Source organism: Periplaneta americana, chromosome 16 (genome assembly GCF_040183065.1).
Source record: "Periplaneta americana isolate PAMFEO1 chromosome 16, P.americana_PAMFEO1_priV1, whole genome shotgun sequence".
In the NCBI taxonomy this organism is placed as follows: Eukaryota; Metazoa; Arthropoda; class Insecta; order Blattodea; family Blattidae; genus Periplaneta; species Periplaneta americana.
The window spans coordinates 168,131,228-168,203,316 of record NC_091132.1 but is presented as its reverse complement, the minus strand read 5'-3'; the positions used below and the strand labels follow the sequence as shown (position 1 = coordinate 168,203,316).

The window sequence follows — 72,089 nt, the reverse complement described above, 5'->3', positions numbered from 1 at the left end:
TTTTTTTTTTTTTTTTTTTTTTTACGGTTTCAGTATGTTTAGAGATGCTTCTTTCTGAATATGTTACTATTTTCATTCTAACTCTGTTATTTCGACTAGAAACAGTATGTATGTATTTATTCACACTGCAGTAGGTATATACCCGGTGGCAGTGGTAACTAATTACACTCAGTAATGACAATAATAAACTTATTAATTAAAAATACAATTAATAATAATACTAATAATTAATACTAACAATAATTAATAATAATAACAATAACAATAACAACAACAACAACAACAACAACAACAGGGAATATACTAAATTAAATGAAACGATCACTTAAAATAACATTTGAAATAAATGTAATTTGTATCTTAAAACTAAGATCGAACTAAAACCCACGAGTATGATATGTTCATATCTGCACAAGTACCTTTCAAATTACACTCATTTCGCTGTCAACTCACTCACTGCAATGGAACTACGACACATTTCACTGATTCTATCCTGATTTTAATAACACTTCAAAAACAGTTCACTGTTCAAATACTATGCACTGCCACTATAAACTATAAAGCTTCACTGACAGGAACACGTTTCACTTACACAGCACACTTCACTGACACGACATACTTCTTCACTGATACAACACACTTCACTGACACAACATAATTCTTCACTGATACAACACTTCAATAACAACATATCATTTACACCCTTTAAATACTGTGTATAATTACCGTCTATTAGTAAGGTCCTTAAGCCTATTTTTAAATAAATTTTTGGTTGTTGGTAAAGCCTTTAGTAAGTCTGCAGGTAAAGCATTCCAGTCCCTGATAGTACGATTGAGAAAAGAAAACTTTCCAGTGTCCGTCCTCTGTCTTCTTTCCCTCAGTTTATATGAGTGGTCGTTCCTTGAAGAGTAATTTGGCGGCTGCAACCTATTTTTTATTTCTCTCCAGGCAGGCTCACCTCTGTATGTTTTGAACAGTGCGCATAATCGAAATATGGTAAAAATTAGTATTATCAATAAAAACCGGATAATTCCATATTATATATTTGATATTTATTGATATTTATGTGCTGGACAACAGCCATTGGCCAATAAAAGTCCAGCACAGTGATACAATTAATACATTAAAATGAACAACTATGGTACAAATTAAATGATTGAGATAAAACAAAATGGAGAGCATGGATTACAATGATAATACATATCTAAACAAAAGGCATAAATTAATAGCAATTGATATAAAACTCAAAAAGTATATACTACACATTAAATGGATCCAAGTTCAATCCATGCAAATTGGCATATTTTATACATCTGCAGACCGGAGAGAGACATTTAGAATTTCTATTATAAAAAAGTTTATGAAATCTTAGACCCTTATTAGGAATACGAAGACTGATATTGCTTATGAATGGTACACAGTCAATATCACCCTTAATGACTTTACAAAAAAATAAATAATCAAGAACTTGACGTCTAGCAAATAAACTACAGCAGTTAAAATATTTACAGTTAATCTGATATTTATAATTATCAGAATTTGATAAAAATCTATAAGAACACAAGGAAATAAATTTTCTTTGAATATTCTCCAATTTAGCCGAGTCAGTGGAAGTGATGGAGTTCCATACAACAGATGCATATTCAAGCTCGGTTCTAACCAATGTATAGTATAAAATTAATAGACACATCAGAGTAGAAAAAGAATAAGTTATAGATCTAATTAGACCAAGCATTCTTAAGGAATGGGTATAAATATATTGCACATGATGATGGAAATACAATTTAGAATCAAGTAAGACACCAAGATCTCTACTACTATCTTTCTTAGTAATTATGACATTATTAAGAGAATAATTCAATTTTAGGGAAGTAGTTTTCCATGAGAAGGAAATGACAAAAGTTTCGGATAGATTAATTTTCATTCCATTTTCAACAGACCATCGTGAAATTGAATTAATGTCATTTTGTAGAATTTGACTGTCAGCCAAACTATTAATTTTACGAAAGATTTTGAGGTCATCCGCAAATAAAAGGCAGTTAGAACTTATTCTTTTACTTATATCATTTATAAATAGTAAAAATAAGAGAGGTCCCAATGTAGACCCTTGAGGAACTCCACATAAAATATTAAATGGAACTGAGAGAGAATTACCTAGTCGAACACAAGATTGTCTACCTGTTAAATAATTTTCAAACCAATTAACGTAGTCAGTGGAAAGACCAAAATTACATAATTTATTTAATAAAATTTTGTGAGGAACAACATCAAATGCTTTGCTAAAATCAAAATAAATTGAGTCAATTTGACCTTGAGTTTCAACTGCAGCATTATGAGATTCAGATAGGAAAGTAAATTATCATACTAATGCTAATATTTTCATTGTCTTTTTGTAAAATAAAAACTGACATTTTCTACATTCAGTATGTGTTGCAATTATAAATCTATTCAAAATCTGTCATCTCCACTTATATGTGCAAGGGTGAGAAAATCTTATTATTAATTGGAATTATTATAAAAGTGTTATAAATAGAGACGAGAATTTCACGCACTATAAAATCCCAAAATATGGATGCATTCATGCACTATCAAACTATGAGACATACACAATCAGGCAAAAAATACACTAAAATATGCACTTTCATTTTTGTTACAGATTTCTTATTTGACTTCACTTTGTATTTTGGACAGTTAACAAATAACAACATTTCTAAATTGGTTTCTGTGAGATTCCTGTGTTTGTCAGTCAATATGTTTTTGTAGGCAGAGAATGACCTCTCTGCATCGCAAGAAGTTATGAGTGCAAACTTGAAAGAATCTTCTTCTGTGGTTTAGTTTCTTCTTCGTCGTCTTCTTCTTCTTCAATTCTGCTTCCTGAAACTGAAATAAGGGATAAAAATCGAGAAACTCTGTCTGTTGAAAACCATTAAAATATGCATTTAAACAGAATATAATGTATATTATATACATGATTAAGCTAAAAATTCCTTTAACACATTCACTGCCGGGCATTTCAGGTATATGTACACCCACAAAACCCAAAAAATGATGAAAAATTAGAATTTTCAAAATATAACTAGAGAATTTTCTCCCCTTTAATTTGATATAATAATTTTCCATTTATGCCTTGTGGTTTTCCAGATAAGTCCCATTTTCCAAAATTCTGTGTCATCAGGCATGGTCACTTCTACGAAATCAGTCCAAAAGCAATGCACAACATTTTTTTAAATTTATTTTTTATTCTAAACCTTTACAATTTATGGAGGTCATATGAAAGGTGCGGGGATTATGTGGAAAAGCGACGTGTTGTTTCTGAAGGATGTACCTACATTCTATGAAAATAGGAAAGCTGTAGGATAAAAATGTAATTTTTAAATAAATATTGTGGATTACTTTTGGAGTGATCCTCGTAGCTGTCAATCCCCTCGTCCAGCATTACTTGTAAAATAAACTTCTTTCTAATCCCGAAATAGATGCACAGATATCAGGGCATGATCATTAGATTGAAAACAGGTTTTTACATAATGAAGTAATTTATAATCTTTTACTGTTAATCATAATATGTAAATTTATGTGTCAGTGATGTTGTACGTCATTTTAATAAGAGTCCAAAAGGAGAAATTTAAATTCTGAGGAGAATGGGCATAAGCCCTGGGACAACCACCATCACAGGATTAGTTGCATCAATGGAAAATAAGGACAAAAATGCCAAAAGAAAGAAACATTCAACACTTGAAGTTAAAACAAGGAGGAGGCATTTGAGAGGCAGAAAGAAGCTGAAACAGGACCGACATGAAGCTGTTTAAGGGGTGACATATGATGATGGAGTCTTCTAAGCTTTGAAAGTTTGTGGCTCATTTCCTGTAAATAGTAATTTTGGAATATTTAATTCTTTTAAACATGATATCTCAGCCAAATATGGTGATACCAAGAAGATATTGGTGTCATTTTGAAGGTTGAAATGTCCCCTGGTGCCTGACAATGAGTAAAATAACATTAATATAGGTAATAATTATCTATGGATTTTTTGCATGATTTATGCAACATAAAATATTAGTATAAGTTACATATATGGTAATATTTAATTAATGTAAATGAAAATAAATAATAGTTATATGTCAGGCACTAAAGAATAGTTTTAGCTATAAAACAGTGAAGAAACTATGGCTCTATCTTAAAAACTGCATGAGCTATCATGTTTCAAGTTGTATGTTACAATTATGAACAAAATCATTTTTATAAACAATTTATACATAATTTCAAGGGATTTGTTCACGTCATGCTCTTTCTGGTACCATTCTCAATTGTATAACAATTTTGCAGAGCAAAATTATGCAAAACAAAATTTTTTGTAGGTAAAGGGGTACATATACCTTTTAACTGAACCGAGGATTTTAAACTTGACGTACGTTTAGGAGTGGTGTTAAATCGACTATGGTCGACGCTGGCAATTTTACACGTTCAAACCAAAATTGACATAAGTCGACTTTGGCCATGAATGTGTTAATGTGGATTACGCATGTTTTTATCCTCAAAAAGGCCAAAACATGCAAATATGCACGGAAAAAGTACGCATATTTGGAACTGGAAAGTAATGAAATGGATAAGTACTAAGTTTGAGCTATGTCCTATGTTCCTATAAAAACATGCATTGCATGGAATTATCGTCTCCAGTTATAAAATCTCATTTTTCCATGATACAGTACAATGAAAATGAATGATTTATAGCTTTCTTTCGAACAAAAGGGAACATTTTCAAACAAAACCGGATTTGTCCAAAAGATTCTTGTCTGTAAAATGTACAGAAAATAATTAAAATCATTATTATTAACACCATTAGAACAACGGATGTAACGTGCACAACTCATATAATTATCATTCACTTTGGAATACAGTGAAGTTGCAGTACAGTTTTTTTGTACTTCCTGGAAAATATACTATTTTGGAAATGACCAGTTTGGTTTGCAACCTCCACAATTGCGGAGTATTGCTGGAGTGCTAACCTTATTGAGGGGAAGTGAGAGAACCCCAAGTTAAACCTATTGCGAACAATTTATACATCACATAGTCCATCATGACCAAGACAGGACCGATTACAGGTCGCCCCATTGAAACCACAGGGCCCTGGGCCTCTAAAATATGCGATTATCAGGCGATGAAATGTGGGTCCTTTGATACGAGTATTTCTATAGTCAATTGCATGCTTATACAGGGTGATTCACGAGGATTTACCGTCCCTTACGGAGCTCATTTCCAAAGACATTCTGAGGAAGAAATGTCATATAAACAATTGTCTTAATCTAATATTTTCAGAATTACGCTAATTTGAAGTTTTTTTTTTGTAAAATACCATTGTTCTTGAATTTTAAGGGTAAAAGAATATTACAGATAAAGAATGAACTATTCAGGAATATCATTTCTTTAGTTAGCTAGGATTCTGAAGCCAAAAATGTGTTGTGAATTCCATAGTTGCTTCATACAATTTTTTTTGTTAGATTTTTAACTACAAAATTACATTTTCTTACGCATTTATTACAACAATTGTTACAAATACAATATTAAAAAGAATTGTATTTCCTTAGATATTTAAATTATGAAGGAGTGTATTATAATGTTTTTACTCTAGTTTTTAAATAATTTTGCATCATTATATTGACATTTGGCACTATATTAACTGTAATATTATATTTTAGCATCTATTACCATTATGTATTTTCTTTCTTTCGTTTGTGTTGTTTGTTTTGTTGTTTTTTTATCTTATTATGTATTTTGTGTATATATCTATGTAAGCCACCTGTAATTGGAAGCCTGCTTCTGTTGGTGGTGGAATTAAAATAAAATTTAAAAAAATCACGTCACTCTCGTAAATTTTTGAAGACTGTACTTTAGGATGCTTAATTAAACTGTAAAGAATCAAGTTCCTAAAGTCGTACGATTTGTAACAATTTTTGTGATAAGTGTGTAAGAATGATGTCATTTTTAGTTAAAAATAGAAAAATAAAATCTGTACAAAGCAATTAAGAACACATTTTTAGCTTCAGAAAAGTAACCAATTAAAGAAATGACACTTCTGAATAGTTCATTCTCCATTTGTAATTGCCCTTAAAACTAACGAAAAACGTTATTTTACTAACAACTTCAAATTAATGTAACTTTGAAAATATTGAGACTATGACAAACATTTATGTGATATTTTTTCGTGAGGATGTCTTCGGAAATAAGCTCCGTAAGTGACTGTAAAGGTAAGCGTTCACTACATCGTATCGCACTCCTCGTACGCATCGCACGCAACGGATATTTTAGGTCCAGTGCATTCACTGTAACGGCTCATCGGATTCCCCTATCAGCTGTTTAAAACATGACGTTGTACGAAATTGACATTGCTGAAAACAGAGGAGTTGAGGTTAGGTCTATTAATTATGATTGTTAGCGAATAAAAATTTGTGATTGCTTCATGCGTCTTAATTGAAGAGGAAGAAACAAAAGAAATATTGGTTACATAATATATATGTAAGAAATGACTTGATTACTGTAATGGGAACGCCTCAAATTATATAATTCTTCGCAATTTTCTACAAGCGAAATAAGTTTTCCGTCTGCCATTTTGGCGCGACACTGAACATGACACAACACAATAGTAACAGTTGACCAATTGAAATTGATTTATTAAAGAAGGCCATGATCGCATGCATCGGAAAAGTTGCTGATCCGAGGAACGTGGACGGATTTGCCGAGAGGCGATGCGTGCGATACGATGTAGTGAACGCTTACCTTAAATCCTCGTGAATCAGCCTGTATATTGATCTCACCATTGAAGCTATCATGTAGACTGATAAATTTTTATTTCAGTATTGTGGAAAATGTTGAGAAGACTGTGTCGTCAGAACAGGATGAGATTATTCATGATGAACAAAATTTGACACGGAGTGACAACTACAGACTAGACAGGTCAATTAGTGGTAACATAAGCCATCATTCTGTGAAGTGTAAAATATGTAACTCGGGAGAAGTAACAGAACACTCCCACATACACAAAGGGAAGAACGCATACAAATGCAATGTTTGTGAAAAGTCTACCTCTCCTACTGAAGGTTTAACACAAAATGAAGACATAGACACAAGTGAAGGGTTATTCAAGTGTGACAAGTGTGGAAAAGTTTTCTCGGCATTGCTAAATTTAAGAAAACATTTTCGCTTACACACAAGCAAGAAAAAATTTCAATGCGATGTATGTGGAAAGTGTTTTAGGGACGCTGGACATCTCAGAAGGCATACACGCGTACACACAGGCGAAAGGCCATTCAAATGCGATGTCTGCGGGAAGCGTTTCTCTCAATCGGGACAGATAAAATATCATTCTAGTATACACACGGGGGAGAAACCATTCAAATGCGATGTGTGTGGAAAGTGTTTTTCACAATCGGGCCTTCTAAAACATCACTTCCTGTTACATACGGGGGAGAGGCCATTCAAATGCAATGCGTGTGGAATGTTTTTCTCAAAATTGGGAGCTCTGAAAAGTCATTCCTTCCTTCACACTGGGGAGAGGCCATTCCAATGCAATATTTGTGCAAAGTTTTTCTCTCGCGCGGGTAACCTAAAAGTTCACTCTCGCATACACACAGGGGAGAGGCCATTCAAATGCCGTCTTTGTGGAAAGTGCTTCACACGCTCTCAGCATTTAAAGAAACACTCTCTCATACACAACGACGAAAGGCCATTCAAATGAGATGTGTGCAGAATGTGTTTCGTGCTTAATACTATACTAAATTAGCATGCACGTCACACGCACGCCATGGGTAATTTATATGAGTTGATTCACGGACTATCAGTAGAGTTAAAGTTGTGGAATACTCCAAGCTTTCGGCTAATGACTCTGTAGCCATCTTCAGGGAACTGATGATACCGATTTCTGAATGTCTGTCATCTATACTAATAATAAATTTCTAGGCGAAATTTTTCTGGTAATTTTCGATTTTTAAAAAATAATTGGTCCTAACATATATAATTAACTACCCTGAAACCGAAAATCGCTTTTTTGACATTTTTGTTTGTATGTCTGTCTGTCTGGATGTTTGTTACCTTTTCACACGATAATGGCTGAACGGATTTCGATGAAAATTGGAATATAAATTAAGTCGGTTGTAACTTAGATTTTAGGCTATATGGCATTCAAAATACATTATTTAAAAGGGGGTCTGAATTAAATAAGTCGAAATATCTCGCTTATTATTGATTTTTGTGAAAAATGTTACATAACAAAAGTTTCTTTAAAAATAATTTGCGATAAGTTTTATTCCTTGAAAATGTTTGATAGGAGTGATATTTAATGAGATAAATGAGTTTTAAAATTAAAATAACTGTCATCTAAGGCCGTATAATGAATTAAAAAACAAATGACTTCGTCTATAAGGGGCCTTGGACAGCAACAATCGAAAGCTATGAAAGAAAGCCTACAGAGAATGTTTCTGTGTTTGTATGAAGTAATATCGGAAGCTAAATTAACCGATTTGTATAATTATTATTTCACCATTGGAAAGTGTAGTTTCTCTAGATGGACCTAATGCTATAATGTTATTACAGTAACTTCTGATATAATGTAATATAATATAATATAATATAATATAATATAATATGTAATATTATATAATATAATTTAAGTTATTTGAAGGGTTCAAAACCATAGTGGGCCAACCGCCATTTACTGAATACGTAGAAAACAAGAGTTAAAATTAAGTTATTACCATAATTCAATGGAAACCTATAACAAGAAAAATAAAATATACAGATTAAATCTAAATGATATCAATCTTCATTAAACTATGGTTGCATGTAATAAAAATTAAGAAACATGTTAAAGGGATTGTCATTGCACCAAATGAGTGTCTCTGGACCAAAATTATCGCATTTTAATTATTTGGATGCAATTTAAATTAAGTAACATATTAAACGATTTATCCTTCTATGAAACACGAATGTTCCCTGGATCAAATGTCCTATTTTAATTATGTAATTACTTTATATTTATTTCTAACGGGTGCAGTGGAGCGCACGGGTACGGCTAGTATATTTATAAATTTGTTCGGTCAGATGATGCGGGATTTGGCTAGCGGTGGGACCAATCCGAGGCCGGGAACTCTGTATATTCATAAGCTCTGCCCTTACTGGGGTTCCTCTTGTGATGTTGGCAGACGGCAAGCTTGGATCGGCCGCCTGAGCTAGGTGTTTATCCTCGGTACTCAGTGTAGATTCTCGTGTGGGCTTCAGTCTCTTCATTGCCGTGGTTCATGCCCCGGATTGGTCCCACCGGTAGCCAATCCCGCATCATCTGACCGAACCAATTTATAAATATATGAGAGACATTCAGACATCGGTATCATCAGTTGCCTGAAGATGGCTAGAGTCAATAGCCGAAAGCTTGGAGTATTTCATAACTTTAACTCGATTGATAGCCAGTGAATCCATCATGATGAATCAACGCATAGAAAGTCTGAAGTCATATTGAGTTGTCTTTGTAAATTACTTCTGGAGTAAACGTAAATTGATATTCATTCGTAAGCGTAAAGTTGGTAGAAAGTAAATCTTAGCAACTGGATATTCCTTATTGTATTAATACCTTTAACTTAAATGTTATCCTTTCAAATAAAGTGGCATATATATTGTTTTTATTTTATATCTGACTAAGTTATTAAATAGTGAAAGTTCATGCACGCTCTTGTTGTTATATGACCGAACAAAATAACGAATATTTACACCATATACAGGGCTATTCAAAAAGAAGGAGTAGATTTCAAATATTTATTTCTTCCAAACTACGAAAGATAGAAAAACAATTTCAGCTTTCCTGGACAGACGAAAGTTTAAATTTTGAACAGTCCGTGTAGAAGTTCCAATCACGGCCGCTTTGGCGCTTTTGCTTATCTTGCGCGACCGCATTGGCGCTGTTGATTATCTGTAGTAAAATGGCGACACAACAGGAAAAAGCATTTTGTGTGCTGCAATTAGCAAAACTAGAGCCCATTATTGAAGTTCAACGTGCTTTTCGCCGTCAGTTTAATAAACAACCGCATCGTCATAAGCAGATTTACCAGTGACATCGAAAATTCATAGAACATGGTTGCATCTGCAAACAGAAAAGCACGGGATGTCCACGCAGATCGAATGAAAATGTCGAGCGTGTGCGTACAGTCAATTATTGAACATGAAAGAGATTCACCGAAGATTAATGTCTTCTGTGCCGTATCTGTAAACAAAGTTTATGGATCTTTCTTCTTCATGGAGAAAACTGTGACAGGAATAACCTATCTAGACATGCTTCAAAACAGGTTATTTCCTCAACTTGAAGATGATTCAGATGACTTCATCTTCATGCAAGATGGTGCCCCGCTCATTTCTCTAACCACGTCCGACGTTACCTGAATGACACCATTCCAGGACGTTGGATTGGAAGAGGAGAAGGAGATAAACTTCATCGCTGATGGCCTCCCAGGCCTCCAGATCTCACTCCTTGTGTTACGTAAAAGACCGTGCTTTTATCCCCCCTATCCCTGACCCTGACATTGGCCTTACACTGCAATCAACAGCGCCAATGCGACCGTGCACGACAAGCAACAGGGGCAATGCGGCTGTGATTGGAACTTCTACACTGACTGTTCAAAATTTAAACTTTCGTCTGTCCAGAACGTTGGAATTATGTTTCTATCTTTTGCAGTTTGGAAGAAATAAATATTTGAAATTTGCTCCTTCTTTTTGAATAGCCTTGTACATTTTTAGACATCAATACAGTAACAATACAAATCTACTCTTAAATATTCATAGTGATTCCTGTATTAAATTGCATATATTTTGCTCCTATTTTTCTGATAATAAATGCGATCAGTTACTAGAAGAATTATTGAGTAATATGTCGTTAGTGGTAGCTATATGAATTTATGTTAGTTCGTTATCGATTTGCATTTGCTTAGAAGTAAAAGTCTGATGTGAACATAAAATAAATGGGGCTATACAAAGTGTCCCAAATTGATATATACTGTCTTTGAAATACTATTTCAAAGCAAGGAAATGAGATAGAAATACGATTTATGCGGTATATAATTCAGAAGGCAGTGGAAAGCATGGCAACATGATAATCTGTATATAAACAAAACATGGCGGTGTAACTATCTTTCGATGAACGTAAGTGGATAGTGAAATGTTATTGAAAAGTAGAGAATGTTGTTGAGGTTCAACGACGTTGGAGGGTTGAATTTTGAACACACCCATCATCAACTATCACGAGAATGCGAGACAAGTTTGAAGTCGACGGAACGGTGCAAGATGTGTTGAAAGGGTGGTGTGGAAGAAAGAGAAGTTCCACCGATAACGAGAGTGTTGATACAGTCATGCAGGCTTTTGCACAATCCCCAAAGAAGTCAATGAGGCAATGTTCTCTTGAGACTGGTATCAGCAAATCCAGTGTTCATCGAATTATGCGAGCTCAAAAAATGGAACCTTACATCCTGAGACATCCACGCTAGTGATGGGCGAAGTTGTTCTTTTCCCGGAACAGTTCCGACTGTTCCGGTTCCGAAAAAATACTATGTTCCAAATAACAGTTCCGAAATAACAGTCACCAGTGGTGATGAGTCGGAGTCGTTGAGTCGTTCAAACAACGGTACAGTACCGTCCCTCTTCACCATGCTGCTCACACTGGAGCACTCATAGGCATGACATAGTACACATTCTTATCTATAGATGGCACTGCAATGCACATTCGAATCGATTTTGGAAAATTGCTGTGCATGCGGACAGAACTCAAAAGCTTAATGTTAGTAATTACACAGCTGTTGACTACAAGGACAGAATACAACACTTTGTTTTCGTACATGGTAGCCGACTAAAAAAAAAAAATAACATAACATTTAAAACATATGGTATGTAATTTCTGTTCTCTCTATTACACAATAAAAAAAAAAAACAAATCATTAATTTTTATTTTTACTTTTCTTAATGCACAGTTATAATAATAATAATATATATTACAATTTCATAAATAAAAAAGATATATATTGGCAGTACTGAAACCTGGAAACCCCGCAGTGGGTTAGTAAAATGTTGGAATCGCATCTTTACCAAAGTGTAATTTAAACTTCGCATTAAACCTCGCTCTCCAAATCAGTACTTATATGGGTAGTTTCCAACAAATAATGCTACAACATTTTTGTCGTTCTTTGAGAACAGAGAAGATAGCACAAAAACTTGTGCTTGTCAGACTTAACCTCAACAAACGACATACAGACATTGTAACTAAACCACTCATTACCATTTACGACTTTAACCTTTGTATAAAATCAGCTGATCAATGAATTAATAATAGTATGCGTACTTTATGACTTTGTAGAATGTTTATAAAACAGAATTAGTCAACTAATGGTGAAATAAACCATAAAGCGGGAATGAATATTACAGATTATTAAATACTTACTATAACATTACAGATGATTGGCCAGTCTTACAAATGTTGATATTAAAGTTCGCGCCACCGCAAGGATTTCAATTTCCATGCGCCCCCCTCCAACCACGTGAGAGTTTCACGTACCAACTTCATCCAACGAAGTTCCAAGTATAACATAAAGAACAACGAGAACAGCGTAACTGCAGCTGTCGTTGGTTCATCGGAACAAGCTCCGACGTTCCGACTGTTATCTCGGAGTCTGAACATACCTTGTGCAACGCGGTACTGCGAGCCCGCAACAGCTGGGCAAGTGAGCAGCTCGGAGTCGGAACACTGTTATTTCGGAACAGGAGGTTCCGACCTACTGTTCATTTTTGCAACAGTTCCGAGACCGGAACAGTTCCAAAATAACTGTTGTGTTATTTTTTACCCATCTCTAATCCACGCACTAAATGAGTACTACCCAGAGATGAATAGGATCAAGAAAAAGTGTTGCTGATTTCCTCCATCTATCTGCTGATTTAACCCCTCCAGACTTCTTCCTATGGGCAGCCCTAAAGGACACAGTGTACGCCACAAAACCACAAACACTGTAGGAACGGAGAGTTCGTATTGAACGTGCCTGTAATAATATTCCATTAGCAACAATCCAGTTGGTATGTCGCTCTGTTGTACGTTTTTGTTGGGAGTGTACTGTGACGGAAGAGGGCCATTTTGAACATGTACGGGTTTAGGGAATAGAAAACCGCAAAAATTATATTTTTGTCTCATCTCGTTGCTGAGAAATAGCCTTTCAAAATGTGTATACATAAATTTAGGAGACACTGCATTTGGAAAATCTAAAATGTGTTGCTCCAGTTAAACAAGCGAACCCTTGGGATGCATCTCTTCCTTTCAGTTTGCCTACTGACACATACCGAAAGAAATTCGTTTCAGTCTGCATGAAAAAGCAGAGAATAATCTGAAATACTAGTTGAATTCATAGTATCATTACAAATCACTGCATTTCCGAGATAATTAAACCTGTTAGCCAAAAATTACGTTGTTTAAAGAGTAATTTCAGAATTAACTTATGCAAAATGGAAATAATATCAGTGGCGGCTCCTGTATATTTCTTAAGAGGAGGAAAGAAGTTAACAGCACTAAATGACACCTTCTTGAATGAAACATGCTACAAATTAGCCTACATGCATACATGTAAGACCAGGTAGTGTTGGGGTTGGCCTTCCCTTCTGTATAGCAATAATCTGTTCTTGTGAACAGAGTTTCCTAAATTGTCCAAAATATATTATGTCTTCACTTCCATTCGTTGTTGAATAATTGCGCAAATTAACAATTAGAAGGAAATTCACAACCTCGTAGCATTTTTCGAGCACACTACAGCATCACACGTGTTGGAAGAGACTAGCTACTAACTCGTAACCGGAACAGTTTTACGGAAATGGAAATGGGAATGGGAAATAATTTGAGGAAAGCGAGAACACTGCACCCACCCACGTGGTCTGTGTTGCCACATGTACATTTTACAAGTTCAGTATTACATGCTTTTGAAGAATGTCAGTTCTTGTAAAGTCATACTACCATTATTGTTCAAAGCTGCCGGTGGCCGATTAATTTTTTGTGTTAAAAATGATGTAGTTTGGAGTACCTACTTTCAATTTCAAATATATTTGTACAAAACTGACAACTTGGCTGTTGCCCTGTCTAGTAAACAATGAATAGAAGTGAATTTCAGGGGCCAACTACGTAGAACTACTTCCTCTTTGTTTTACATAAACCCGACTTTAACTTTCAAATATCCACGAAAGTTTCAAACCATGAATAGTAGCCTATATAAAGTGCTATGAATAATATTTTTGACTTATAATTAAAAAAAAAAAGTTTACATGGTGTCTTTCATAGCGTTGCGCTAAAACTGTTTTTGTTGTGTCTCCTCCTAGATGTGTTATAGTCTGGTTGAATGCAACATCGTTAGATGGCAGCGGTAGCGAGCTTGCTGCACGACCAGTCGGTTTCTATTTCCCGCCCGTGCGCTGATTCAGAGGAGGATCTCCTCCCTCTCCGTTAATTTACTCGCTTTAAAACTCTGCATCTTTCTCTGGCCGCTAGTGCGCTGTTGTCTATGTGTGTTAACTGCAGTAGAGGAGGAATGGAGTACCTTTCCTCTACACAGACAATCTCGCATCTTTCTCACAGTTTTCTACAGCACATGAGCGCGCGTCGTTAAAAACTCGATCAACCGAGGTTTTCTTATAGCTGTGAACTTAAAAATTATGGAATCTTCCTCGAATTTCAAGGCACATATTTTATTTGGTATGTACTTTCAAAAGAAGAAAATGTGAGGAGGACGTTCGTCCCTTCCCTCCCCCCAGGAACCGCCACTGAATAATATCAAGTCCAGTTCTGAACACTATTTTCCCCTTCAATCACGAATAATCTTTTCCAGAGACTATGTACAGCATTGACACAAATACATAACAGAATCTTAGAGCTTCGTTGAAGTTCGTAATTTACATTGTACTTCCAAATAACACTGGTTTCACAGAAATGAATGCATAACAACAATAGGGCTGAAACCAGACGCCTCTCCTCCCTTAAGTCAGTTAATATCTATTTTATTGTGTTAGAGTACTTTATATTTCTTTTGTGCGAGATCGTGCGTATTTGCTTGGTTTCCCCACAAAACCAATCCTCGGAAAGTGCAAAATTCCACATTCAGTATTCCCAACCTAACACACATAACAATTTCCCTCTTCTTACCGCTTAAGTGACATATTGATTTTACTGCTTTAGGCTCTTAACGTATTATTTTTAGAGACGTTCAATATAGTAATAGTTATAAATTGGAAACTTACCACTGCAATTTCACCTAAATTGCACTGTTAATTATTGTTTTTAAATATTTGCAAAAATCATTACATAACCTTACCGTTTGTTTTAAGTTCGCATTTATAGACTGGGGGGGGGGGGGGAAGACGTATATAACGGCCTGCTGGAGTATAGTAAACACAGAAAACATTTTAAAGCAACAATGTTGAAGATAGATTATTTTTGTTTCAAAATTTGCCGTCATTGAACAGAAACCAAGATGAAGATTTCATTGCAACTAATTAGAAATTCCTCTTTCGGGTATGTAATAAACGATCTTCGCACAAAATAATATGCGATACACGAGCGGTATATTTTCTTTCAATTCTCGGAAATAAAAAAATTTCAACTACGTTTCGCTTTTTCAAACTTTTCCTCGAACATTAAAACTTCAACATACCGCTCTTGTAACGCATATTACTATTAACCTTTATACACTTTCTGCTTTTTTTTTTTTTTATCGACTCCCTACCATTTGTTTCTTGGTTTGCTAACATTTCAAACAGAAAATTCTTCTCCGTACCATAAATCATGCTTCGCGATCGTCATTTGTTTACCGCATAGGCAATTAACTCAAAATGGCCGCTCCGTTCAGACATTTTTGTGAAGATAACATTAGTGAAATAGAATTTTAATAAGCCAATGAATATTTTATTGTATTGGAGTACTTTATTTCTTCTAATCTTTATATACTTTCTTCTAATCGTGTAATGGTCAATTAAATACCACTGGAGTTTTGATATTCTCTAGATAAATTAAAACCTCTGTGGAGATTACTGTTGATAAAATTTTAATTTCAGCTTTGCGGATAATGTTAAGAAGACCGAGTCATCAGAATGCGGTGGGATTCCTCGTGATGAAGAGAAAGTAACACAGAGTGGCAGCTACAGCCTTGTCGGTTCAGTTATTGGTGATATAAACCATGATGATGTGAAGTGTAATATATGTAACGAGGTTTTTTTAACGCCACAATCTCTCGAACGTCATTCCCGAATCCATACATTAAAAAATTCATTCAAATGCGATGTTTGTGGAAAGTGTTTCTCGGTTTTGACACAACTAACAAAGCATTCAGTCATTCACACAGGAGGGAGACCATACAAATGTAATGTTTGCGGATATTGTTTTTCTCGTTCTGGACATTTGAGAAAACATGGATTTATACACACAGGCGAAAGGCCATTCCAGTGCGATGTCTGTGGGAAATGTTTCTCGCAGTTGGGAAACTTAAACAGACATGTTCGCTTACACACAGGCGAAAGAGAATTTAAATGCGCCGTATGTGGGCAGCGTTTCTCGAAATTAGAACATCTGAAAGAACATCGACTTATACATAAAGGCGAAAAGCACTTCAAATGCGATATCTGTGGGAAATGTTTCTCGCAATCGGGATATTTAAAAAAACACGCACGCTTACACACAGGCGAAGGAGAATTTAAATGCGACGTATGTGGAAAATGTTACTGGTATGCGCCCGGTCTCAAAAATCACATACTCCTACATACTGGGGAAAGGCCATACAAATGTGATATATGCGGAAAGTGTTTCTCACGATCGAGTATCCTAAGAGATCATTGCCGTATACACACTGGGGAGAAGCCATTCAAATGCGATCTGTGTGGAAAGTGTTTTTCACGATCGGGAAATCTAAAGGCTCATTTTCGCATACACAGTAGAGAGACCGTTCAAATGCGAAATTTGCGGCTTCTGTTTCCCACGATCGGGACTTCTAAACGCTCGCGCGCACACAGGTGAGACATCATTCATATGTGATGTGTGTGGGAGATGCTTTTCTGATGAGCGAGTACTCGAAAGACATACTCGTACACACCGTGGTGGGAATATAATAGTGTAGCAGACGGTTGACTCAAACTCGTTTTCTACTGCGCATGTCGTCACTTGGGAAGCAGCAGCGGCGCTCTAATCTGCTTCGCAGTGCTCGAGGAACAAAACAAACAGCTGTTGTGTGTACGTGCACGGTGTTAATTCTTTGTTTATATATATTATATTGAATGTTATTCTTGTATCAGTAATGCTATTTATTAATGTGACACATGCTATTAGTATGCCTGGATGTGCAGTATCTGGTTGTTTGAGTTACAATCGAAAAACAAAAGGAACTGACGCAAAATATTATAGGTTTCCGAAGAATGAAGACTTGGCAAGACAATGGTTGCTTGCTTGTAGAAGGGAGGATGAAGTCAATTTACAGCACGATGAGGTTTCTCGCATGGTACTAAATTTTATTTGCTTCGCAACTCATTTGCAAAATATATTTTCAACAGTAATCTCACTAGACGTTTTGATTTATCTAGAGAAAATCAAAACTCGAGTGGCATTTAATTGACTATTACACGATTAGAAGAAAGTATATAAAGATTAGAAGTAACGAAGTACTCCAATACAATAAAATATTAATTGACTTACGAAAATACAACTGTCTTCAAATGTATTACTGTACCATCTCAACATTACAAATATTACGCTAGATGCATGCTAGATGGCAGTAGTGAGCGAGAAGTGCACGATGGCAATGTTACTAGTGAAGAAGACTTTGTTGATTCAATTTCATTTGTATTAAAATGCAACATTCCACTTCAATTATCCGAATCCCAGTAATCAATGTCACTTGACAGATGATATTCAATAAATCTTAATATTAAACAATCTCTGATACGTGACTATCCATAATATCATATAGCAGAAGCTATAACATAACCTAACTAATATACACAAGTGTTAGAAAAGTTTTAATTAACGACGGTGACATAAAAATAAACATGAATAATTTTAAAAGAAATAATTATTGAATGTACAATTTTCAAATTTGAATGTGGTTGGTGGTTCAATTGATGTTATATTGGACGTGTGCGTAATAGAAGTGGAACTCGTTGATTTAGGCGTACATGGTGTATTCAATTTATTCAGGATTTCCGAATGGTGCTCTTCATTTATTTGTAAATCGGATTTCAGAAGATGCATAGTTATGATCAGTGTTTTTTATTAATTCTTGTCCTTGAATGCCAATGCGAGTCATATTTGAAACTGCTGTGCATCGACTGGAGTGGTTTGTAATTATATATATATTTTGACGTCCAGATCAGCGCAGTTTCAAATGTTGGCAAACAAAGGAACAAATGCTAGGGACGCGATAAAATAGTACGATAAGCAGCCATGATTGGTTGAAATACGTCCTTTCGTACCGTTTTATTGGTCAAAAGTAGTATGACGTAGTAAGAGTGTAATAGTCATGTTAAACTTATTGTTTGACATTCCATAGATTGCTTGAGGGAAAAAAAGAGGGTAAAAATCTTAAGACTTAATGTTGTTTCAGCTCGAATATGTTTACTTCATTTTGAGGAGTCAAGTTACGAAGTATCTTCAAAGCAGAAGCTCCTAAATTATGAACCAAAAAGCAGTCGTAATCTGAAAGTAGACGCTGTACCCAAAATTAGAAATACATAAACATGTTGAAGTTACAGGTATTTGAAAGGACAGATTACCTATAAAACGAATATCCTGAGAATCCACCCACAAAAGCTCTGGCGCAGTCTTGCTTGAAACGAAAATCAACAGATAATCTGAGATTGGACAGATGTGAAAAACGGAGAAGGAGAAAAGAAATTCATGACATCATTGCCAATAGTTCATGTACTCTTCAGGCCACTTCCAAAACCAATTCAGACGAACATGTATCAGAGGATAGTGCATTAGACCTAAATAACGAAACGTGAGTAATTACAGCATTATAATAACTATTAACTGGTATGTTCCTGTGTATCATATTGTTAAAATTTTTCACATATGGGTCGCTCCGCAGAAGGGAATAATTTTCTCATAGTTCTTCAAAACTTTCTAAGCTAAAAGGATTAATTACATGTCTCATAAAATGTTAAAGCTGTGGTATCTTTTAACAAGTTCCAGACAGAAAAGGCTTCCGTAAATGGAAGGATTCAATTGTCTCGAATGTCAATAGAGGAGCAAAAAAAGGCGTCAATCAATGGGCATAAAATAATTATTTTCTCGCTTAACCCTAGCATTATCACGGTTGGGAAAAAATTGCCCACCCTTTTTATTTTCTAATTTTTTTTTTAATTAATGAAATCTGACAGCTTTCACCTTTACTCTATTTGTCTCTAACATGATAAAGTATGCACACATATGTTCAGTTTCAGATTTCAAATATAGCAGACTAATAACTTGAAGTATTTGTTAGTGGACAGATTTTACCCACCCTTGGCATTTCGTACGACCAACACTTTTAAACTTTTTCTAGTTTGGATTCTGTGATTTTTGTCCATTATTGTAACTGTTTGTAATGCCGTTAAAGTCGTTTACTGTTTCAATTCTCCACTTTACCATTTACTTGCAGTGTAAAAAATTGAGTTGGTAAATTTATTCTTTCTTTATTGGTGTTTATTCAAATCTAGTTGTATTCAGGGATACAGAACATAGACATGAGTTGTTTTGTGGATAATAGCAGCCTTAATGTTTTGGGTGAAAGTGATATTATAGTGCTATTGGAAATTGATTTACCGGCGGAGTTGAAGAAAGAAAGTGGTAGTGAGGAAGATAATACAGAAGTGGTTAGTGAGGGTCAATCAAGGTCTATTTCAAGTACTAGCTGCTAACAAGAAAGCCGTTCACATTACGAAAGTTAATGTCAGATGTGGAAATTGTGGACTTAATTTGTTTAAAAAAATAATCAGATATTAAAATTGTGTGCAGGAGCATTTTACTAAAAGAAATATGCAGAATCACTGGATTGAAAAACTGATGTGTTTTTTTAAGTAATGTAAAAATGTTGACGATGAAACTTTATTGAACGTATTTGAGGAGCTAGGAATCAAAACGCGTTAAGTCCACATTTTATCGAAAATGCGTTTTATTTATTTTTTTTTTTTTTCGAATTTGCCTTCTTTTAGGGACACTTCATCATGCTACACTTGACATTTGTTGCAATTCACATTTTCAGCCTCTTTAAAGCCAGCCTGAAATCGAAGGTCTGATTCAGAACGTATTCGTCCATCACCAGAATGAACGTAATTAATTCGACACCAGTCCACATCTGTGGAGTAATGGTTAGCGCGTCTGGCCGCGAAACCAGGTGGCCCGGGTTCGATTCCCGGTCGGGGAAAGTTACCTGGTTGAGGTTTTTTTTCCGGGGTTTTCCCTCAACCCAATATGAGCAAATGCTGGGTAACTTTCGGTGCTGGACACCTTCATCTCATTCAGACGCTAAATAACCTAAGCTGTTGATAAAGCGTCGTAAAATAACCTACTAAAAAAAATTCGACACCTGCCTTTAACAAATGTCCATTATTGACTCTTTTCTAAAGTTTGCTTGTTGCTACCTTTAAGTTCATGCAGTAAGATTTAAAAGGACGGGTTTATTGCCTGGAATCTCTATTTAAATCTCCACGCGCAGACAGTGAATTGGTGGTGTGTGGTAAGTGGCATTTAAAGGCAGGTGGAGGTCGTTTGCAATAAACATGGGTCTTTTACTACAAATTGGGATATTATACTCATAATTTGGTAACAGTTTAAACAGTATGTTAAGTTTCGGAAGACTCCAGTACAAAACATTTCTTGTGAGATTTACAAACTTTGCAGGTTCTCGCTGGCTTCTTTTTCTGTGAGTGGTAGGTATATGACGGGAGGGGGAGGAATAAGCCCAATAGTTTGCTTGTAATATTGTCGTCGTAACTCCAGCATCCCCTCCTTTTTCACTAACACTTCAGTTAGGCAAGGTTAACCCTCTATAAAATGTCTGCTTCCAGGTCAAGTCGAAGATTTGTATAGATCCTTTCCTTCCTGGGTTTGCTTCCCTTCACGGTCTTGCATGCAATTATGTAGACATTGAAAAGCTGAAAAGTACCATAAACATTGTATTGATGAAACATTTCTGTAGTTTTTTTAACATGTTTTCCCATAATGGAGAAGGGATATAAGACTTCATTCTGACGCTGACCTGACAGTCAACCCACAACATAACGTTATTGTACTCTATTACGCCCTTCAGTTTCACCACTGTTTATTCCCCTTCATTGTTACCCTTTTTTCCTTTATGTTGACCATGTGAATGTTGTGCTTCGTAGACAGACCTTTACTGTCATGTTACTTTACTGCCAATAACTCTTACAAGACCTCGATTCTGATTCCTTTTCTTAAACTTTGTTCATTCCACTTGGAATGCAGGACAGAACTTCAATGCACTTTTATTCAAACAGTTAGAATTCTGGAAAACCTTTCGCGTATATTTAGAGGAAAATAACTCTTCTTCTTCTTCTTCTTCTTCACGAAAGATCGTTTTACAACATACAACGACCCTCTAAATAGACAGCTTGAAAAAACTGCATTTGACAGCTTGAATGAAAACTGTCAGTAAAAGTCGCAGGGTCACAAAGACGTCATGTCTAGACGGCTATGCTTTGGGAGCGCATCACAAGACGTTAGTAGGGAAGGGATTAGTTAATACAGCTTCTTGGTATTCATAATCAATTAACCTTCCCCACTTCCAAAAGCTTACAGAGCTGAGCTGAGCTGAGTTAGCAAGCTGCGAGAGAGTCTGCAATGCTTCCCGCGTGACGTCATCACGTAGTAGGAGAACGGGCGCACTGCTTCACCATTATATTCCCACCACGGTACACACAGGCGAGAGACCATTTAAATGCAATGTATGCGGAAAGAGATTTTCTGATTCTGGATATCTGAAAAGCCATAGTGTCTTGCACACAGGTGAAAGGCCTTTCAAATGTGATTTGTGTGGGAAAGGTTTCGCGCTTAAGGTTACACTAAAAAAGCATAGACGCAAACACTTACACCAGAGATAAATTATATACGTTGTCTGTGTTAATTCCGAAGAAGTGGAAAAATTCATATCCACATAGTCATCAATCATAATATTAATACTCAAATGACAACGCGATAACACGCTACAAATTCCACTTCACACATAATCTCTGTATTCCTCAGCTTTCACTGTTGCTACCTCTCGTCACTGGAACTCTCTGCCGCCTGAAGTCAAGGGCTGCCGAACATTGAAATCTTTCAAATCCAAATTAGAAAATTATCTTATGACGAGTTGCCAAACTAACTTACTATTATGACAAGTGTTGTGTAGCATGTTTCCACGTATTCACGTGTTTTTATGTCCTAGTGATATTTAACTTATTTTATATTTCCGTTTTCATATTTTCCGATAATGGTATATCTCTAATGTGATAAGTTGAGCTATATATAATCATAATTTTCCTTACTGTGTGTGCTTATAAATATTGTATTCATTGTATGCTTTGTACTGCACTATTTTATTACTATTATTATCATTATTATTATTATTACTACTATTCTTACTTTTTATTATTATTATTATTATTATTATTATTATTATTATGATTATTATCAATAATTGTCTTATTTTTTATACTTTGTACGTCTCATTTATTTTGACCTGCTGTTCACATTTTATTATGCTTTTTTCTTTCTTTCTGTATGTTATATATTATGTGTGATTTCTTCTTACTTGTTTACATATTATTATTATTATTATTATTATTATTATTATTATTATCTTACTCAGTTTTGTGCGTAAAATTGTAGTGTACTTTGTAAATTTGTAGTGCATTTGTAACGCAGTTTTTACTCCAGGCTGAGTGTTAGAGAAGGCCGTATGGCCTTAATTCTGCCAGGTTAAATAAATCATTATTATTTACTTACTTACTTACAAATGGCTTTTAAGGAACCCGAAGGTTCATTGCCGCCCTCACATAAGCCCACCATCCCTATCCTGTGCAAGATTAATCCAGTCCCTATCATCATATCCTACCTCCCTCAAATCCATTTTAATATTATCCTCCCATCTACGTCTCGGCCTCCCCAAAGGACTTTTTCCCTCCGGTCTCCCAACTAACACTCTATATGCATTCCTGGATTCGCCCATACGTGCTACATGCCCTGCCCATCGCAAACGTCTGGATTTAATGTTCCTAATTATGTCAGGTGAAAAATACTATGCATGCAGTTCTGCGTTGTGTAACTTTCTCCATTCTCCTGTAACTTCATCCCTCTTAGCCCCAAATATTTTCCTAAGCACCATATTCTCAAACACCCTTAACGTATGTTCCTCTTTCAGAGTGAGAGTCCAAGTTTTACAACCATACAGAAGAACCGGTAATATAACTGTTTTATAAATTCTAACTCTCAGATTTTTTGACAGCAGACTAGATGATAAAAGCTTCTCAACCGAATAATAACACGCATTTCCCATATTTGTTCTGCGTTTAATTTCCTCCCGAGTGTCATTTATATTTGTTACTGTTGCTCCAAGATATTTGAATTTTTCCACCCCTTCGAAGGATAAATCTCCAATTTTTATATTGCCGTTTCGTACAATATTCTGGTCACGAGACATAATCATATACTTTGTCTTTTCGGGATTTACTTCCAAACCGATCGCTTTACTTGCTTCAACAAAAATTTCCGTATTTTCCCTAATCGTTTGTGTATTTTCTCCTAACATATTCATGTCATCCGCATAGACAAGAAGCTGATGTAACCCGTTCAATTCCAAACCCTCTCTGTTATCCTGAACTTTCTAAAGCGAAGTTAAAAAGTAAAGGTGATAGTGCATCTCCCTGCTTTAGCCCGCAGTGAATTGGAAAAGCATCAGATAGAAACTGACCTATACGGACTCTGGTGTATGTTTCACTAAGACACATTTTAATTAATCGAACTAGTTCCTTGAGAATGCCAAATTCAATAAGAATATCATATAATACTTCCCTCTTAACCGAGTCATATGCCTTTTTGAAATCTATGAATAACTGTTGTACTGTAGCCTTATACTCCCTTTTTTCTCCATTATCTGTCGAATACAATAAATCTGATCAATAGTCGATCTATTACGCCTAAAACCACACTGATGATCCCTAATAATTTCATCTACGTACGGAGTTAATCTTCTCAAAAGAATATTGGACAAAATTTTGTACGACGTCAACAAAAGTGATATTCCTCGAAAATTACCACAGTTGGTTTTGTCCCCCTTCTTAAGAATAGGTACAATTATGGACTCCTTCCATTGTTCTGGTACAATTTCCTATTCCCAAATAGCAAGTACAAGTTTATAAATTTCGCTATATAATGCACTTCCATCCTCTTGTATTATTTTTGCTGGAATGTGATCGATACCTGGAGACTTGTACTTTTTCAGATTTTCTATCGCAATTTCGACTGATGAAAGCGTGGGTTCGGGTATAAATGGTTCAGCAGTTTGTATTTCAATTTTGTCCCGATCATTTCTATTTGGCCTATGTACATTTAATAGTTGCGCAAAATAGTTTTTCCATCTGTTTAGGATTGATGGAGAGTCTGCAAGCAAGTCACCATTCTCATCCTTGATCACGTTTACCCTTGGCTGATATCCGTTCTTAAATTCCTTTATACCCTTATATAAATCTCTAATGTTTCTGTTCTTACTATTTGTTTCTACCTCATTCAGTTTTTCCTTCAAGTAATCTCTCTTTTTATTTGTAAGTGAATGACTTGCTTCCCGTCTTTCATTGAAATAATTATCTCTTTTCTCCTCAACTGGATCCAGTAAGAGTTTCAATTTTGCCTGTTTCCTTCTTTCTATTACCATGCAACAATCTTCATCAAACCACGGTTTCTTTTTCTTAGTTTCATAATAACCTATGCCCTGCTCAGCTGCAATTTTGATATTATCTCTGATATTTTCCCACACGCTGTTAACATCTAATTTTTTCTCAACTTCGTCGGAACTTTTTAAAGTGGCAAACCTATTCGAAATTTCGACCTGATAATTTTGCTTAGTTTCCTCGTCCTTTAATTTCAAAATATTGAATTTAGTAATATTAACTTGTTGCTCTACTCGCTTGGCTACTGATAGTCTTTCTCTTAATTCTCCAATTACCTAATTATGGTCAGAATTACAGTCTGCACCCCTGAAAGTTCGAATGTCTACTATACTAATGTGTCTCCGTTTATTATTATTATTATTATTATTATTATTATTATTATTATTATTATTATTATTATTATTATTATTATTATCAATGCAAAGTTTGTGAAAGGTGAAGCTTGGCCGCGGGATGTTTCAATGCATTAAACGTTCAACCTTCAAAGTACGGCTGATATTTTTCATTTTTAATTCTCTCAAAAGTTGTCACGTATTCTAAAATTAGGCCAGGCTTTGTTGCCATACGATAGAACAAGTGACGAATAGTTACATCATAAACATTTGCACTGTGTATATACGCAAAGACACTGACTATACGAATTTTGCTTTTAAAATGGACGTACCTGTTCCCAGCGAATTGTATACAGCTTGACTCACAAGGACTTACCGCCACCGAAGGAGCATATTTGCTAGGAGATTTTGATCAAAAAATGTCACATAAACATCGGTCTGACTATAAGATGATTTTTATTAAGATGTTGTAATATAGCTGCTCCTCCTTCATTAAATTTATAACTGTAGGTGAAATTCGACTATTAAATGGTTTGGTTGATCATGATTGACTATATACTACACTTTAATTCTTCTGTCTTTTTTTAGTGCTGCTTATACTTTATATTTATATTGTTAAAGTCAACATGAGATGTATTATTCTGGAATTTATTCTTGTTTTATAGGTTATTGACGCGAATACTTATATTATTTTTGCATTGATTTCCTTTAAACTTATTAATTTTAAATAGTGATATTGTTGCATTTTGAATATAACTTAAGTAGTTTAATATAATAAAATATTGATTTGTGGTGTCAGTGACATAAGGTATTTATCTTAGGTTATGATGTATATATCAATTAGTTTTATTAGTTTTGTTTTTTATTTTTTTTTAGAATTATTTTAGTTATTTTAGGTTTTTATTTTATCCTTAATCATATAATTTATTTTATTGAATGGTATATTATTAGCCTTATATGGGAGTATAAGGGTACACTACATCAGTTATTCATAGATTTCAAAAAAGCGTATGACTCGGTTAAGAGAGAAGTTTTATATGATATTCTTATTGAATTTGGTATTCCCAAGAAACTAGTTCGATTAATTAAAATGTGTCTTAGTGAAACTTACAGCAGAGTCCGTATAGGCCATTTTCTATCTGATGCTTTTCCAATTCACTGCGGGCGAAAGCAGTGAGATGCACCTCTAGTACAATACCATCAATGTGTCTTGCGGCATTAAGTCGATGTCTGATTACCAGAAAGTCTGTTCTACCACCCATAGTGACGCCAGCCCATATCATAACACTCACGTCCAAATCCGTCCATTTCCTGCACTGCTGCTTCAGAATAAAGCTCACCACGGCGACGATACACATACAGACGTATGTTAAGGTATATGTTCACCTTTACATACAAAAAATTTTGTTTTGCATAATTTTGCTCTGTAGAATTTTTATACAATTTTGAGAATGGTACCAGAAAGAGAATGAAGTGAACAGATTCCTTGAAATTGTGCCTAAATTGTTTATAAAAATTATTCTGTTTATAATTTTGACATACAACTTGAAACATGATAGCTCATGCAGTTGTTAAGATAGAACCACATTTTTTCACTGTTTTATAGCTAAAACTATTCCATAGTGTCTGACATAGAGCCACAGTATTTTTTATTTTCATTTACATTAATTAAATATTACAATATATGTAACTTATACCAATATTTTATGTTGCATAAATCATGTAAAAAATCCATATATAATTATTAACTATATTAATGTTATTTTACCCATTGGTCAGACACTAGGGGACATTAATTCAAGCTTCAAAATGACACCAATATCTTCTTGGTATCACCATATTTGGCTGAGATATCATGACTGCCCAGGTTCAAACTAAAACTGGGTTCCTGGGCATCTGAAATACGGTATTTATAGAAAAGCACGATAGATAATCGCATAAGATAATATTAAAATGTATCCTAGACCTTTCACGTTACAGGTGAAACACCATAAAGTCGCAAAACATTGTCAATTTGCTAGCCACAAATTTGTTAATTGAATGGAACTTATGAATACTGCGTAGGAACTTATGTCTTTATTGCATTATTGATTTTATTATTTTCGGTGCAAGGAATATCTTTTTTATTTATTTAACTTTGTAGTATCAGCAAAAACATGTTTTTGTCGTAATTGTTTTAAGTGGCAGTCTTTGTATGTAAGTAGTCTACTTAACACCGTAGCCTATTCTGAAATATAGCTAATTGATTTGCAATAAAACACTATTTTCAAATCCATAATAATTTACAGTACTCTGAATCTTGATCTTACCTTTGTGCATAAAGTAAAATTAAAAAAACACACGTTACGTACAACGAAAGCAATGAGCAACCACAATTACATGAATATCACTTTAGAATCTCCCGCTTCCACCCAGCGTTGCCAAACCTACCCATGCTCCGGCTTGTAACTGACGAAGGCTCTGCATGCAATCCAACACGTTTTATAGTTTAACCCATGCAATGAATGATCACGTGACATCTGCAATTATTACTTTGAGAAAGACAGAGAAGGTGAGACCGCGCCATACGCCAGTAGCGGACGGATGTGGAACTAATATTACGCGGCTTTATATCAGCTGATGTGTGTGTGTAGAAAAATATACGTATAACATTGTATAACGTTTATGTTGCAGGCTTTGTTTTTTCATCTATTTTGTTTAACATAATACGATTGTACCTGTTATCCTTCTGATTCCTAATGTCATAGATTAGACTATTATTGACAGTTCCAATATGTTATGCAACCAGCTATTGAGCTATGTCCTTCCCGAGCTGTCTAGCCTCTCGTGAACGAACGAGCTGGCAGCCAGCTCGTGAACGAACTGACTCTTTTGAACGACTCTCTCTTGGGAGCGCGAGCTGACGAGCTAGCTCTCGCGCCTAAGAGCCGATTGGACCCATCACTAGTTTTGCCCTTGGAGAATATCTCCTTAGGTCCGGCCCGTTGCTTACGAGATTATACAAGCTGGCGCATAGAGCTTGAAAAACGAGTCTGAAGTGGTTCCCTCGTAATGCCAATTCCGCCGCTCGGAGCGCTGTTCTGCCCTATATATTCATAGCAGAACACTTAAAAGACATTGACATTTGGGACATTTAAAGGACTCATCATTGCTTATTAAATGCTTCGTACAATATTTTATGGACAATAGACGTAATTTCCAAACTTCTACTCCTCAATTATATTACAATAAAAGGCTGTCATTCTTGATATTAAAACATATTACATATAAACTGAGGGACTGTCTGCTCTGTACTTCAGTTCATACACCAAACATTTCCGGAAATAAATTAACTTGACATCTTACATATACGCACTATAGCCTTCCCTTTTCACCTAATATTATTAATATTGTTATTAAATAAGATATTGCAACTAATTAAGGTACTGCATTATCTTTAATTTCCTTGAATTCATAATTACGCATTTGCAAGAAGGCCTAACTTTTCCCTCTCTTTTAAAAAAAAATACGGACGTCACAATAACTGAGAAGTATAATTATTGCGCGATTTTTTCTTGCAGTGGTGAAAACATTTCTATAGGCCTACTGATTAATCTATTGAGCATAGTAATAGTAAACGCTGTAGTATTTTAGTGCGTGTACGCCTACTTAGCTCTTGTAAAACGAAATTTTCACTTTCACTTTCAACGGAACACTCACTTATATTCAGTTCTTGTATCTTGCAGTAAATTATCCATTTGTGATCATCTTTCCAATATAACCTCCCATTGAAACGACCACTTAAAATCATGAGCTAGAATTTATTATTTTAAAAACATTTCCACGTACATACTGTTATAATTGTTATGAACCACAATACAAAAGACAACACTGTGAAATTGGATTAATTTACCAAGATCAACATCAATACCGGTAGTATAAAATCACATATAGGCCTAGGCTATATTATTTCATTACTGTATGGTATTAATTAGAAGAATTAATTTTGAAGAATTTACAAATATGCTGAAATAATTTATGACACCTCTTATAGAAATGTAAAAATATGTATGTACATTTTGAAACAATGGGTATAGCACCACTTGAAAATGTTGAGCATTTTAACAGTAACTTGTAAATTGTTCCATCACGTTGTCTATAGTGTTCATTTATTGTAGCACTTTTAGAACGAACGTGGTTCACATACATAAGAAGAAATGACGATGGAATGAGTCGAACACATACAGTTTTCTTTAATTTTTAGCAAATGATGAAGTTGAATATGTACTGTTACTTCATATCCTAACATAAGTAGAGTTGCCACCATAGATGTAACACCTGAAATGAATATAAAATAAATTAATGTATTTGTAATGATACAAGAATAAAAAGAAATTAGGCTAGACATAACCTCACAAAATTACAAACACATGCTAAAAAAAAAAACTTTACGTATCCGTATATAATAAAACTAGATATTCCAGATATAATTTGTTTCACACGATAACCACCTCAGCCTATTTCGGCAGCAGCCATTATTAGTTACAGTTTGAGGTGCATTACCTAATCTCATACTAACCTTGTTAAGTTCTCTAACCAAATTCACTGATAATTACGTAACAATACACAGGTCTAAAATACAGACAAATACACATTAATTACCTAATAAGTACAGCATGAAGATAATTCATTACTTTTGTCGGTATTTTCTAAAAGAGAAAGTGAAAACAGTAACAACATTATCTTCAATGTTTACATCACGTCGTTCACATTTTCATTAGGCCTATATCAGTAATGCTTGGTAAGTGAAACAATGCATGAAATTATTTTACATTTCGGGTCACATCATTCGAGAGTCGGAAAATGCAATTCGCCACTTTTAACATAGCATTGCTTGTTATATGAGAGAACTTTGACATTTACCTTAACCTATAAAGATACGACCTGTTGGTACAGAGTTCTTCACATAGCAAAACACAGACAATTTTCCAATATAACTTAGCAGAACAAACTTCAAATAACACTGTAATATGCTTGGCGTATTTATGATATTCGTACTCAATCAGTAATGCACAATTAATCGAACTATTTTCACGATGCACAATGCTTTGTAATGGTACTATTCATCATTTCATAGGGCAGAGAGGCGAACCTAGCGGCAGAAATTGTCATGACTCACAGAGACCTACTCTCGACCGTGCTATGCGCCAGCTTGTATAATCCCGTAAGCAACGGTCCGGCCACACAAAGGAATCACAGCCTTTTAGATCATATGCTAACTATATACAATATAAGACGATCAAGTCATCAAATAAAATTAATATAATTCCTTGAGGTTGTGATGCGATATTGGAAGGTTGGTAAATAATTAAAATACATATATAACTATTGATATTAACTACAGAAGTTATTACCATTAATTTGTTAAATACTGTACATTTACCACATTACACGGGAAATAAATATATATATCCGTTACATTCATTGTGAAGGATCAAAACTACTGTAAATAGTATGTATGTATTTATTTACACTGCAAGTGGGCAAGCACCGGGTGGCAGTTGTACAAACAATATAAACAATACACAAAATTACAATACACAATACAATTATACACAATAATTACAATTAATAATAATAATACATAAAATAACCTAATTAATAAGTGAACCTAATTTTACATTACAACCAACGTATGTATAGGCCCTACATAAGTTTCACATTGGTACGGATAATAATCTTTCACTTTACTCTCATCTCACTCACTGCACTGGCACTATGACACATTTCACTGACACTTTAGAACACATTTCACTGGCGCTATACAACACATTTCACTGACACTATAGAGCACATTTAATTGATACTATAAATTATCACTTATCGGAACTATTCACTACACTGTAAAACCATAACTTCACTGACTCACCACGTTTCACTGATACAACAGTTCAAATAAAACTACAGTTACACCCTTATTCATATTTATAAGCAAAACTGCATTTAAACTAAACTTACGATTTAAACCAAGGGAGTAACTCGTCAGGCTAAATAAATATATGTCACCTTAAAAAATAAATGCCACCTTAATTTTAATTTACACTTTATACGCAATGTTTTAAGTTATTCTTGAATCTCTTTAAGGAAGGACAGTCCTCAAAGACCGCTGCAGGTAGGTCATTCCAATCATTTATAGTTCTATTTAAAAATGAGAATTTACCTACATCCGTTTTCTGTTTCCTACATTTGATTTTAAAATCATGGTGGTTCCTGCCATAATACGTTGGCTTCTCTAACCGAGCCGCTATGTATACCAATGCTTTTTGACCTAGATGTGCTCTATACAATTATGTTAAAACTCTATACAATGATGTTACTAATTTACATACCGGTACTAATCTTATGATGAGCCTTGTAGGCTTATATAGGCCTGCATTACATAAAGCGTTCATTTAAATATACGGGCACGTATAAAAGTTACTTTCTCTAGCATGGTATTGGTACGGTATTTATCTAAATCTATTAGACATTTTTCTCGCACTTAATGGTAATAAAACAAACTGACTAGTTCACACTAGTGATGTAATATGCAATGAGGTGGGCGAGATCTCATTCATATTCGATACATATATAATGTTAACAGTTTTCAGAAACTGTTGTTGAATATGGCCATAAAGTCATTTAATATGCGCTCCTGTATATATATGACGTGTATCGTCTTAAATGCAGGTAGTAAGGCCGTAACATAATAATACAAGAGGCGTTCGGCCGGCGTCGTGGATTGTGTCCCGGCATGGCTCAGTTGGTTAAGAGCACTCAGCGCGCACAGCTGAAAGGTCCTGGTTCGATTCCCGGTGCCGGTACGAATTTTTCTCGTACTTAATGGTAATAAAACAAACTGACTAGTTCACACTAGTCATGTAATATGCAATGAGGTGGGCGAGACCTCATTCATATTCGATACCTATTAGACAAGTTTGTTACCGACCTTATTTCACAGTCTCTCACATTTTAGTCTTCATTAGGTTTACCGCGTCAAAATTTTCAAATGCTAGACTTTTTTTTTGTTCCCCCCCTCCCCCAGAAAATGGTGGAGTTCTCATAGAAAGCAGGAAAAATTATTTGAATTTTCAAAACACCTTACCTTATGATTGTATAGATGATGTTGAAGTTGTGTTGGTTGCATTCATAAGCTACAGAATTATATTTGTGCTTCACTTTTCAGAGAAGAGATGGATAATTTTTGCGACAGGTTTTTGTAAAATCCTTCACAAGCCAAGTGTTTGAAATTGTATTTGACCACGATTATTCCTTTTACCCTAGAATGCTATATCTTACGTGATTTTGACGTATAATGGGTAAACAGTTCGTCTTCACTACTTTTCCTGCCAAACAACCCCTCCTTCTAGCAATGCCTGCATATTTTAGTTGCTAACTAGGAGTCATGGCAGCAGGTTATAACTTATACGATTAGCTAAGTTATTACAACATATATTTGGAAGTTTTCGTCATAATTACGTATCAATAGTATTAATAGAAATTTTTCTGCCAGTGCAGTTAATTTATTTTCTTATCAGTGTGTTTTTTTATCCAACAAAAGGCTAATTCACACGGGAATAGTTTACAGGAGTCAAGTGCTTGGAGCAAGTCGACTTTCCTTCAACTTTCCCCGTGTGATATGGTGGAGACAGTCAAGTTGTGACTTGGTGGTCAAGCAGAATTTGAGTTGACGACCCGTCAACTTTTGTGTCCACTTTCCCGTCACATGACCAACGTGACTCCACCACTTTCCGCGTGTGAATGCGAACTTGTAGCAACTTGGCAAGTAGAAAGTTTGTAGTTTTAGGCCTATTGTCGAAGTAAATTAATAATGAGCGCCCCTAAGTGGAATTCCAACAATATTATAAAGTTTTTGGAAGTGTACGAGAAGTATGAACTTCTATGGAATATACGTGACAAAGAATACCGGTACCTCAATAAAAACAAGGGGGAATTATTATTCCAGAAACTAGCTAGTGAACTCATGGAACAAGGTTTCGAAAACATAGACGTAGAAGTGGTTCGAAAAAAAGTTAAAAACCCTTAAAACAAGACTCATTCTGAGATGCTTCCTGTATTCCGCAGGACCTTCTTCAGCTAATTCTTTCAACAAGATATTAGATGCACCGTGCATAATTCTTCTACAAATCCATTTCTTAACCCATGTTCTCTTTTCCTTTTTTTCAAGAATATTTTGTAATTCATACAATAACAAGGCGCCAATTAGCTGCACACATGCTTGAATATGTGCTGGTGGCATCTTCAGTTTCACCAAACTAAAAATGCCAATTCACTATTGATTTTTATCAACTATAACAGAATACAAGAATTCAAACACCACTACGAATACAACATTCAGCGCGCGCTTTTTTTCAAGCATGGTTTCAAGTTTAATGTCTCCATGTGATCATAAATATAGCATCAAGTTTAGAGGCTTCAAGCACTTGACTCCTGTAAGCTATCCCCGTGTGACTCGGGTTAAAGTGCAACTGGATAAAATCTTACGTTATGATAGTGATACTATTATGCGTCCACAACTGTGGAGTAACGGTTAGCGTGTCTGGCCGTCAAACCAGGTGGCCCGTGTTTAATTCCCGGTCGGGGCAAGTTACCTGATATAGAGGTTTTTTCCCGGGTTTTTCCTCAATCCAATATGAGCAAATGCTGGCTAACTTTCGGTGTTTGATCCCGGACTCATTTCACTGGTATTATCATCTTCATCTCATTCAGACGCTAAATAATCTAAGATGTTGATAAAGCGTCGTAAAATAACATATTAAAATACTATTATGGGAATTATAGATGAAGGCTCAGATGATGATGCTGAAGACAATGTAGAGATTGGTGATGAAGTTTGTGACAGTGTCAATGATCCAGAATAAATACCAATATGAAGTTGCAGCTAAAGGAGAAAAAATTAATGGAATGGATACAGTGGAAGAGATTGAGAGTAATTGAGGACCGTTTTTGCAAAACTTGCTATCTGCAAAATTTGCAAAATTGAGATTTTGATGGATTCGTTAACATAAGGCAGGCCTCTACATGATGTTCAAAGCGTCTTAGTAAAATTGGGTTATTTCTCTTCATTGTAGTGTGTCAAAGTGTGATCGTTTTTTCATAACTTGCTTTCTGCTATAAGTGAGACATACAGCAAAACTTGCTTACTATAGTGTTTTGTCTCTCCTGTAAAATTTAGTTTTTTTCAGTTAGCAAGTTTTACAAAAACGGTCCTCAATTGTAGGAAACAAGCGAATCGAGAAAGAAGAAATAAAAGGTATAAAACAGGAAACGGCAAACTCACCACATATTCAGCTGTCGAAGAAAAGAAGAGAAAAGAAAAGAAAGGAAATTTTAATTTACTTAATGTACTGTAAACGTTGTGTCTAATTCTTCGATCCACGAAACTTTCGATGTTTGTAAAACAATGAATTTAACATACTAACTTACAAATGGCTTTCAAGGAACCCGCAGGTTCATTGCCACCCTCACATAAGTCCGCCATCGGTTCCTATCCTGTGCAAGATTAATCCAGTCTCTATCATCATATCCCACCTCCCTCAAATCCATTTTAATATCCTCCCATCTACGTCTCGGCCTCCCCAAAGGTATTTTTCCCTCTGGTCTCCCAACTAACACTCTATACGCATTTCTGGATTCGCCCATATGTGCTACTTCTATATTTTAAAATAATACGAAATACATTTTCTGATCTTTGACGGAGTGGGAAGGTGTAGTTTGTTATTGTAGTCAAAATGTCCAAAGTTTTTCCCGAAATGGCGGTAGTTTGTCTTCTGAAATTCAATTTACCGTGACGATATAAAAGTCATACACATTTCATAAATCTGTACTTTACTTACAAATGGCTTTTAAGGAACCTGCAGGTTCATTGCCGCCCTCACATAAACCCACCATCAGTCCCTATTCTGTGCAAGATCAATCCAGTCTCTATCATCATATCCCACCTCCCTCAAATCCATTTTAATATTATCCTCCCATCTACGTGTCGGCCTCCCCAAAGGTCATTTTCCCTCCTGTCTCCCAACTAACACTATATGCATTTCTGGATTCGCCCATACGTGCTACATGCCCTGCCCATCTCAAACGTCTGGATTTAATGTTCCTAATTATGTCAGGTGAAGAATATAATGCGTGCAGTTCTGCATTATGTAAGTTTCTCCATTCTCCTGTAACTTCATTCCTTTTAGCCCCAAATATTTTCCTAAGAACTTTATTCTCAAAAATCCTCAATCTCTGTTCCTCTCTCAAAGTGAGAGTCCAAGTTTCATAACCATACAGAACAACCGATAATATAACTGTTTTATAAATTCTAACTTTCAGATATTTTGACAGCAGACTGGATGACGAAAGCTTCTCAACTGAATAATAACACGCATTTCCCCATATTTATTCTGCGTTTAATTTCCTCCTGAGTGTCATTTATATTTGTTACTGTTGCTCCAAGATATTTGAATTTTTTCACCTCTTCGAAAGATAAATCTCAGTTTTTATAATGAATTTAAGGTATTCCAAAGAAATGGAAGAAGAAATGTAAAACATCGATTTGAATTTAAAATATTTATAATCACTATCGTGGTATAGATCCTGTTCTGATGAAGCCCTGTTTTCTCAGACAGATGTCTCCTGTTTTTTTTTTTTTGTATATATAAAATAAATGATTATGACGCAACTTTCTCCCTATCGAAATCCTCTGTTTACACTATAACAAGATGGCTGCGATAATGTGCACTGTTCCTAGTTAACTATAATTGTTGAATGTAGACAAACTTAAATTAGTGTATTTTTCCTTATAATGGTTCTAATTATGTTTGCATATCTTTGTGTATTATAGTTTCGGACATGTTTAGAAATTGAATTCAAAGTAGGTCATAGCAACTTCTAAGGTTTTCTCCACAGTTCTGATTCTGTAAATCACTGTAAATAATTACAGACCCTCTTCTTTCAGGTATAATGAATTGGATCAAGAACGAACCCAAGGTTGATCCGTTGCTCCTACAATCACTTGATAACACATACGAAATAAAAGAGAGTACAGCTTTATCAAAGGTAAACTGAAAAGTCTTGCTATATATTTTGTTTATGTGTGTGTAGCAAAAAAAAAAAAAAGCATACACTTCACAATTTTTATTCAGTAGGATTGAATTAGATTTCCACGCCTTAGCTGTGTGGTATAAGGCACCATGTTGCGCAAACAACGGGGTTTACAAAACAATGGGAAGATGTCGGCCGTTCTTTTGTTCAATGTACAGCATTCTGTCTGGACATCATGCACAGCATTTTGCAGATAATGTCTTGGAATATTGCAATTTCTTGCGAGATGGCATCTTTCAGTTGCAGTAGGGTTGTTGGATGTGTCAGGAAAACTCGTTCTTTAAGGTAACCCCACAACCAAGAGTTGGCCAGATTGAAATCTAGAGATCGCAGAGGCCACATTTTTGGAAAATTGTCATAAGATTACGAAAACGTTTAGTATTTCTGATGCTATTATGCATTACAATAAATCATGAACTGATGAATGCACATTACTGTATTCAGTACTAAAAATAAGCATTGTATTTATTTCGAAACTGTATTTAAATATATATATATCTCCATTACCAGTTCAAATTTTATATATATATATATATATATATATATATATATATATATATATATATATATAAAATTTGAACTGGTAATGGAGATTACGGAAAAATGGCTAAATGGATTTTAATAAATGACCCCTCATTTTGAAGCTTGGAACCCAAAGTTTTTCAGGAAAATAGTAGTTTTCAGTGAATTGTTAATTTTCCTACATCATTTTCCTATTTTCCAAAATCCATCTGTCGTCAGTTTTGAGAACTAGCTAATACCATTTCAGAATAAAACAAAACACACACTACAGTAAACAATATTACACGAAGGCCATGATCTGCAAGAATGCTGACATATTTAGAGCTCAAATTAAATTGGTTATTAAAAACTTAACTTACTAAAAATAATTTACAGATTCGATTCTGTGGTGTGTAATTTTCTGGGTACAGCTGTGTATTGGATATTAAAAACTACAAATCTTGAGGTGGTTTGATGACATTATTACCATTAGAAATGAAATATTATTGTAGTTAATGCCGTGATGTGACTATTTTTCATTAATTATATATATTAATGCTATATTGATGATATGAAAGTGAAACGTTTTGGGGTTATATAAGTAGATGTAGAGAATATCTTAAATTAGATCTTGATATTTTCTGTAATTTACTGAGTGGCGGCTATAAAACTTACGTAAGATAATATTGTTAATAAAAATAAAATATTTTTATGGTTATTAATCTAGTGGGGTTGGGTCTTTTTCATACACTTAATGGCAGTGTGGTGTAGATATTTATATGCGTCATTCTCTTCAGTATTGGCTCGAGAGAACGCAAAAATTACAGTTCCTAAGGAAAGACCAAAAGGTATTACTGATGAAATAAGAGGCCTACAAACCTACGATCCACAATAACCTGAAATAGCTATTGCTTTACTCCCACATGACATTGTTACTTGCGTTTTCGCATTGAAACTCAAAAACTAAGGTGGATATGTTCAAGAAAAAGTATTTGGCATAAAAAACTGTTCAGAAGGAGTATGTTTCATTATTATGGAAGCAAATAACTTCCAAAATGTCTGGTATCTTTCATTGAAAATAAATCTGGAAAATGTTTGTTTGAACGTCTAATGAACATTTGCTGTACAAGCCACTAGTATATATATGAAAATTACTAAATTTGAACATGGAAAAAGATGTTTGTGCAGTTCAGTATGTCTTTATATAACCTATAAACATATTTTCCAATTATCCAGCACTGGCTTTGTCCTACAGTTGCCGGATACGAGGAATTCTACTGTAATGAAAATTGTTATCATGTTCATAATAGTGTAAGCTATACCATTGCATGATGTTGAGCAACCATTACTTTATATATTTGCAGTTTTTCTTTCTTTTGAAATCTTTATTCAACCTTCGTTCAAATTTCGAAATACATTTTCACTCAATGTGTATTGTTAAGTAGAAAGATTACACATATTATTTTATGTAAATTATTTCAGAAGCAACGCCTAGTCTATTGTGAGTAATTTTCTGTAGGTTTCAAAGTCCAGTTCCAATTCTGCCTTTCGTTTTTTTTTTTTTTCTGTTATGAAGTCAGCTTCAAAATAGCAAGTTTAAGTTATTCATTAATGACGTTTTTATGTCCCGTAGGATGGGAAATTATCGGATCTGCAAGTGAAGACAGAATGCTTGGATCACAGCTTTGATATCAAATCGGAGATAAAAGTTGAAGACAGTCCAGTGTCTATTAGCTTTCCTTTATTGAAGTCTGAAGTTGAAGAGAGTCCAGAGACTGTAAAATCTGTCGTTGATGTAAGTGATTCACTATCAGTATTCAGATATGACGACAGCGCATTTTGACGTATATCAATGTCATTAACAATCTCAGAATATTATTAATTGTTTCATTTTAACTTGTTCTAAACTAAGCTTTACTTACTTATTGGCTTTTAAGGAACCTGGAGGTTCATTGCCGCCCTCACATAAGCCCACCATTGGTCTCTATCCTGAGCAAAATTAATCCAGTCTCTATCATCATATCCCACCTCCATCAAATCCATTTTAATATTATCTTCCCATCTACGTCTCAGCCTCCCCAAAAGTACTTTCCCCTCTGGCCTCCCAACTAACACTCTATATGCATTTCTGGATTCGCCCATACGTGCTACATGCCCTGGCCATCTCAAACGTCTGAATTTAATGTTCCTAATTATGTCAGGTGAAGAATACAATGCGTGCAGTTCTGTGTTGTGTAACTTTCTCCATTCTCCTGTAACTTCATCCCTTTTAGCCCCAAATATTTTCCTAAGAACCTTATTCTCAAACACCCTTAACCTATGTTCCTCTCTCAAAGTGAAAGTCCAAGTTTCACATCCATACAGAACAACCGGTAATATAACTGTTTTATAAATTCTAACTTTCAGATTTTTTGACAGCAGACTGGATGACAAAAGCTTCTCAACCGAATAATGACAGGCATTTCCCATATTTATTCTGCGTTTAATTTCCTCCCGAGTGTCATTTATATTTGTTACTGTTGCTCCAAGATATTTGAATTTTTCCACCTCTTCGAAGGATAAATCTCCAACTTTTATAGTTCCATTTCGTACAATATTCTGATCACGAGACATAATAAACTAAACTTTAACTGCTTTTATTTTAGATTTGAAAAATAATAATATGATTAACAAACATATATTTCTGGTAGGCAACAGACAATTATCTCGAGTCATATAGAGCGTTGTTCTACCTAGGAAGAGTTTTTTTCACTTCAACTTCTTTTTTTTTTTTTTTTTTCTTGTGGGTTCTCTAGCAACTACTGTCACATCATTGTATGAAAGGTTCAAATAAATTTGGGTTATTCTGACTCAGTCCGTCACATTTCTTTCCCCTGCATAGATTTTTGTAATGGCTTGTAACTTAAAAAATGTCTTCTTTGCAATTAATATAAGACTATTACACCGTGCATAGCTAGGAATACCCAGACATATAGACACCGTGAATGTCCCACACTACAAAATATAAATTTGAATGAATATCACCTTTAAATTATAGATCCGGTTATAAAGAAACACATTGTAGTGAAAAGTACGTTAAAGGAAGTAAACATCATACATAACCTATTCATAAAAGTGTACACTGTCACTACAGAAGTGATGTATAATTTTTTAATACTTTCAAGGGAAAAATTGTTCCGGGGTCGGGTATCAAACCCGTAACCTTTGAATAAACGCACCAACGCTCTACCAACTGAGCTACCCAGAAAATCTACCAGACACCGACTCAATTTCTCACTTTATATCCACAGACCTCAAAGTGGGCCTACAAACCGTCAAGTAACCAACATTGAGTGCACACTAACTCTGTGTGACTTAAATTGTGGTTTTCTGTTAATGAACAGTGACGTGTATTATGCATATCTAGCTTTCAGATATAGTTCCCTCTGGTTATTGTATTGTTTCTGTTTCCTGAAGAATTTTAGATAAGGCTGCAAATAGCCATATTAGTTGATGCGCCCTTTTTAAACCCAACTAACTAACCACTCCTATTACTACTGTTAGTCATATTACTGCTACTAGCAATGCCCCTAGTGCTGATAATGCTGATAATACAAATATTAGTTGTATTAATACCAGTACAATAATACAACTACCAAGACTTTTGCTACTGCCACTAGATTTACTGTTATTGTCACTACAACTACTGCTTCTACTACTGCCATAACTACTACTACTACTACTACTACTACTACTACTGCTATACTGTTTTCGCTGTAAGAAAAATCCTAATGTAAACATAAGCACGTTGCTGTTATACCTGTGATTGGCTCCCAGTCGAAACACACACATGACGCAGGAAAATATAGTTCGTATTTGGAAACCACAATCTTGTATTATTTGAAATTAAAAAATTGAATTCTAGTTGTTAAACACGATGAAACATTTAACTTCACTCATGTGTAAAACGCTATGTAAAAGAAAAGCTACTTTTATATTTTGTTATGTACTATGAACGCAGATGAATACCAACAGTAATACCGAGGTAGTCTGTTCTTGTAACAAGTTGGCGTCACTTGAGCTCGTAGTTGTTCACGTAAGCACGTGGTACTGAAGTATGACTTCTGTATCCTCAATTGTCCATTGTGAAGACATAAGACTTAAAAATAATTTAATTGCAGTAATTGTAATGTAAATGTTTCCTAAGGCTGGTATTCATAGTCGACACTTTTGATTAAAGTGTCCTTTGGAAGACGCAAAGTATCACTTTTCCGTTGCACAGTCGACACTTTGATGCAAAGGAACACTTTGGATGAAAGTGTACTTCCGACCACACTTTGAGCCGAAAGTGGCACTTTGTATAAAAATGGCGGACGTCTTGGAAGTTGTCGAATTATTAGAACGTGCGGAAGAGATGCCACAATTAGTGGACAATGTACAAATTAGAGATAGGCCTAAAGACAATCCCGTGGAATTTTATAATGATATAGAATTTAAAAAAAAACGGTTCCGATTTGATAAAGAAACTTATTGAGATTGCTTATATTTTCGATGACTGGTTGACAAAAACGAATAATAGACGTTTCCCAGTGCCTCCAATAATACAGTTATTGACTGCATTAAAATTCTATGCTACAGATATGTACCATACATTAGTAGTTTATATATAATATTATAGTTCAGGTATTTCTGTAGTAACATTCGTATATTTATAACCTCAATTCGATGAAGTGATATGTAGGTAGATAGGCCTATGCCTATATAATCTGTTTTTATTACTGAAACGAATTTTTTAACTTAAATAATATTAAACTAACTTCGATCTAATGTAGGCATAATTATCTTAAATTAGCATTGAGAGACCTCACGTGCCTGCCTTCTAAGCAGATTCCATAATTATATTGGGTTTAAAATGATTTTGATTTTTGTTGACTACCTGTATTTTGAGATAAGATTTATCTTGATGTTGATATAATCATTACTGTTTTGATACCGGTAATATATATTTTCACGCCGGTAAGCAATATATCTACTGTCTCTAGTTCATATGCAGTCATAACCTCACCATGAAAAGAGATCTCATACTATTAGGCCTATTTTGTTTTGCATTGTAGAAACATTTGGCATTCAAAATATTCCTGTTACTTCTATTCACTATTCACGAAAAAGACAAAAATGAAAATAACGGAAATAACACGATATATTAATGAAGCAGTTACATATAAAACCTAACCTAACGATATAAATTTAATGATTATATATATATATATATATATACACACACACACAAAACTTAACCTACTCAGTCCAACTTAACCTAACTATATAAACTAATAGAAGATATGTAGGCTACAAAATCTAACCGAACTGTATAAATCAGTGGAACGGATACATACAAAATCTAACTTAGCGACATAAATCAATGAAAAAGATATGTGCAGGACCTAATCTAACTATATAAATTAATGGATCAGTTATGTACTGTACAGAACCTAACCTAATTTCACCAGCAGTATCACTAACTATTTAATAAAATGTTATATATCTGAACTGACTGAAATAATCTAAACTATCGGCAACAAAAACTAGAAACTGAAATAAAACAACTTTAAATATATATTTTCTTCCTCGCGCAATCAATAGGCTCCCAATTCAAATCACAAGCATTGTAATTTTAAGTTATACGTAATTAATTTGTTATTGCTTGTTCACTTGTTTTGAAAGGCATTGTGGGACTTCTATTACCAACCAAATTGTAACTCTACACTACACTTTGCTGGCGTAAAGTGACACTTTGTGAAGTGCACTTCTTGAATCGTCTATGAATAGCACCATTATGAAAGAGCCACTTTCGTCAAAAGTGTCACTTTGCAAAGTGGAGATATAAAGTGTCGACTATGAATACCAGCCTAAGCAAACAAATGCATAGTAGTGAGGTTAGGCCTACTTGATGAGTAACGGGAAATGTTTAACATGAAACAGAATGTACAACAGTAGGCGGGAACACGTACTGAGAATCTATGGCGCCAAACAGCGGCCAATGAAGCCTCACTTTAGTCACGTGGTATCATTTACATTAGGATTTTTCTTACAGCGAAAAGATTATACTGCTGCTGATGCTGCCGCCACTATTAGTAATATAGCACTATTACTACTTACAAATAGTGCTGTGTTCACGACCTGTTACCTGATTAGAAAAATCGAATTACAGAGGCTGCATTTTGATTAAATATTTTCAACAGTGGTATTTACAGACGAAATACATTTACCTTTCCAACTCCTTTTCCTCTTTAGACTAATTAGCAGAAATATTGTACCTAATTGTGTGTTTTGTACGTAATTTACTGTACCTTTATAAGCAGCATGCACATATTTTGAACGGTGGAATTTGATTCCTATGCTTTTGAAAAATGCAAAGAGCCTGAATTTGAGATAACGAAGTAACGAGGGGAAATCAACTCGATATTTAAATAAAGTCACTACAGCTATACCGAAAATTGTGTTGGAGCTCATTAGGATTGAAAATCATATCTTTGAAATAGGAAATCAATGGTTAGATGGTCAACTTAACCTTTCTTCATTATTTGCTCTCTTTTTCAGGAAGATGCGTTCGATCTGGACACAGTCCAGCAACAACAGAAACTGGAGGTATCTCCAGGGAAAGATGAAGTGCTATCTGAGAGGTAAGTGTAGTGTGCTTGTTTTGGTTCTTCTTCCAATATTACACAGTTTTATTTATATGATGCGGAACTTTAATTTGTAATATATGATAATATTTTGATACATAATATAAGTAGTGCGTTGTTTATATCGCCCAGCTTTGTAAAAACGGGACAACCAACATTAATTTAACAGTACAAGCAAAAAAACTTATCTTAGCCGAACTTCTGTCTTTATTGCAAATGAACCATTGAGCTATCAACTTACATTAATTCAAAATAACGACTACTCTCAGTTGCAACAATGAGAACTTTCAGATTTTAAAGTTTACTAAGGCCCGGTTTTATAAATATGGTTAATCTAAAGATTAAGTTAAACCTAAGTTAAACCTCACCATGAGTTTAACTCAACGTGCCGTATTATAGAGTCTCGGTTAAGTTAAACTGTAGTGTAGAGATGGGTAAAAAATAACAACAGTTATTTTGGAACTGTTCCGGTCTCGGAACTGTTGCAAAAATGAACAGTAGGTCGGAACCTCCTGTTCCGAAATAACAGTGTTCCGACTCAGAGCTGCTCACTTGCCCAGCTGTTGTGGGCTCGCGTTGCACAAGGTATGTTCTGACTCCGAGATAACAGTCGGAACGTCGGAGCTTGTTCCGATGAACCAATGACAGCTGCGGTTACACTCAACGAGTTAGAAAGAGAAGACTATAGAGTGGCTATGTTGTCCTGTACAGCGCTCTTTGCGGTGCCACCGCGAAACACGGCAGATCTGAGCTAAGCGCCCACCTTTGTAACAATTCGTCTGCTTACAATGTTGTATAACGGAGATAAGAAGTACAAAAAAACGAAGAAAAAAACATGCCTGTTGTGTGTGCTGCATATAACTGCAATGTCAAAAGGAAAAAGACAACTGATATATCATATTTAATGTAAATTTTATGAAGTTAAGTCCATAGTTTTGTTAATTAGCAGCATTTTTTTTCATGCATAAATGTGTAACAACGCCCGGCATAAACAAAATAAATGGTTCACTGGTAATGATGTACTTAAACTAAATACGGATAAAACCAATACAATTCCGTTTCAGATCCAGTGAAAAACAAATAGCAATACAATATTAAAACTGTATTTCGACACCGGCATCCTTTATTTCTGCTCCTTCTGTCCTTACTGCTTATACAAGAACACGATTAGCTGTAGCTTATAAGAAGTAGGCCTATTTCGAAGACAAACGATTAATCAAATAAATGGTTCACTAGTAATAAAGTTAAACTAAATACCGATAAAACCGCTACAATTCCGTTTCAAACCTAGTAATAGCAATGAAATATTAAAATTGTATTTCGACACTCGCACCCAAAATAACGCAAAACTCTGTGGTAGATCGTATTGTTGTTAGTATTTTGACTGGAAGGACATGAAAGAACATAATTGAGCACCCACGTGCAATAATGGGGTAAGTATGAATATATTTCGTAACTACTTACCCCATTATTGTACGTGGGTGCTCAATTATACACTAATAATAATCAGTGGTGCCGCAGCCCTTGAAAGGCTCAGACAGACCAGCCGGCTGTTGGCCTCACGTTCACATTTCGATAATTATACTTTACTGTAACAAAAAAACTGAAAGCGTGTTTTGTCATGTTTCACCCACGTTACAAGCTTGGAGGAAAAGGTTGTTTACTACAGATAGGGCCTACTTTCATTCTATATCTTATGGTATAGTAAATAGTTTTGCAACGTGTAGAGACTGGGAAAACAATTTAATAAAATCATCCGAATCATACTCGTTCATTTTATAGGCAATCTTCGGGTCGCATTTAAAAGAACCTAGGAATATTAACATTTTCTTCAGTATATTTGCTAGGACTTCTTGTCATACTACATGACAATTTTGCTTAGGTTATTCTTTTAAGCATTCCTTCTAGGAATAGATCAAGTGTTTTAAATTTAGCATACATAAGTTTAGATTAAGTTCCTAGCACGTATTTGACGAAATACTAAGTTTTTCCACTTCAGTTTAACTGATTTATGCAAATGAAATTAAGACAGCTGACGATTCTAATGTCAGTTATCACCACTTTGTTTTGGGCGCATAAGTTCATTACCGACGGTCGTTCAATTTTCTTCAAACATGGCGGCTCAATGACCACTCTATATCTTTCTCTTTCTAACTCGTTGGTTACACTGTTCTCGTTGTTCTTTATGTTGTACTTGGAACTTCGTTGGATGAAGTTGGTACTTGAAACTCTCACGTGGTTGGAGGGGGACGTATGGAAATTGAAATTCTTGCGGGGGCGCGAACTTTAATATCGACAATTGGAAGACTGGCCAATCATCTGTAATGTTATACTAAGTATTTAATAATCTGTAATATTCATTCCTATTCAATTCCGCGGGAATTGTTAATTCCCGCTTTATAGTTTATTTCACCATTCAGGTGTGCGTCAGTTGTAATATTAGTTGTTAGATGGTGTGTTAATTTAGTAATTTAGTAATGAATTCTGTCCGCATGCACAGCAATTTTCCAAAATCGATTCGAATGTGCATTGCAATGCCATCTATAGAGAAGAATGTATACTATGTCCTGTACCGTTCGTTTGAACGATTCCTCAAAAGGAACAAGAGTCAAAGAGAAGGCACGTATCAATGAACGACTCCGACTCATCACCACTGGTGATTGTTATTTCGGAACTGTTATTTGGAACATAGTATTTTTTCGGAACCGGAACCGTCGGAACTGTTCCGGGAAAAGAACAACTTCGCCCATCACTACTGTAGTGGAATACGATTGGTATTACTGCTAGGAAAGAAAAGAAGAACTTCGCAACTGTTTAATTATATTATTGATTTAAAATAGCCGATGCTCGTGGAGAATCTTCATTAAGAAACATCTTTGCTCTTCGATATTAGAGAGAGTATCATAAAAAAACTTAAAGAGGAGCAATACCGTGTACTTGAGTATGCTCGTCAGACTTAACCTCAAATAGTTTCTTAACGCAAACACAGTGCAACCAAACTAAACCATGCATGACCATCCGTGACGTAACTCCATACAGAATCAACTGAGTAATGAAGTAATAATATTAGTGTGCGTATTTTATGTGTTGTCTAGAATATTTACGAAACAGAATTCAGTAAAACAAAATTATTTTTACGAGTCTAGTAAAATTAGGTAATATTGTTAGTATGTTTATAAATCAGGCCCCATAGTAAATCTTACCAGGAGACTATCTGTCACACAGTACAATGCGCAATAGGTTTAGGCTTATAGTAGATTTACGGTCACATCCGAAACCTTCCATCGTTTTCAGTATGCCTACTACCAGAGGAAAAATAGCGCAGCACAACTAGTGACTGATGCAGAAATTCAACAATGTTTTCAAAAATAGAAAAGAAATCATTTATCTTTTCAAATAATCTTTAAATTCAAACCCTAAAACACATATTTTTGCACTTTCTCATTTTTCTGTTGCATGTTGTATCCGAGTTTCAATTTTTCGAAACAAGGTTAGGATTATAAGCCTAATTCTGAAGGTTAGGACTGTCTGCTTCGAAAACCTCAATCTGTTTTAAAACTTATGTTCATTTATGTAATTTCAAAGTGGTGCACTCTATTTCGAAAAATTCTTGGCCATCGTGGCCATTCAATAGTATTGAGCACTCACATATGAAGGGTACACCGGAATAACGATCAAGGTCCATTTTAGAAAGTTTCGAGAAAAACGAATTTTAAAGTTTAAGCACTTAATACTTTGTTATGTGTGCTCTCTCAATTAATATCACTCAATAAAAGAATTGTATTTCAATGGATACCATCCCATTGTGGAATCCTGGGAAAAGAGAATGCGGATCTTTAGCAAAGAAGGGCAGCACTGCTACTTACAGACCTGTTACTAAATCTACATATTACTCTGTGAAAAGATTTATTAAATCTACATACTTAGACTTCAACAAACAAAATTTGATAACTCAATCCCAAGGGAAAAAATGGAACTCTCTGCATCAAAATCCACAGTTAATTCCCGATTTACCACGAAAATCGTCTGTAGCTGCATTTAGATTGGCAACAGGCCATGATTGTTTGGCCAAACACCTGCATAGAATTGGAATATATCAGTCCCCTAACTGCCCATTGTGCAACTCAAACCAAGAAATGGATTCGGAACACCTCAAAATCTGTGCTTCAGTGGCTAGTCATGATAATATCTTTGAAAAATATTGGAGTGCAAGAGGTCAAATGACTTTATTGTCAAACGCCTGGCATTAGAAAACAACAACTTTGTTATATGTGTATTTAATAGAAATTGACGTAGTGGAATGTCAAGAACGATGATATCTTATTACCAGCTACACCACATGATAGTATTTCTTTTCCACTATAAGATAGCATTATTAACTCAATTTCGATTTTTGATGGACCTTCATCGTTTTTCCCGTGTACCCTTCATATCGTCACTCATAAGTTCTTGGAAAACATCTGCATTATACATGTATATTGCGGGAACCTCCATCTTGCACTGTTGAGCCTTGAACTGCAGTTTAAACGGCGGAGAACTGCCAATCAAGTTAAACTTCAGTTAACTCAAAATTAACTGGTAGTTAAGGATTATAATACGAAGCAAAATGAAAAACTTCAATTTAAACTGAACGTAATGTTTAAACAGCGTTTATAATACCGACCCTAATAGTTCTTAGTATATTACATTTTTTTTAGAAAAATAACTTGGACTCTTTTTACTTAACAGAGGCGTTATGGATCTGAATAAAATTTGACAGAGAAATTATATAAGATTTAATACATTTGTAACTGCCATTTCTGTTAACACACTATCATTGCTAGTACAGGCACTGCTGTTTTATTATTCTAAACCCTTCAAAGAGTCAGGATTTCATGTAAGGTACATTCATACATCACTACTTTTGCTCCACAACATTTCTCCTGTAGTTTAATCTTTTGTTTCTCTTCGTATTTACACAAAAGCTAATTGTAGCGTGCTAGATTGCTACTTTCCGTGCTACCCAATTCGAATGCTGCTAAACATGCCTACTGTGCTTTACATGCAGTCCACTGATGTTGATATAATACTTACTTACTTACTGGCTTTTAAGGAACCCGGAGGTTCATTGCCACCCTCACATAAGCCCGCCATTGATCCCTATCCTAAGCAAGATTAATCCATTCTCTATCATCATATCCCACCTCCCTCAAATCCATTTTAATATTATCTTCCCATCTACGTCTCGGCCTCCCTAAAGGTCTTTTTCCCTCCGGCCTCCCAACTAAAACTCTATATGCATTTCTGGATTCGCCCATACGTGCTACATGCCCTGCCCATTTCAAACGTCTGGATTTAATGTTCCTAATTATGTCAGGTGAAGAATACAATGCGTGCAGTTCTGTGTTATGTAACTTACTCCATTCTCCTGTAACTTCATCCCTCTTGGCCCCAAATATTTTCCTAAGCACCTTATTCTCAAACACACTTAACCTATGTTCCTCTCTCAAAGTGAGAGTTCAAGTTTCACAACCATATAGAACAACCGGTAATATAACTGTTTTATAAATTCTAACTTTCAGATTTTTTGACAGCAGACTGGATGATAAAAGCTTCTCAACCGAATAATAACACGCATTTCCCATATTTATTCTGTGTTTAATTTCCTCCCGCGTGTCATTTATATTTGTTACTGTTCCTCCAAGACATTTTAAATTTTCCACCTCTTCAAAAGATAAATTTCCAATTTTTATATTTCCATTTCGTACAATATTGTCGTCACGAGAGACAATCATATACTTTGTCTTTTCGAGATTTACTTCCAAACCTATCTCTTTCCTTGCTCTAAGTAAAATTCCCGTGTTTTCCCAAATCGTTTGGGGATTTTCTCCAAACATATTCACGTCATCCACATAGACAAGCAGCTGATGTAACCTGTTCAATTCCAAACCCCCTCTGTTATGCTGGACTTTCCTAATGGCATACTCTAGAGAAAAGTTAAAAAGTAAAGGTGATAGTGCATCTGCTTGCTTTAGCCCACAGTGAATTGGAAACGTATCTGACGGAAACTGACCTATACGAACTCTGATGTACGGATGTTGATATAATAGGGTTAGCAAATATTTTTAAAATTCAAATTCCCTTCCATATTGCTGAGTGTTATCCGGTGAAGTCGTGTGGTTCTATTGATATTAATATCCATTGCTCATATACACGGCGATTCACTAGGAGTTACCGTCGCTTAAGGAGAATATTTCCGACGACATTCTGAGCAAAACACGTCACACAAACATGGATCCTATACTCATTATATTCTGAGATTTACCAGTTGAAGTTGTTTTTAAAATATTTTTTTTTCTGTTGTGTCATGGGTAAAAGAATACTAGACTGAACTCTTCAGAAGTATAATATCATTAAGATCCTTCGTACTATTTTTTTTTTTTTCGATTTTTGAATACAACTTACGTTATTCTTACGAACTTGTCACAATTGTTACAAATCACGGCATTCTTGAAAACTCTTTAAGACTGTACATTAGGCTGCAAAACTGAACTGTAAAGAAACAAGTCACTAGAAGTGTTGTGATCTGTAGGGAGCGGATTTTTATGTGCTAAAAAATATAAATATATTTATTTTTCATGTGCTAAAAAGTACGAAAATATATGCTAAAAATAAAAATAAATATTTTTTTAATATGATAAAAATACCTTACTTAGCTTGGAAATAAAAATGTTACTAGGTACCTACCAACCACACTTGAGTGCTAGTAATTGGCCGAGAATTGCAGTGAACAAAGGTCATCTCCAAATTCTCCATCAAAAATGCATGCCGATCATCTCTGAACAACGACTTATACTGTGAAAACGATCTTTCCACACCACAGGACGTCAGATGTGCATATTTAAAGACTGGAATGTCACAAATACAAACACCGTCAATTTTACTTACAGGCATGTCCTCCAATACTTGAGCAACTTTACACATTTTTTTATATCCACTGTTTTTTCCAAACATATTCTGGAATTTGTCCCTTAGTACTTGTAGTTCTGAACCTGGTAGCGAGTCTAGTTTCATTTCCACGGCACTCACCTCCTGTTTCAAACAGGTTTTTGGATGTTTTGAGTTTTTTATTGTGTCACACAAAAAGCTTAAATTTTGCTAATAGGAAAGCTAAATCGTTTTTTTAAATAACCATCTTTCATTATATCTTGAAGGATAACGATTGACGAAGCCCGATAACAGGGAATCACAACTAGATATATTGCCTTACTTGATAGACATGAGCGAGAGGCGAGAGATTTTTAAAATTAAATAATGTTCATACCCGAGCTCTTATCTGTTGTGTTTCACAAACAAAGCGTGGAATGTAATCATCTTCAGCAACAATACTTACTTACTTACTGGCTTTTAAGGAATAGTAGGTTCATTGCCGCCCTCAAATAAGCCCGCCATCGGTCCCTATCCTGTGCAAGATTAATCCAGTCTCTACCATCATATCCTACCGCCCTCAAATCCATTTTAATATTATCTTCCCATCTACGTCTGGGCCTCCCCAAAGGTCTTTTTCCCTCCGGCCTCCCAACTAACACTCTATATGCATTTCTGGATTCGCCCATACGTGCTACATGTCCTGCCCATCTCAAACGTCTGGATTTTATGTTCCTAATTATTTCAGGTGAAGTATACAATGCGTGCAGGTCTGCGTTGTGTAACTTTCTCCATTCTCCTGTAACTTCATCCCTCTTAGCTCCAATTATTTTCCTAAGAACCTTATTCTCAAAAACCCTTAATCTTTGTTCCTCTCTCAAAGTGAGAGTCCAAGTTTCACAACCATACAGAACAACCGGTAATATAACTGTTTTATAAATTCTAACTTTCAGATTTTTTGACAGCAGACTGGATGACAAAAGCTTCTCAACCGAATAATGACAGGCATTTCCCATATTTATTCTGCGTTTAATTTCCTCCCGAGTGTCATTTATATTTGTTACTGTTGCTCCAAGATATTTGAATTTTTCCACCTCTTCGAAGGATAAATCTCCAATTTTTATAGTTCCATTTCGTACAATATTCTGGTCACGAGACATAATCATATACTTAGTCTTTTCGGGATTTACTTCCAATCCTATCGCTCTACTTGCTTCAACAAGAATTTCCGCGTTTTCCCTAATTGTTTGTGGATTTTCTCCTAACATATTCACGTCATCCGCATAGACAAGAAGCTGATGTAACCCGTTCAGTTCCAAACCCTGCCTGTTATCGTGAACTTTCCTAATGGCATATTCTTCAGCAGTAATAAACATTCCTAATTATGTGTTGCAAGATCTCTCCGCCTTGTCCATGTTAATTTATTCTCTAATAATAACACTGATATGCTGCCTAGCAGTTCTCAGAACTTGAGGCGATACTATTACGAAAATGGATCACGGATACACCACACAGCGCTTAGAAACACGAAGCAACCATTATTCTTAAAAAAAGATGACGTACTTCTGAGTGATATAGTTGATTTACTTTTAAAATATTTAAAAGTTCTTGTAGAAAAGTTATTTAAGTAAAAAAACTCCAAGATTTATGTGTTTATAATAGATTTCCTGAAAATATGTATTTACATAATTTTTTTTTGTGAAAATATGTGTTTTTATGTGAAATAAAATTCGGGTTTTAAACTTGTAACTTCATGTTCTGAATTTTTAACTTTGTTAATTGTGTTTTACCACACGCAAAAAGAATATTTAATTACATAGGAATCCGCTTCATAGTGATCTGTAACAATTGTTGTGAAAAGTTCGTAAGAATAATGTAATTTTAATGTTATATATGTATGTATATATCAATAAATTCAAATGTTGTTGTTGTTATCTAATGCCGGGCTTTGGCAACGAAGCCATTAGCGTTCTTGCTCTCCAATATTTCTCGATAAATTCAAATGTCTATTCACTCTTATGGCTTATACATTAATAATTATATAAAACAAACACACACGGGTAATATCCACTGATATCAGCATATTGATACACATTATTCACAGAGGTTTTCTCCATCTTTATCAAAGAAGTTTGTTGGTAATAGTGCAATGTACTCAAGATATCAATGTATTAAGGTTTTTACTTTGTGTGCCATTACTATCTATCAAGATCCCCAGTATATTTACAGTTATGCAAGCTCACGATGATTTTTAACATTTGACAAGGTCATGTTTTAATACATTTTATGCTCGACCATGCCGAAATGTAGTAATTATAGACCTGGTAGCAGCCCTTTAATGTACCTCATTAAAGTACACCTATTCATTAAAGTTCAGGTGTTCCACCAATCAGAAAATACCATTGCAGCAATATGAAAGCGCAGGTATCGATTATTCTATTCTATTCATTCTATTCCTTCTATTCTATTCATTGAAGCGTCACGGAGGCTGGAAATCCAATACTGTCGCAGAAGTTTATGTTAAAGAATCGATCCAAAATAAAATTGAAATCTCAAATACAATATTAAACTCAGTCGAAAAAAAAACACACTAATGAACATCAATTCACCGTCATCTTCCAGCCTTTCACAAAGCACATTCCCGCAAATTCATTTCACCAATTGCACAATAAATCACCTATATTTGAAATGAAGTCAGTTCTGTTACTATAATAATTAGCGTTAATTGTAAATAATATTTAAAAAAAAATAATTCAATTTGTCATATCGTTCTTCAATGTCTAATTCCATTTCAAGTTTATATCAAGATTAATGTATATTTTACTCTCTAGATTATATCAAGGTCAATGTCGACATTTGTTTCTCGGAAAAAATCAATACTTTCGCGTCTGCGCACATCTCACAATTTACGAGATATTGCACAAGGTCAGTTCTGCTCCTCATTAAGATAAGAATAACATGAATAGTTGTGAATAATTTCAAGTTAGAAGTATGGTTGAGCATAAAAAGTCGTATGAAACTTGACTATAATGGTAATTAAGACGCTCGTATGAAAATTATGAAACGAGCGCAAGCGAGTTTCATAAACATACTCGCGTCTTAATTACTACCATTATAGGCTTGTTGCATGATGTACTATTATGATTAGTATTTGTCACTATGTTACATTTCTTATATCATCTTTTTAATATGATCAATGTTATTTCCAATATGAGGTTAAGTTTGTAATTGATTTTGATAGATATTCGCTCTTATCTTGTACATGAATATGCCCCATGAGGGTTAAAACGTTAGTACTAGAACTTAATAAGATGTAAATCATAAATTGTTTGTTTTATATAATTTTTAGTGTCTAAACCATAACCTTTGAATAAACATTTGAATTTATATATATATATATATATATATATATATATATATATATATCATTAATAAGGGGCTTAGGTGACCGTTATGCAATATGAATTGTAAATTAAAATGTAATTTTAGTTAAAACTTGGAAAAAAAAATATGTACGAAGGAACTAAAGGTACGGTCACACGTCGCTACTTTTGCTGCGCAACGTTTGTACTGCAGCTGCAAAAGTTGCGTGTCGTGTTCACACGTAAGCCAAAAGTAGCGCACTGCACGCTACTTTTCGTGCTGCGCAACCCGAGTGCAGCAAAAGTAGCAACTGGAGGTTGCGAGTCTGTTCACACACAAGGCGCTACCAGCGAATAGGGATTATAAAGAATGGACACTGAGCGAATTTTCCTGTGTTTTGTTTTTCTGTGCGCCAGCGGATAGTTCCACTTTCAAGCGCTAGAGGTAGTGTAATCGAGCATACGCTAACATAATAATTTAGAATAGAATTGAGACACAGGATCCAAACATCGCCTACCTCATTGCATAATCCAGTAACGCTTTGCTTCAAATAAATTCAAGTTAACAGCTTTTCCTTATTTCTCAGTGACAAACTAGTTGTAATAATAATATTTTATATTTCAGATATCATAAATTATATTATAAAATAATATAATACATTATAAAATTAAGCATCAAATTCGTTTAATATTTTTATAATATAATATAATATAGGTAATAGGTATATGGTTTTACTTCTCGTGAGAGTTTTGTTTTTCCATTTTCAGCGCTATCAAATCATTACATATTTTAATTGTTGTTGGGGTCAACGTCTGAACTCTCATTATAAAGGAACTCGAGAGACTAGACATTACAGTTAATGAAGGATTTATTATTTTACGGATCCAATTTATTTTATTTGAGTACATAATGTACCTAGATGTATTAATTATATGTGTTATATTTCCGCTGTGTCGACTGCTAGCTGGTGTGATGTCAGCGCCAACTCTAGGGAGAAAGCAGAATCTGACGCTCTAGCTGGCTTGAAGGCCATTGAAATCGGTCCGGCTACATAAAAGGTACCGACGCGAAGTGTCCATTCTTTATAATCCCTATTCGCTGGTGCTACTTTTGCAGCCGCAATCATGCTGCAGGTTTCCAACTCCGTGTTGACTTCTCAATATACATTTTGTGGTTATGTTCGCATTATTAAGAAACTCATACGAAAGTTTACTTATCTATTATTTTATTTTCTGTCCTAACTAGTATTCAGAAATTGGCATTATTTTTACTATGAAGCTTTTAAAAACGCCTATATACTTAAATGATAACCAGGGAACGGATTTATATGGACTAAAAATATATGAAATATGTAAATATATATGTAGTTATTTTTACCAAAATATGGAATTAAATATGGATTTTTACCAAAATATGGAATTAAATATGGACTTAAAATTATAAAAAAATGACTATGTACGTTAAATATTGGTACATTTTAATCAAACTAAACAAAAAATATAATGGACGTACCTTATCTTCCAATGTAGTTTCAACAAAACACAATTTTTATTGTCTGTTACCATAACAATAGGTTACAAACATTTCTTTCAAGTGCTGAAAAGTGAATCTTCTTCTATTGTCTCTGAGGATAGATTTATACTGACTAAAAGAGCGTTCGACGTCACAAGAAGTAACTGGTACATAATTCAATTTCACAATGTCTGCTGGGGATAAGTCCAAGTTAATCTTCACTGTTGATTCACCACTCATCACAGCAACAACCTTTTGTAGTTCTTCATATCCAGGGTTTTTTGAAAGTACAGTGTCCACCTTAGCTCTTACTGCATCTGTAACTTTACCTCTACCACGATTCAGTTGTTCCACAGTACTATTTATAATTTCAAAACTTTCAGATAGTGAAAGGTGCCTATTTTGGAGACTTTTGAGCGTTTTTATGATGCATGAAAATGTATGCTGAATGTGAGCTAAGTCATTCTTCACACTTATGTCACAGGTAACTGTTTTCGCAGTATCAATTGAGACTGCATCTTCAGAGTCCAATGCAAGGAGAACATTGTTAATAGAGTCTATATGTTCGGCATAATATTCAACTGCTTCTAGCCATGTACCCCATCTAGTTAAAATTGGCTTTGGTGGCAATGGAATTTCAGGGTACATTTCTTTCAACACGTTAACTCTACTGGGAGCTTTGAGAAATACTTTTTTCACTGATGAAATCAACAAATCTACTTTAGGGAAATTGTCTCTGACCACTTCTGCCACACGATGAAATGCATGCGCCACACAAGTAAAATGAGTCAATTTAGGATATACAACAGATAATGCTTGTCCAGCTTTGACCATATAAGGGGCAGCATCGCTAATAAAGAATAACACATTATCGTACATAATACCCTTTGGCCACAGGATACCCATAGCTTCGTTGAACAGTTTAACTATAGTTTTGTTATTGCACTTTTCTAGAACATCACAATGTAAAAGAATTCGTTCAGAATATTGTTCACTTAACAAACCGATAACTACATTACCAACAAGTCTACCTTCTTTGTCGGGAGTCTCATCAATGGAAACCCAAATTGAACTATCTTTAATTTCATCTCTTATCTTCTGTATTGTCTCATCGTAGATGGATGGAGCATACGTCTTCCTAAGTGTTGACTCATCCGGGATTGTATGTTGAGTATATTTTTCAAGGAATTCCCTGAAGACCTTATTCTTTAGTTTGTAGAGAGGAATATCAGCAGAGATGAGAGAACGGCACAGGTCGATGTTAAACTCAGATCTTACATTCGATGTTGTTGGTTGTGTTAAAAACAATTGTCTCTGCTTGGAATTTAGTTGTTTGTTGGCCTGATGTTTACTAGTTGTAATGTGTTGTTGCACCAGGAACTTTTGTGTAGATGATACTGCACACTGACACAAATTACAAAATAATATTTTATTGTCAGTTGATAAACCATCTTCTTTAAATTCTGAAATGTAACTTGTTAGTTTTGATTTTAAATTGACTGAATGACGTACTTTTGGCATATTTACCGTCTTTATAGTATGATTTACAAAACTGAACCTATGTGTACTCTGACTGGCATTTAACTGTTGAGCTGCACAACTGAAGTCTGTTAAAAATTTTAAATTAAATTAATACAGTTTTGTAACTTACTTTCCCATTGTTGATAGGACTGCTAATTTTCAAATAACTCTGATGTTAAAGGGATTACTGAACATGTGTTTAAATCTCTATTGTTGAAATGTATTTTTAAAAGTTAATGGAATTTTGTTTTGTTTTATTGTTAAACCTAATATAATATGGACTGTTTTATATGAAATATGGAAAATATATGGAAATTAACGAAAATATGTACTAAACTCTAAAATATGGAAAAATATGGAAAATAAAAGTAGGATTTTTCAACCCTACACATTGTGAAACATAAAGATAATGCAAAATATAAATTATATTAGCTTTATAAGTAAATATGTATTTACATATAAATCCTTTCCCTGATGATAACCAACAGCATATTCCCGTAATCAATGTTGGCAACCCTCCTGTTTGAAACTACACTACAGAAAATTAAAAAAGTGAATTATATCGTCAGAAAATATGCTCAGACTGTGTTGTGCATTTAATAAATGTTATAAATAATTTATTTTCATCACATCTAAATTAAAATACTTCCAAACAATAAAAGTATCATTGGCACATTTGGGTGGTAACACTGGTCGCAACCGCAGCAAAAGTTTCAACAAAACCGATATCAAAAATGCTGCGGCTGCAACCCTGAGAACCCTGTTCACACGTCGCTACTTTTAAGCTGCGCGCAGCATGGAAAAGTAGCGGGCAGCAGGTTCGTCAGCCGCTACTTTTCGGGTTGCACCGTTGTTCACACATCGCAGTACAAGAGTTGCGCAGTTTTTTGTACTGCAGCTTTGCAAAAGTAGCGACATGTGACCGTACCTTAAGGAATCAAGAACACATTTTTAGTTTAGTTCATCCAATTAAAAAATGACATTTCTGATTAGTTCATTCTCTTTTTGCAATATTCTTTTACCCTTACTACTAAAGAAAAAAATATTTTATAACAACTTCAAATTAATGTGACTCTGAGAATATTGACACTTTTTGCTGAAAATTTCTTTGGAACTAAGCTCCTTAAGTGGCTGTAACTTTTCGTGAATGGTCCTGTATTTGGATATCAATGGATATTGTTTAAAATAATAAATTTTCATTTCAGCATTGCCGATGATGTTGAGAAGAGTGATTCATCAGAACGCGACAGGGTTGCTTGTGATGAAGAAAAATTGACACAGAGTAGCAGCTGTAGCCTTGTTGGTTCAGTTAATGATTCTATCGAGTGCAATATATGTAGCAGGCTTTTTCAAACTCCGGAATCTCTGAAACGTCATGTTCGAATTCATAGAGTCCAAAACACATTCAAATGCGATGTCTGTGGGAAGTGTTTATTTCATTTGAGTTCTTTGAAATCACATGCACGCCTACATACAAGCGAAAAGCCGTTTCTTTGTGAAGTTTGTGGAAAGTCTTTCAGACAAGTGTCTATTCTAAAGAATCATGAACGCTTACATACGGGCGAACGGCCATTCACATGCGATGTATGCGGATTGTGTTTCTCCCAATCAGGAGGTCTAAAAGGTCACTCTCGAATTCATACAGGGGAGAGGCCATTCCTATGTCATTTTTGTGGAGATCGTTTTTCTCATATGTGTAATCTGAAACATCACCTTAGAATACACACAGGGGAGAGGCCATTCAAATGCGATCTGTGCGGAAAGTTTTTCTCACACTCGACACACTTAAAGGAACACTCACTCATACACAGCGACAAAAATTCTTTCAAATGTAATGTGTGCGGTTTGCATTTCTCGAAATGGAAACTAAAAATTCACTCCCGCCAACACACAGGCGAGAGACCATTTATATGCGATGTTTGTGGAAAGACTTTTTCGGACATTGTAAGCCTTACAAGACATAAACGCCTACACACAGGAGAGAAACCATTTATATGCGATGTATGCGGAAAGAGTTATCCTAACTCTGGAAGTCTGAGAACTCATAAATTTCTACACACAGGTGAAAAACCTTTCAAATGTGATGTCTGTGGAAAATGTTTCCCTCTTAAGGGTAGGCTGGACCAACATATACGCGTACACGCACGACAGAGGTAATTTATATGCCATTTTGAATCTTGCGTACAGCACTTTTAACACTTGAATATAATTAATTGATGAATTAGTGGACTTACTCGTGTTAAATATGTAATACTAACCATACATACAATAACATAAATACGGACATGGAAATCCTACACACACAACCCAAGAACCAAAAACTCAACACACTAGAACAATACGAAATATACAGACACACTAAAACACACCCCGATCAAATCCTCAACACACAGATCAATTTCAGTACACACACACTATTCGACTCCACACTTCAACACCTTCCAACAATAAAACACACCCCTCTAACAGTCAGAGAAGTTCGAGATGACGCCGCGATCTAGTAGGCTCTGATGATGGTGCGTGAAGCACTGAAACAGCTATAAGCCGGACAAATATTACATATTTAACACGAGTAAGTCCACTAGTTCATCAATTAATTTATATGCGTTATCTGAGTAAAATGTGGCGTAATGCGAGAGTTGATACAGTGAAATTCCTCGTAACCGGCAATACCAAAACAACCGCACTTTCGGCTAAGCCAAAAAAGTTTAAATGTGCCACATTGCCAGACACTGGGCTGTCAGTTTTGCAACGTTAGGAAGTCCGTACGAACTTTCATTTTCAGTTACTTTTTGAACCTAAAATTAGTTTATTATTTGTGTTGTATGGTATGTTTTAACAAAAAAAAAAAATCCACACAGTTTTTATGTTTATTTAGATATGTTCGGTCCGTCAGTGTTACCACATTAGGAACATGGCACGAACTTTAAATTTTAGTGAATTTTCTAACCTCAAATTAGTGTCTAATTTGTATTGTGCGATATGTCTTAATAAAGAAAATTCACATAGTTTTTATGTTCATTAAGTTACGAGCAAGTGATAGAGAAATAAGCTTCACATTGCTGCAGTTTCAACATTTGGCACCATGAAATGCGAACTTTTTTTGTATACACCGGTTTTAATTCAATTATCCGGCAAAATCTCGTATCCGGAACTAGCCTGGTCTGTTTGATGCCAGTTAAGAGGGATTCTAGTGTCTACAGATACACGCCTTCATTTCTGAATGCAGAGTTTATGGAAAGTCAATCTTGACCTCGGGATAATCCTGCATTCACACGTTTCCTAATATTTCTAATTTTAAATTGTGACAGAGTTGCCAAGTATAAATTTGGGCCAAGATTTGTTGCCACATGATCGAACAAAATAACGAATTTTACACCATATACATGTATACGAGATGGAAAGGGACCAGTGCACCAAAATGTAAGGGGTGATTCTACATGTTAAGTATAACCAAACTTTTATTACATTTGTATTTTTCAGTGTTATGGGCTGGGAGTAGTACCAGGGTTACTTCAACTGTAGGAGTGTTATAGAAATAAATATATGGAAAGAGGTAATAAAATAGGAAATTTAGGAGTGAAGCGAAAAGAAAGTGATAAAAAAAAGTGTTGTAAATAAGAGTAAACAGAAAAGTCAGAAAGTAATGTAGGAGAAAATAGCGGGAAAACAATACTTAAGAGTAGGTAGGATTCGAGGGTAGAGAAGAAAATAAATAAATAACGCAAATTATTAAGGAAGGAATATGTAATATCTAATAGGTGAGCGAGAAATGGAAGGGAGACAGCCTAGGTAAGAGGGAAAGAATAGAAGAGGATAGAGGGGGAAGGACATACAGCAATTCAGTCATAACAGAACGTTGGAAAAATCAAGAAGTTCTCGGCAAAGAATACATCAATAGAAAAGAGTTATATGTATTAAAGGGATGGTGGATCGAAAAACAGAAATGTGAAGGTCCACCATAACTGTGAATTGTAAAGTTGATTGACAAATAAATATCAAATATTACATTTGTGTTTCCATGAAGCATTGTTAAGCAGGAAAAAAAAAATAGTCTTTGATTAATGTTTACAGCGGTCTATTGCGATAACGCTCCTAGAGAAGGGGCTGATTGTTATACAAGCAGATACGTACAAATTATATGAATTTTTTTTTTTTTTTTTTTGGAGAATTACACCGTATAGCCATGAATTTCAATTGAATAACTGCGAAAACCGTTAAAATAAATCTTTCAACGTAACGCAGTGTCGCCTGCGTTTGAGTACAGCAGAAGGGGAGGGGAAGGTAAAGCGATGGTCACAGTCTAGTATATACAGTCGCGAAGCTCAGTACGTAGTAAATATGCATCCATAGATATTTGCTAATCACTAGGATCGCTACTATCGCCTCATCACAGACAATGCGAAATAGTATCCGCACAGTATATTGTTCCTAGCACCCTCATAAACTCAAGCTTCGTGACTATATATATAGACAGTGGGATGGTTGGCCGCGTTCTCGGTCTCATCAAGTTTAGAAAATATATATTTTATTTACTTTATTCTCATTCTAAACTCATATCTAGTTAGTAGAATTGACGTGTGCCAAATTGAGTTATATTTTTGAGAAATTAATTCATCAGTCCTAGTATCTGAAGCCGTGTTATATGAAATTTATATCGACTATTTCGTTTATACGACATCATTCCATTTTCGACCAATGAAGTGTAATGAAATTTTGAATTCCAACCAATCACAGCCAGACTTTGCGATAATTTCTGCAGCTAGATTTATCGCTACAATTTGTCGCATGGTCGTTCTTTTGTTTAGTCGTTGTCGCCAACTGTTTCCCCGTAAATTTATGATCATGAATATATTAAGATGCAACTACATGGTTAAAATTTTCTTTCAACTTTAAAGCAATGAATGCAAGATTGATATTTAATACTAGCCGTACCCGTGCGCTCCGCTGCACCTGTTAGAAATAAATATAAAGTAATTACATAATTAAAATAGGACATTTGATCCAGGGAACATTCGTGTTTGATAGAAGGATAAATCGTTTAATATGTTACTTAATTTAAATTGCATCCAAATAATTAAAATGCGATCATTTTGGTCCAGAGACATTCATTTGGTGCAAATGACAATTCCTTTAACATGTTTCTTAATTTTTATTACATGCAACCATAGTTTAATGAAGATTGACATCATTTAGATTTAATGTGTATATTTTATTTTACTTGTTATAGGTTTCTATTGAATTATGGTAATAACTTAATTTTAACCCTTGTTTTCTACGTATTCAGTAAATGGCGCTTGGCCCACTATGGTTCTGAACCCTTCAAATAACTTAATTTATATTATATAATATTATATTATATTACCGGTAAATTATATTATATTATATTATATTAATTATATTATATTATATTATATTATATTATATTATATTATATTATATTATATCAGAAGTTACTGTAATAACATTATAGCATTATGTCAATCTAGAGAAACTACACTTTCCAATGGTGAAATAATAATTAATTATACAAATCGGTTAATTTAGCTTCCGATATTACTTCATACAAACACAAACATTCTCTGTAGGCTATCTTTCATAGCTTTCGATTGTTGCTGTCCAAGGCCCCTTATAGACGAAGTCATTTGTTTTTTACTTCATTACACGGCCTTAGATGGCAGTTATTTTAATTTTAAAACTCATTTATCTCATTAAATATCAGTCCTATCAAAAATTTTCAAGGAATAAAACTTATCGTAAATTATTTTTAAAGAAACTTTTGTTATGTAACATTTTTTAAAAAATCAATAATAAGAGAGATATTTCGATTTATTTAATTCAGGCCCCCTTATAACTCCCCTTTTAAATGATGTATTTTGAATGCCATTTACCTTAAATCTAAGTTACAACGAAGTTAATTTATATTTCAATTTTCATCGAAATCCGTTCAGCCATTATCGCGTGAAAAGGTAACAAACATACAGACAGACATACAAACAAAAATTTCAAAAAAGCGATTTTCGGTTTCAGGGTAGTTAATTATATATGTTAGGATCAATTATTTTTGGAAAATCGAAAATTACCAGAAAAATTTCGGCTACTGAATTATTATTAGTATAGATGAATTAATATATTTACGCAGTGAAGACCACGTTCAAAACGGCGCACCAATGTAGACACAAAATCTTTATGCATCTTAATTGAACGTACCTTTTAAACTTAATTGTTTCAATATTCTTCCCAGATTGCACGCATACGCGATTGGAATATTGAACGGTGTAGATGCAGCTTTAGTTCCGTTACACACTACAGCGAGAATGCGTTTGTCGAGCTATAAAAAATGCTTTCGTGTAGCACTCATTATAAGTAACGGTCGAAACAAGGCACAGCTGACATTGGTCCTGCTTACAGGTAACATAACATATATAATTGTAGCCTATAACATTTGTATTGAAATTAAACAATTAATAGACGTTCAAATTTATGTAACATAATCGCATATCAAACTCACAGACCTTGCATAGTAATAATGTATTTCATCAAACTGCCTTTCGTATGGCGTAATAAAATTCGTGTTTTCATTAGGCCTATCTATACAGAGATGGCTTCACTGTGTAGCAACATATCTCGCTGTGTGTACATAAGCATTGGTATATAGCTGTCCCCACTCTAACTGTTAAATTAAATTATGATTTCAGCAGATAATAAAAATGTATTTGTTATAATAATAAGAGAAAAGTGCAGTACATGTAATTAACATTGTTAAACCTGTATTTCGCTTTTCGCAATTGGCATTACTGAATAATAACATCGAATTTCTTTATTGCATTAATCGATATTCATCTACGAGTATTTCAACTTCACAATGTTTGAATAGGTTAAGTATTCGTTAATATACAATTATTAACATTTTGTGATCGAATTTCAGGGATATATTATTTAAATTTTTATTTTATTCACGAAATAGTTACTTACTTATTTACTTACTTACTTACTTACTTACTTACTTACTTACTTACTTACTTACTTACTTACTTACTTACTGGCTTTTAAGGAACCCGGAGGTTCATTGCCGCCCTCACATAACCCCGCCATTGGTCCCTATCCTGAGCAAGATTAATCCAGTCTCTACCATCATATCCTACCTCCCTCAAATCCATTTTAATATTATCTTCCCATCTACGTCTCGGCCTCCCCAAACGTCTTTTTCCCTCCGGCCTCCCAACTAACACTCTATATGCATTTCTGGATTCGCCCATACGTGCTACATGTCCTGCCCATCTCGAACGTCTGGATTTTTTGTTCCTAATTATGTCAGGTGAAGTATACAATGTGTGCAGCTCTGCGTTGTGTAACTTTCTCCATTCTCCTGTAACTTCATCCCTCTTAGCCCCAAATATTTTCCTAAGAACCTTATTCTCAAACACCCTTAATCTCTGTTCCTCTCTCAAAGTGAGAGTCCAAGTTTCACAACCATAAAGAACAACCGGTAATATAACTGTTTTATAAATTCTAACTTTCAGACTTTTTGACAGAAGACTAGATGACAAAAGCTTCTCAACCGAATAATAACACGCATTTCCCATATTTATTCTGAGTTTAATTTCCTCCTGAGTGTCATTTATATTTGTTACTGTTGCTCCAAGATATTTGAATTTTTCCACCTCTTCGAAAGATAAATCTCCAATTTTTATAGTTCCATTTCGTACAATATTCTGGTCACGAGACATAATCATATACTTAGTCTTTTCGGGATTTACTTCCAACCCTATCGCTCTACTTGCTCCAACAAGAATTTCCGCGTTTTCCCTAATTGTTTGTGGATTTTCTCCTAACATATTCACGTCATCCGCATAGACAAGAAGCTGATGTAACCCGTTCAATTCCAAACCATCTTTGTTATCCTGAACTTTCCTAATGGCATATTCTAGAGCGAAGTTAAAAAGTAAAGTTGATAGTGCATCTCCCTGCTTTAGCCCGCAGTGAATTGGAAAAGAATCAGATAGAAAATGGCCTATACGAACTCTGCTGTAAGTTTCACTAAGACACAGTCCTAATAAATATCACTCGAGGTCTGAGATTTCCCAGATAAATCCACTCGCTTCGCTCGTGGATTTATCGGCGGATCTCAGACCTCTCGTGACATTACTACAGAAAATACATGACCTTGAATAAAACTTTAGGATAGCTTCACGTCAATAAAATCAATGAGACGATTTTGTCTTATGAGACAGGGAAATTTAAATGATGAAATCCTCTCATGCCAATTGTGAATGCAATAGACATACGAGAGGATGGCATGGCCATCTCCTACGTGGCGAGCCTCAGCCGGAGTGTGATATATGCCATGTTCCACTGACCGTGGAACATTTTTTATTACGGTGTAGAAAATACGACCGTGTCTGTCGGCAGTATGGAATTCGGCCAACTCTACGTGACGCCCTTAGAAATGATTTTAATTGTACAAGTGCAGTTCTGAGATTTTTATCGAATACAGGACTTGACAGGGTGATGTAGTTTTTTAATGACCCGTTTTAGTTATCCTCCGGACTCTTTACATCCGGAGGTTACATTTTTTAGTGTACGATTTTAACAAATTTGACATACGGACCTTTTTCATCCGGACATTTTATAAATGCGCTAGATAATTTATCTCTGGTGTCATTTGTTTTGTTGTTTCTTTGTAAATACTACTTAGAGTCTGAGAACTTCTCACTTTTATGGTTTTTATGCTTCACCTTGTTGAAACTGCATTTGTTTGCCTCGTTTTAACCGTGACAACGCTTTTTAGTTCTTTTAAGCATTCTGGTTATTGTATTGTGTTCGTGTTTAGTTAATGATTTTAGTTAAGGGCGCAAATAGCGATAGTAGCTGACGCGCCCTTTTTAAACCCCACTAACTAACTAACTGTCTGCGAGTTTTTTTTACTTGCAGCTGAATGTAAAAATTTCATTTCGATCGGTATTCTTTTAGTTTCTTTGTTAAGGTCCAACATTCGGATCCATATAGCAGCATTGGGACTGCCATTGCTTTATAAAATTTTAGTAATGTCTCCTTCCTCGTTTTATGAAGAAGGGTTCTTTTTAAAGTACCACATAAAAAACCTAAAGAGAACCAATACTTCAGTATGCTTGTCAGACTTAACCTCAAATAGTTTCTTCACGCTGGCTACTAACGTTATACTCCCAAACACAATGCAACCAAACTAAACCTTGCATAATTCGAAATTTACTCGGGCTTCCAGCCAGGTCATAAGTTGGTAATCCACCGACGTTTCGAGGATGTTCATCTTCCTCATCTTCAGGGTTAAATGATATCTGAGGGTACCCTCGTCGGTGGATCACCAACTTATGACCTGGCTGGAAGCCCGAGAAAATTTCGAATATCACGTCGCCAGGAAAGCTTCAGTAGCTATTTTAAACCTTCCATGACCATCTGCGACGTAACTCCATACAGAATGAACTGAGTAATGAAGTAATATTAGTGTGGGTATTTTATGTGTTGTCTAGAATATTTACGAAACAGAATTGAGTAAAACAAAAATTATTTTTACGAGTCTAATAAAATTAGGTAATATTATTAGTGTGTTTATAAATCAGGCCCCATAGTAAATCTTACCAGGAAACTCTCTGCCATTGTGCCACATAAGGTCTAATACTATACAAAGGACACAAAAGACAGATCCAAAACCTACATCAATATATAAACAAAATACACCCAAAGCTACACTACACATTAGAAATTGAAAACAACAAATCCATAAATTTTCTAGACATCACAATAACAAAAGTAGACAACAAACACACATTCAAAGTATAGAGAAAACCCACAACAACAACAACACACATACACAACACATTCAACCACCCCACACAACACAAACAAGCTGCACTCCGAACAATGATACATAGACTACTCAACATACCAATGAACCAACATGATTACAACGAAGAACTAAACACAATCAAATACATAGCACAAGAAAACGGATACAACCCCAACATAATACGTAAGACAAAACATAATCACAAAAAAACATAAGAATACAACACAAACACAAGAACAGAAAAAATACATCACACTAACATACGAAAACAAAAACACACAAAATTGCAACCTCATTCAAGACATTAAATTACAACATCGCATACAGAACAAATAACACTCTATAAAAACATCTCAAGACACAAACAAACAGATACAACCACACAGGCGTATACAAACTCAAATGTAACACCAACAACTTCTACATAAGACAGACAGGCAGATAGTTTCAAACACGTTACACAGAACACATCACAGCCATAACAAAATTACAAAACACCTTCACATATGCAGAACACATCACAAATGCTAACCACACCCACAGAGACATCAACACAGACATGGAAATACTGCACATCCAACCAAAAAGCCAGAAACTAAACACACTAGAACAATATGAAATTTACAGACACACAAAAACACACCCCAACGAAATTATCAACACACAACTCAACTTCAAAACACACACACTCTTTGACTCTACACTATACCACAGGAACACACCCTCACAGAAACAGAACAAGTGGCGCCAAGACCAAGAACGACCAGTTCTGGAGATGACCCATAAATAGGTCGAAACATGTTAACGAGGTACGTTGAAATTTAACACAGGAAAGTCTTACCATACATATTCCGAAGTGATACAGTGTTAAAAGGTGTGTAATCAAGATGGATATATCTACATTCATATGTATTCGTATATATTTAGATTACAACACACTGCCAAGTGTTTATTATAATTCATTTTCATTTCAGCATTTGGGATAATGTTGAGGCGACTGAGTCATCAAAATTGAATGAAATCGCACGTGATGAAGACAAAACAACACAGAGTGACAGCTACAGACCTGACGGTTCAATTATTCGTGACATAAGCCACGATTCCATCAGGTGTAATACATGTAACAAGGTTTGTGTAACGCAGCAATCTCTGAAACGTCATTTTCGAATTCATACATTGAAAAAGTCATTGAAATGTGATGTTTGTGGTAAGCGTTTCTCGCAATCGAGAGATTTAAATCGACATGCACTCGTACATACCGGCGAAAAGGCATTCAAATGTGATTTCTGTGGACAATGTTTCTCGCGAACGGAAAATTTAAAACGACATGGACTCATACATACAGGCGAAAAACCATTCAAGTGTGATGTTTGTGGAAAGTGTTTCTCGCGATCGGGACACTTAAAAAAGCACTCACGGACACACACAAAAGAGATTAAAAAACACTCAACCACAGAAACAAAAGAGATACCACAAAAAAGCAATGACTGGGAAGAGTTTTTCTCGGGATTGAAGAAACTTACAAAGCCCTCCCGCAAACGTTCAAAGGACAACTCATACAAATGCCAAGTTTGTGGAAAGTGTTTCTCGCGTTCGGAACATTTAAAACGACATGGTCTCTCACACACAATGGAGAAGTCATACAAGTGCGATGTGTGTGGGAAGTGTTTCTCGTTACCGGAACATTTAAAACGACATGGCCTCATACACACAGGGGAGAGGCCATTCAAATGCGATGTCTGTGGGAAGTGTTTCACACGATCGGGACACTTAAAAAGACATCTAAACGTACACGGGCAAGAGATAATTTAAGTACGATGTATGGGGAACGTGTTTTTGGGACGCGGGAAGCCTTGAAAGACGAATAGGGCTACATGCAAGAGATTGACATTTAAAATTCGATGTTTATGGGATGAATTTCATTCAGATGAGTTATTTAAAGAGTCCTGCACTCCTACACGTGCTGCATTGGAGTTAAATCACTCGCTTGAACTCGGTCGAGTGTCGCACCCTCGAGTGAGATACGATCGGTCGTTATTCGCTCGTAATAAATAGAAGCACAGTACAAGGTCATGTCACCGACATGTCTTATCTTGTATGGAAGGCGATAGATAAGATACACATATGTTTTGCTCACACAGTAAAAATAAGGATTTATTTTCTGCGTTTATGAGAAACGTTTAATGGAACAGTCAATGGAACGTACCAAAACAGGAACATGAAGTTATAAATAAAATAGTATGAAAAACTTCGATATACAGTTATTATTGCTAATTAATAATTATTCAATATTTGATTTACTGTAACACATATATAATATGATAGGTCCATACATAGTGTTCCGCCTATATACTGCGACAATGTAGAAATGTTTTACAAAATATTATTGATATAGCAGTAGATTAATAACAATATTAGTACAGAGATAACGTCACAGAAAATATAATAAAACAAATAATCATGCTGCACAACTGTTACAGACGCAAAGATTGATACACTAATTATTATTATTATTATTATTATTATTATTATTATTATTATTATTATTATTATTATTACGAAATGGAACTATGAAAATTGGAGATTTATCTTTCGAAGAGGTGGAAAAATTCAAATATCTTGGAGCAACAGTAACAAATATAAATGACACTCGGCAGGAAATTAAACGCAGAATAAATATGGGAAATGCGTGTTATTATTCGGTTGAGAAGCTTTTGTCATCTAGTCTTCTGTCAAAAAATCTGAAAGGTAGAATTTATAAAACAGTTATATTACCGATTGTTCTGTATGGTTGTGAAACTTGGACTTTCGCTTTGAGAGAGGAACAGAGAGGTGTTTGAGAATAAGGTTCTTAGGAAAATATTTGGGGCTAAGAGGGATGAAGTTACAGGAGAATGGAGAAAGTTACACAACGCAGAGCTGCACGCATTGTATTCTTCACCTGACATAATTAGGAACATAAAATCCAGACGTTTGAGATGGGCAGGACATGTAGCACGTATGGGCGAATCCAGAAATGCATATAGGGTGTTAGTTGGGAGGCCGGAGGGAAAAAGACCTTTGGGGAGGCCGAGACGTAGGTGGGAAGATAATATTAAAATGAATTTGAGGGAGGTGGGATATGAGGGTAGAGACTGGATTAATCTTGCTCAGGATAGGGACCAATGGCGAGCTTATGTGAGGGCAGCAATGAACCTCCGGGTTCCTTAAAAGCAAGTAAGTATTATTATTATTATTATTATTATTATTATTATTATTATTATTATTATTACTAGAAAACTTGATACGGTTCTTGCATTATCGTGATTGTGTTCTCCGTTTATAATAATTATATGTACATCCAATAACTTCTATCAGATGTGGCACAAACAAAATCACTCCTGTGTGTGGGGGGGGGGGGGAAACTATTTACCTACAACATTTATATTACATTTTAAAGCAAGTTTTGTAGTTGTACTATGGAGAGGTTACTTAAACACTGCAAAGTTTTGAAATGATAAACATCTATGATGTTACTACACAGTTCATCACTGTAATAAGAACGAATGCCTAACGCTCGGCTTATACCGTTCGAGGATTTATCGCTCGTGACAATTTTACCCATCATGCATGTGCGCTACCTATCGGATTATGCTATGAACTACTTGGCGCTCGAGCGAAAACGTCCGATGCAGACCTCTGTCCTACACACAGCCCAAATCCCATTAGTGATTCATGTCTTTGGATAGTCTTCCACACATTCGTGAAATCTGAAATCCCATTAGGGGGAGGCAGAGGTGAAATTTTCGAACAAAACTGAAGAAAAATTGAAAATTTGGTTTTCTCCATTTTTATTATCTCTATTTTGATATTCCGATGTTAGTTTTTGATTTTGTGCCCTTAAAAGTATGAATTTAAAACCAAGATAACTGTATTACTATATTATTCCCATAATGAACTATTATCATTATTTATATACCTTCTCTGAACATATAAATAAAAAGAAATATTGAAAATTTCTTACAATATGATGCATGGAGCATTTTATATCAAGCGATATAAAGTTCTTTAAAATCATTAATATTTACAAAACTATTATACTTAGAAAGTTGAAACTTGGTATGTCCATTACTAATAACATACTTAGTATCCATGATCAATTTCAAACAAATCGGATAAATTTTGTGGATTTTGAAATATTCACCTCTGCCTCCCCTTAATGCTTAGACACAAACGAATGACCATTTAATTGTGACATGTCCTGAATTTATTTCTCACAATCGGAACTACTAAAATAGGTGGGTGGGTAGGTAGGTAGGTGGGTAGCCATTTGCATTGTCAGTGTATATTAGTCTAACAGTGATACAATGACTTTACAATCATCTTAATCTTTGGTAATATGTTCCTTGCTTATTAAATAGGATACTATAGGTTAACAGGGAAAACTCCGTTGTAGGAGATTACTAAACCTTACCGCTGCGCTGGAGGTGGAGCATGAGTTTCCCTCCATTAATCTGAACCATTGTCGCTACTGATTGGCAGGTCATCTGATGCATCACTGCTATCACTTAAACATTCTCCTAACGAAATTATTCTGTCAGTTTCACTATCTATTACATTAGCACTAGAAAAATATTGTTCTTTATTATTTTTAACGTGCTCAACTCATTTCTTTCACTTGTCTTTTCCATATTCAGCAAAAAGGCGGCGACAGAATCGTTCCTCTGGACCCAATTTCTGTTAAAAAAAATCCAATTGAAAAGACTGGAGACAACTGACTAAACAATTTTAGTCTGTCCCTTTAAGTAAATAAACCAATCAAAACAATAAATTCTTATTTTTAAAGCATGATTCGGTTTTAAAGATAAATAATGTTTATGTACGCGCTAGTTGATGGACCACCAGCAGTCAGACATAAACTTAACAAGTGATTATAGCGAAGTACAGAAGTACGTATGGGCTATTCCATATGAAATCGATCAGTAAAAAACCTCGCATTTTTATAATACTCTAACTTTTTCCCTACTTATACAAGGTGCTGAGGAGAGTGCAGTTTAAAATATATACTATCGAAAGTCAAACGGTTTTCGTACTGTTGAGCGACAAATTTAGCGCATTTTATAAAAACAAGCCTCTTTCAGCGCTCAGAACTCTGGAACCATTTACTGCAGAACATTGACGAGAGCTCATTTTGAAGGTGACATTTGGTAGGTTATGATAAGTAATACTTATTCTTGTTGTATACAGAGAGACAGATAATCTGATTTTACTTACTTCTAGGCATTTTGCCCATTTGTAAAAATGTAAAAAAATATTGAGAAAAGACCTTGCATTATTAAGAGGGATTCGGCATTGTTTGCTTATTGGCTCGGCAATAAGTTTCGAGGGTATTATATA

The 72,089-nt window shown here is 34.9% G+C and overlaps 1 protein-coding gene across 2 annotated transcripts; it reads left to right on the top strand.

The window, feature by feature from the left end:
* The first annotated feature begins 30,551 nt into the window (after positions 1-30,551).
* Positions 30,552-69,889, top strand: LOC138691841 (zinc finger protein 723-like). Of its 2 annotated transcripts, none has more exons than XM_069814349.1 (5): positions 30,552-30,627; positions 36,274-36,374; positions 38,554-38,715; positions 43,500-43,582; positions 67,688-69,889. In XM_069814349.1, the coding sequence occupies exons 2-5, from the start codon at positions 36,279-36,281 to the stop codon at positions 68,523-68,525; spliced, it is 1,179 nt and encodes a 392-aa protein (XP_069670450.1). In that variant the 5' UTR covers positions 30,552-30,627; positions 36,274-36,278; the 3' UTR covers positions 68,526-69,889. The 2 variants fall into 2 exon arrangements, with proteins under 2 accessions (XP_069670450.1, XP_069670449.1); XM_069814348.1 differs by lacking the exon at positions 67,688-69,889 and adding an exon at positions 58,093-59,896.
* The last annotated feature ends 2,200 nt before the right edge of the window (positions 69,890-72,089 follow it).

Bases quoted from the DNA above. Each gene is read 5' to 3' on its own strand.
- LOC138691841 (XM_069814348.1), top strand. From the start codon at position 36,279: ATGAATTGGATCAAGAACGAACCCAAGGTTGATCCGTTGCTCCTACAA. The intron at 36,375-38,553 runs GTAAACTGAAAA...TATGTCCCGTAG, and splicing joins AGAGTACAGCTTTATCAAAG to GATGGGAAATTATCGGATCT. The intron at 43,583-58,092 runs GTAAGTGTAGTG...TTTTCATTTCAG, and splicing joins GATGAAGTGCTATCTGAGAG to CATTGCCGATGATGTTGAGA.